The sequence below is a fragment of the Lactuca saligna genome, chromosome 2 (genome assembly GCF_052625555.1).
Source record: "Lactuca saligna cultivar CGN05327 chromosome 2, ASM5262555v1, whole genome shotgun sequence".
NCBI classification, from domain to species: Eukaryota; Viridiplantae; Streptophyta; class Magnoliopsida; order Asterales; family Asteraceae; genus Lactuca; species Lactuca saligna.
This window is the reverse complement of record NC_136418.1, coordinates 114,833,241-114,905,329: the sequence shown is the minus strand read 5'-3', so window position 1 is coordinate 114,905,329 and position 72,089 is coordinate 114,833,241. Positions and strand designations below refer to the sequence as shown.

The 72,089-nt window shown below is 35.2% G+C and overlaps 2 protein-coding genes and 1 long non-coding RNA gene across 3 annotated transcripts; 2 read left to right on the top strand and 1 right to left on the bottom strand.

Moving 5' to 3' along the window:
• The first annotated feature begins 2,181 nt into the window (after positions 1-2,181).
• LOC145029015 (uncharacterized) lies at positions 2,182-3,818 on the top strand. Its single transcript, XR_013676317.1, has 3 exons — positions 2,182-2,248; positions 2,637-2,668; positions 2,765-3,818. It is a non-coding gene; the product is annotated as an uncharacterized LOC145029015 (long non-coding RNA).
• Positions 3,819-4,689: 871 nt separating this feature from the next.
• On the bottom strand, positions 4,690-7,158 carry LOC145030000 (uncharacterized). Its single transcript, XM_078978442.1, has 2 exons — positions 6,762-7,158; positions 4,690-6,059 (listed from the first exon to the last, which is right to left on the bottom strand). The coding sequence occupies exons 1-2, from the start codon at positions 7,156-7,158 to the stop codon at positions 4,690-4,692; spliced, it is 1,767 nt and encodes a 588-aa protein (XP_078834568.1).
• Positions 7,159-25,084: 17,926 nt separating this feature from the next.
• Positions 25,085-27,559, top strand: LOC145029999 (uncharacterized). The gene is made up of 6 exons (XM_078978441.1): positions 25,085-25,402; positions 25,477-25,484; positions 25,788-25,942; positions 26,306-27,025; positions 27,094-27,275; positions 27,371-27,559. Exons 1-6 carry the CDS (start codon positions 25,085-25,087, stop codon positions 27,557-27,559), a joined length of 1,572 nt encoding a protein of 523 aa, XP_078834567.1.
• The last annotated feature ends 44,530 nt before the right edge of the window (positions 27,560-72,089 follow it).

Genomic DNA, 72,089 nt, shown 5'->3' with positions numbered 1-72,089 from the left:
TGATTACTATTGAGGGTGTGAGGAGGAGAGGACAACCATGAAGGAAGTGAGAAGATAGCGTAAAGTTAGACTTCAAGGAATTAGGCCTTACCGAGAACATGATATCAGATAGGAATTTATGGAGGCTTACAATTAATGTAAGTGGAGTAGTTTTGGCTTAGTTTGGTTTTCTTATTTACTTCGAGCAATGTGATACTAGTATATGCTTTGACTCGCTTTTCATATATATGCTCCCACTACTTACTTATTCATGTTTTAACTGCTTACACTCCCCCTCTTCATGCACATATTTTGATTTTCGTTTGTTGGTCTATTCATTCAGTCATATACCCTTTTACATTCAATCATGAACTAACAGTTTCTATACATAGATTGTATGTAGGGATAACGTCACTATATACATAATTATAATTTTTTCTATATTTATTTGTATTTACATTTTTAATTTTTTTTCTTGAATGTCTTCTATGAAAGCAATCTCTCAATCTTATGTTGGGAGTTGCTAGCCATCTTATCTCCCCTTCACCTCATTTGTATGAGACTAGGGTAATGTTGTTGTTGTTATAGTGTCATGGACCATATGTACAAATTTTGAAAAACATAGGGACGATATTCATATAGATTAAAAACATGGACTAAAATTGCGATATTCGATGAAGCACATGGGGTATTTTTGAAAGTAGTCTATAAAATAAATTAAAAGCTATATTATACAACCATTAAACTTTTATGAAGAAGTCAAGATTTGGTTCTCGATGAAGATGGGAATGAGAAACGTTTGACTATCTATTTGTTTGGGGTGTCGTTTTCTATGTGAAAAGTGACAAACTACAAGAATTTTAATTTTTATGGAATATATAAAATGTTGGGTTACCTAATACACGCGGATTCACAATCGCTTATTCAAAATACTATGAGCAGCTCTTTATAAATCTCTCCATCAATTTCCATCGAGTAAACTCTAACGCATATGATGCAATAAAAAACAAAGAGATCATATACTTACTTTTGTATTAAAACAATCAAGTTTTGCATCCAAACCAATCAAACTAGTGTTATACTTACGTTCTTTTATTCTCGATAAATAGCATCATTTTTTTTTTTACAAATTGTTTGTGACATGACGCGAAAAAGGAAACTTAGTTTCTATTCAAATTGTTTAATACAACTATCATTCATTTAAAGTTTGATATTAATAAATTAATAACTGTCCAGCAGAATATTTGCCCCATCTCATGTTTTTATCATGGGGGAGTTGAAGGGATAAAATAGGTAGTTACATAGGGTCTATTTTTTTTTAATATATATTATATATAAATTTATTTAAAAATAAAACTTATAATAATAATTAATAATGATCATTTTTCTTTGATTTTTCCAGAACATTTGAAATATTTATATCCTTGGGACCTGACTCTGGTTTTATTAATCCTTTTAGCTTGCATTGATGTTTTTATTAACCCTTTTGGCATGATGTTTTTATTAATGTTTTTTTTTTTGTTAAACCAATGGACTTTGAGAGTACAATGTTAAAAAAAAAAAAAAAAAAAAAAAAAAAAAAAAAAAAAAAGAATTAGAAATTAAAGTTAGATGTTATAATTAGACAAGCAAATGATGAAAATGTCTTTGTTATAGACACATGAAAAAAAGTCATCGGTGAACCCAAAAAAAATCATAAGCGAACAAATGAAATAATCTTCCTAGCTAATATAGAGAATAAGGCTACATAGTGCAATCAATCGATTATAGCAAGAGCATCAGAAAATGTGTTTTAACCTATGATAGTAGTATTGAAAAGAAAAGATTACATTTTTTTGATATATTTTAAATAGTGTAATATCCTCTAGTGATAGGTTATTTTGTGTCCTGAAATATCAATCTTAGTATTTTTTTTTTTTTTTTTTTGTATATTTTTGTTACCTAATGCAAAAAACGGAATGTTAGGGCCTGTTTGGTTGGCATGAATGGAATGGAATTCGAGGGAAAATGATTTCAATTCCCTCGAATTCCTACATTTTGTTCAACTTTAAAGAGGAAAAAGGAATCCTAAATGAGAAAACATTCTTCAAAAGAGGGAAAATACTTTCCTTCAACTAAAGGATGGAATGAATTCCTTACTATCAAGGAAAGTTTACAACTACCATTATACCCACATACAACCCTATCTCACGTATACAACTTGTTCGTCAAAATCAGTCGACAAACCGCGTTTCGTCAAAATCAGACTCAACTCCGATTCTTCCGTCGGGTAAGTGAATTGTTGTTGCCTCGATCTCACTCTCGCTATCTCTCACGCTCTTAAATCACTGTCAAAATCGATGGTTTCTAAAAATTGATTTATCTTCCTGTTTATCGATTTTTTTCCTGTTTATCTCAACCTTATCTCCTAAAAATCGATTTCTCTTCCTGTTTGCCAATTTCTATTAGTTGAATGCTTGTTAAAATCGTTGTTGTTGTCTACATTCTGTCAAAATTGATGGTTTCTTAAAACCATTGCTATTTTTTATTGAATACTTGTTAACATCAATTTCTTAAAATCTTTGTTACTGGAATGGATTGCGGTCAGTTTTTGTTAACCGAATGATTGTTAAAATCGATTTCTTATCATGTTTGTCAATCTCATTTTTATTTCACAGTTGGTGAATTGCTTTTTGTGAAAACATAAAAGGTTTGTGAAATCTCAACTTCCTTTTTGTTATAAGTTTGCTATTGAATTTAGAAAGATTGATAACACAATTATGCTTTTGTTTATTGACATGAAAAGATGAAAGAAATAGCATGTAGAAGAAGCTTGAACATGAAATGGAAGTTGCTAAAGATTTTGCTTGATATTTGGGTTTCAATTGTTGAAGAAATATGAAAAATAAGTTTAATGGTATAGTAATAGACAAAAGGGCAATTATGTTATTTTCCATGAATTCCAATTCTATTTCTTATGAACCAAACAAAATATGGAATTAATTCCAATTCCATTTCCTGCTAACCAAACAGCACATGGAATTGGATTCAAATTCCTGACAGATTCCTTTTCCAATTCCAATTCAAATTCCTTCAGCAACATTCTGCGAACCAAACAGCACCTTAGTTTCTTTTTTTTCACTCTAACTATTATCATACCTTCTTCATAATATGTTTATGACCTATAAGGAAACTTAGTTTCAGATCTACACCATATACAAACACGAACAAATATTCCGACCTACACTGTATACTAAAATTTCAGGTTTCTATCGGATGTTGGGTATTTCAATGTACCAAAATCTCAATCTCTAATTTTGCGGTCAAGATTTATAACCTCTAGCGTCGGGTATTTCAACATATGCTGAGATGTCATTATTTTTTCGCAATGATATAGTTTTCATGTGAAAAAAGACTGAAAAATAATCTTTCATAATACCTTCCACATTTTTTGATTATTTTTATCATTGACCCAATAAAAATGGTTGATTATACCCTCCGGTGTCTGGTATTTCAAGCTATATGCTCTCCGACGTCGTCTATTTTAGTATATTGAAATCTCAACCGATTATTCTGTAGCCAAGCTTTATACCATTTGGCCGGGTTTTTCAATATATTGAAATGTCAAACATTATGCTCTGGTGTCGTGTATTTTAGTATATTGGAATGTCAAGCTTTATATCTTCTGATGTTAGTGATTTCAACATACTGAAATCTCAATCTTTGATTCTACAACCAACTTATCCTTATGTGTTGGGTATTTTAGTATACCGAAATGTCAAGCTTTATACCCTATGATGGGTATGATGCCATGTATTTTAGTATATTGAAATTTTAATATATGATTTCGCAGCCAAGATTTATACCCTTTGGTGTTGGGTAGTGTAGTTTAGTGAAATGTCAATCTTTATACCTTCCGTTGTCAAGTATTTTAGTATATTGAAATGTCAAGTTTTATACCACATTCACCACCTCTCCCCCACAACGTCGAGGTTCTTGAAATCAAATAACCTTTATTATAGCCAATCACCTTCATAAAATCGGACTCTTTGAAATCAAACAACCTTTATTATATGGTTACAACTCATGGTGTTCGTGAACATGTTCATGTTATTGATGCATGCAAGGTAAAAAACAAAAACAAAAACAAAAACATACAAACAAATTGCAACATTAAGAAACATCAGGAAATGATTGTGTGTAAAAAATATAATCTTATTTTTTATGCGTCTAATGTAATATCATACTAATATGTTTTTTTTCTACTAAATATTTTACTTAAACTTTTTCAATATGTCAAATGTTTATCCAATAGTCAACTTCAAATACCATATTCTCTTCATTATGAGCCAGGTCTGGCAATTAATTGATTGAACACAAAACTTTAGGTTAAAAAATATATTATATTTTCGTTTTAAGTTAAAAATAAAATATGTTTTTGTTTTAGTTCAAAAAATATGAGTATATTGTTTTTATTAGAATTATAAATATTTTGTTGTTCACATACACAAAGTGGCAGCCAATTAATATATTCTTGACCAAAACATGTTTCAAATAAGCAGGGCCGGTCCATTGTTTTTTACTACCTGGGACGAGATAAAAAAATTATGCCCTTATATGTGTAACGTACAATAACAAAAACGTATAATCAAACAAATATAGTAATTTCTAATATAAAAAATGCAGTAATTTTTATAATCAAACAAATAACACAACCAAAATATACAAAAATCACCTAAAACGATGTCTTCGCGCATTTTTTGAAGCGAAAACATCTCTTATTTTACAATAATCAATATTTTTTAGAAAATCACTTTCAATACTTAAAATTGCTAATCCGTTCAATCTTTCTTGAGTTATGGTACTTCGGAGATACGATTTCAAAAGCTTCAATTTTGAAAAACTTCTTTCCGCGGAAGCAACCGTAACCGGCACCGTCAATAATATCTTATATGCAACCAACACATTAGGGAACATATCCATTCTTCTTGCATACTCCATTATTTGAATAGATGTCCAAGGACTTCGACTTTTGTATGCTTCATTCGGCAACATTTTCTGCAAAAGTTTTAACTCAATGAATAAACCATCTCCATCAATATCATAATCTTCACCATTTTTCAAATTGGACTCAAGATTTAAACAACATTTCTTTAATTCATCATCAACTAAAGAAACTAATTTGGAACCATCAAACAAAAAACCAAATATCGATTCAAAATATTGCATTTGTTCAAATCTACTTTTCAATTGAACAAGAGCCATATCAACAAGAATAAAAAAATAATCTCTTTTAAATGCTTCTTGAGAAGATTGGTGTTCTCTTTCGGTATTTGGAATTTCATCAAAATGTTGTTTTCTTTTTTTATTGCGTTTTTGAGGAAATTCGGGTTTAACTTTAACACTATTTGCTATTTCTTTTGCTTCACTAATAGCAAAGTCAAACCCACTTTCCCTATATTCTTCAAAATAATTAATTAACCCTTCTAAATTTTTTACAGCAACATCAAGAAGCATTTCTTTGGATTGTAACTTTTTGCTTACCAAATTAATTTTGTACAAAATATCATACCATATAACTAAACTTAAAATAAATTCAAAACTAGAAAATTCACCATTTATCAGTGAATCAGCATCTCTACACACTTGTCCATTATCACTTATTATAGATAGTTTTTTTAAAGCTTTTCTTATTTGATAAAATTGTGTTTTTATTGCTTTAACACATTCAATATGACTTTCCCAACGAGTAGCTGATAATGATTTAAGTGTTAGATCATCAACAAACTCAAGTAAAACACTCCATCTTTTGGTTGAATTGGAAAAAACATTATAAAGCGTTTGACATGTACCAAAAAAAGTTTTTGCCTTTTGGCAAGAATTTGCCATATCACACAAAACCAAATTTAAACTATGACATCCACAAGGCATATAAAAAGCTCTATTATTTATATCAAGCAATCGTTTTTGAACACCATGGTGTTTACCTTTCATATTTGCCCCATTATCATACCCTTGACCACGAACATAATTAATATCCAAATCAAGAGATTTTAGGGCATCTTGTAAAATATTAAAAAGACCAAGACCGGATGTATCTTCTACAATTAAAAACTCTAAAAAAAAACTCTTCAACTTTTAATGGAACACTTTCCAAATCTACACATCTTATAATCAAAGTCATTTGTTCTTGGTGACTAGCATCCGGAGTGCAATCAAGAATTATAGAAAAATATTTTGCCCTTTTGATTTTTTTTATAATTGCACATTTTACCTCGGATGCTAACATTTCAATTAATTCATTTTGAATTTTATGACTAAGATAATGATTATGTGTTTCTTTGTCTTGAATCATTCGAAAATGTTCTTTCATTACCGGATCCCACTCCGCAATTGATTCAATTACACTTAAAAAAATTGCCATTTGAGTTTTCATAAATTTTTTCATTTGTACCACGAAAAGCCAAGTTATTTTTTGCTAAACATTTTACAACAGAAATAATTCTAACCATAACTTGTTTCCAATGTTCGGTATCTTTTTTTTATCATTTCTTGAATTTCTTTGTCAATTGTTTCGTTTTTATTTAACCTAATTCGCGTTTCATTCCATGTTCTTAAATTATCCATATGATCGGAACTATTTTCATGTTGTTTTAATGTTTCACTAAGATGCTTCCAATCTTTAATTCCTTCGGTTGCCAAACTACTTTTAGTTCGAATAGTTTTAAACAACTTACAACAAAAACAAAAAACTTTATCAAGTTCTTTTGAATACACTAATCATTTTCTATCAAAAGAATCACCATTTCTTAATTTCCGAATGAAAAAATCAAATGAAAAATGTCTACCAAGTGAATCTTTTGGAAAAATTGTGTTGGTATCAACTTCTCTATTTGGCCCTTTTTCTATTAGTAAATCTTTCATTTTTGAATCTAAATCATCCCATACTCTAGGATCAAAAATATTAAAATCACTTGGTTTATCTTTATCAAAAAAATCATTTTTTTCAAAATCATTGGAAATATCAACCGAATCATTGGAAGTATTAGGTGGAACATTAAAATTATTAACCGGATCATTGGAATTTTGATTTCTAACAAAATATTTATTCAAAGACTCTCTTAATTGATTAGCCTCTTCTTGTTCTTTTCTTTTTCGTTTTCTATTTTGAGCACCCGATGGTTGTTTTCGGGGAAACATATTTAAAAATCAGGAAAGAAAAAAGCTAAGCAAAGAAAAAAAAATCAATAATTCTAGTTATAAAAGCTAAGCAAAGAAAGATACAACCTGGCCAAAGTTTTCATTTTTATTTCCCACTTTGAAGATGCCGATAATCTGAAAATTAAAACATACAATCAGAAATACAAATCCATTTTCAACAACTACTGACTAATAAGTAATAACACTACAATGAAATAAATATATACCTTTCAAGATTTCAAAATAAACAAAAATCAGCCTCCCAAGTCCCAAGTCCTGATTCACATCACAGAAATAAAAACAAAACTTTAGATAATTCAGAAACCGTGGTTGAGGTTCATACAGAAATAAAAAAAATCATTAGAAGAAAAATAGAAAACTTACCCTAATAAGTTGAAGAGCACAAAATGAGAACTAAAAAGAGAATTCAGAAACTGTGTTCACTTCGTTTTCTATTTGAAAACAATTGAAAATTCCAATTTCCAAATCTGCAACTCAAACAACAAATCACAATATTCAATTAATCATATTAAGAAAAAAGAAACAATGATTGAAGAAAACTCATAGACTCACAGTCAATTGAAGAAAACTCACCCAAAATTCGAGTTTATCAGAATGAAGAATAGAAATTGGCAAATTGCAATCAGAAGAAAACTCACGGCTGTGTTTGTCTGTTTGATTTCTTGCCTTCTTCACTGGTTCGTACTTCCCTTCTTCACGGCTGTGTTTGATTTCTTGCCTTTTTCACTGGTTCGTACTTCCCTTGGTTTCCTCGATTGAACGTATAGGCTATAAGTTTTAGAGAAGATTGATTGATTGAATAAGAAATTGAGAAGAAGATTGAATAAGAAATCGGCTGAATCGGTGATGCTCACACAACAAATACGTTGAATCCATTCGAACGTTGGTCGACCGACTCCTCATCTCCCGATTGCGCTAATTCACTTGGCGCTCAAGCTCAAGAGTCAAGATCGCTGAATCGGAATGGCGGAATGCCCTAATGCTGACTTGCTGGACTATTGGAGTAATTGGGTTTAATTTTTGGGCCAAAATTATATACATATATTATAACTTGCTGGATAAAAAATATGCCCCCATTTTTTTGATGCCCTGAGCCTAAGCCCAACTTGCCCATGTAGTTGGGCCGGCCCTGCAAATAAGTGGCAGTGCATTGGTTCCAAACCAATCACAATGGATATACAAAGATCATTTGTCATTAAGCAGTAAACATACAATCTTATTTAAAGGACGACGGAAACATTTTTTCTAATTTGAAAGAGCAAAATTAATGTTTGGGAATTCGGTTGCAAATAATGTCACTTTTATTATCGTTAAGTCAACACTTTTCTTATAGAAGAGCATACTTTTATTTTTGGTTTTTGTATTGAACTATAAACTAAGAGATTCTCAAATACGAAACACGAAACCCTTACTGGCACATAGGAAGAATACGAGAGGAATGATAGAAACGAGAGAATGAACAAAATATCTCATCTAACTCTCTCTAGCTACCACATCCAACATACATATTTCGGGTTGAGAAGCAACCTGAAAACCCACATGCTAACCCAATCAACTCCAACATTTAAAACCTAAACCATGCATAATAATAATAATAATAATAATAATAATAATAATAATAATAGAACCTTACAAACCAGACAATTTGTTAGTTTGACAAATATTACCTAATATTTCCAATACCCCCACTCAAAGAAACAAATTAAAACAACTTACCAGAAAAAGAGTCAACTAATCCAAGTTATTAAGAGTCAACTAAAGCAAGATTTATAATCCCTTTTGAAATTTTATCCTTAATAAAGTGGACATCAATTTCAAAATGTTGCCTTTGTCATGAATAATAGGATTTAATGCCATGACTCAATATCACAAAAAAATACTCATGAATTTTAATATACAAATCAAATAAAACATTTAACACACGTATAATTTCACATTGTAACGATCAAAAATTTCCAACCAATTTAAAACATTTTAATCCATTCCAAAAATCATTAAGTTAATAAAACTTGTTTTCAAAACAGTTTTGAACATCAGAGTATCCCCAGAACCACATCACAAAATCATGAAATATGAGGAGCGGTACGATTACGCCTTTGTCTTGTCACGATCACCTGATGCACCCAAAAATACCCATACACACATAACCATACACATACATCAATAAACAGCATACTATGGGTCCAATCAACCGTCGGGTTGGAATACCCCAGGCCCTCAACCATCGGGTTAGAATGTCAACATACTACGAATCCAATCATCCTCGGAATGGAATACTCTCGGCCCACAACCATCGGGTTGGAATTCCCACACTTATACATACAATAACTACTATGGGTCCATCATCCCTCGGGATGGAATACCCCAGGTCCACAACCATCGGGTTGAAATGTCAACATACTACGAGTCCAATCATCCTACCGGGATGGAATACTCCTGGCCCACAACCATCGGGTTGGAATGCCCAAATACTAGCAAACATGTGCATCTATCAAATAAGCACATAATAGTCTACTGAAACGACATACTAGGACCCTATCATCCTTCCAGGATGGAATACCCTCTACATCTATTCAAACATGCACACATATCACAGGTAATCTCTTACTAGCACACAGACAGTCTGACCAGCTACAGGTCACTAAGCATAACCACATCCAGTCTACCAGGAAGCCAATCTAACCAACCATACTAGCATATAATCGTCCATTCTAGCAGAATATCATACTAACATATCACAACATCAATTACTCAAATAACAATTCAAAGGGCCGGCCTTGGTGCCTTAGACCCTTGGTATAGTGAGGATAACTCACCTTGAACTGCTGAGACACTGCTGGTACCCTGCTGATTGCTATCTGACAATCCTCGCACCACAACTCCTCTAGCGCCTCGAACTATCAATGCCACAAAAACACTTAGCCCCAAAGCAATATCCTTCTAAGGGTAAATTGACCATTTTACCCTTAACCCAATATGGTCTATGACTAAGGTCCAAAACCACAACATGGAAAGCCCAACACTATAAAAGCTTCTCAACCACTAATGACCCACTAATGGCCCAATTTTCTAAATTGGGACCAATCCCTTAATGGGCCTCACCCTAAGCCCAAATTATATTCCTCGACCCATATAATATGATTTCTGAGGGCCCACTAAGGCCCAAATACCCAAACATGCCCCAAACCATGGCCCAAAAACCCATGATACATACAGACAGATTACGCGGGGCGTACCCCCCATGTACGCTAAGCGTAAAGGCAAAATGACAAATACGCTGGGTGTTCCACAATTTACGTTGGGCGTACGCGCGTCTGAACAAAAATCATTCCACATGCTTAATGGCTTAAACACCTAAGCCCATATGCCAGATCCAATGACAAAAGGGCCTAGGACTTATAAAGTCTCAATCTTTATTCTTTTAGACGTCCATAAAGCTCTTAACTCAAGGTCTTAACCCATTAAGACCTTCCTACTTCATACATGGGACAACCAAAGCCATTGGGATCTCATTTTTCTCACCCAATACCTCTCTTATGGTCTGAAAGGACAGCTTATCTTAACCAAAACACATCATGCATCATAATGGGGTTTTGGGACAAGAAATGGTGTCAAAACTTCACCACACTTAGATCTACACAAAATAGATGTCAAGCAAGAAGCTTTATACCTTCAAGTGGTTGCAAAGGGTGATGCTATCTCGGATCTACAAGCTCCATCCACCAAGTTTCCTTCGTTGCCAACCTCTTCTTTCTTCTTCTAAGCTTTTCTTTGCCAAACTAAGCTCCACAAGGCCAAACACACCCAACAATGGAGATGGGAACGGCTATCTAGGGTTTTTCTGAGGATAAGGGAATAGATACGGAGGCTAGGGTTAATCCCTTATATTCTTTAAATAGTAGCTTGCCCTAAAATTAGGGTTTTATGACTCTGAGCATACGCTTGGCGTACGCGTCCTTGTACCTGCGATCTTTCACTCTATTACGTTAGGCGTAACCTAGCCTACGTTAGGCGTACCCACGCGTGTCCCAAATGCATGCATGGCCTTTCCTCGTCAACTTTTCCCATTAAGTGCCATAAATGTCAATATCTTCAAAGTGTCATAACTCCTTTATTCTAAGTCCGTTTCTGACGAACTTTATATCCACAAAAAGGTGGCGAGAAGCCCTACGCTTCTAGCAACACACCCCGGTCCGAAACCTTCTCGAATGAAACCTATTGCCCATAAAAGACCAAAACTCCCTTACTCTTGATCTCGGGAATCCATAAATAATTACTTTTAGAACGGGGCATTACACACATGTTAAAGACCCAAGTTCTCAATACTTCGATTTAATAGATGACTTGGAAATTGTTTCTAGTTTTTGGTTTTCCATGAAATTGTTTCTAGCTTTTGGTTTTCCAAGATACAAGTGAACTACCAAAAAAAAAAGACCAAATAATCACTTATAGATTTTCTGGTAAACAAGCACTTAGCATAGTCTGTATCAGAAAAACCTTTAAACACAAGAGAATCACTTTTTTAACATTCAAACTCCCTTACATGGACTATTTTTTAAAAACCTTAATAACCTCATTGCAATATATAAATGACTTTCCCTTGGTTTATACATAAACTTACCGAGAACTTGAATTGAATAAAAAATGCGAAGTCTAGCAATAGTAAGATCAATCAGTCTCCCAATCAATTTTTGAAACCCAATTATATTTTCAAGAAAACTGTCATCAACATCATCACATTCTCTATTAACAACCAAATTAGCTTCAACTGGTGTTCTTACTAGTTTAGAACCCAGCATACCAAAATCATGTAGAAGTTCCATACAATATTTTCTTTGAGAAAGACAAACACTTCCTTGGATATCAATAACCTCAATACCAAGAAAATATTTCAACTTCCCTAAGTCTTTAATTAAAAATTATGACTTAAGAAATATTTTAACCCTTGAAATTTCAAATTCATTATTTCCTATAAGTATAATATCATCAACATACACAAACAAGATGATTGCAGAGCTTCCAACATTTTTAACAAACATAGAATAGTCATTATAACTTTTCTTAAAACCAAAACTTAACAGAAATGAACATAACTTCTCATTCCATTTTTGTGGAGCTTGTTTTAGACGATACAATGATTTTATCAACTTACAAATCCTAGTGTCCCATTTAGTATGGTAGCCTTGAGATAATGTCATGTATAAATCCACTTCAGGACTAACATATAGAAAAGCATTGCTAATATCAAACTTATATAAATTCCAACTATGGCATATAGCTAAAGTAATAACAATACGAATTGTAACAATTTTTTCAACCGAGAAAAGTCTCCTCATAATCTATCCCTTCTCTCTAATCATAACCTTTAGCAGCTAATTGATCTTTGTAACTTTCAATTTCAGCACTAGATTTATACTTTATCTTATATACCAAACGACGCCCAATAGGTTTTCTATTTTTAGGTAATTCTATTATTTCCCATGTTTTATTACTATAAAGAGCCTCTATTTACAGATTCGTGGCTTTTACCCATTAAGGGTTGAGAAAAGCCTCATCATAAGACCAATGTTCACTAGTTTTATTAAGATTTGTAAGAAAACATTTATTCTAATTGTTTAAACATGAATAATTAACAAACTTTTCAATACCATATTTATATTTCCTTTCTATTATCCAATCATTAAACCTAAAAAGAGGATGGGTATCTCTTTTAGAATGTGTGAGACCAAGAGAGTGAGTGCTAAGAGGTTTGGAACTTTCTTGATTTATTTCCTCAGTAAAATTAGTAGTAATAGGACCATTCCTATCAATTATGGGAACAAATGCCTACTCAAGATTTGGGACTATTTCTAATTGAGTAATATCTACTTTACCTTGATCTTGGGTTGCATTAGTATCACTAGACTGATGGACTAATCTCAAGTCTCTTATTCCCAAGTCATCATTAATGAACCCAGATGTTATTGAGTCATCATAGGAAAAAAGGTCCAAAGATAAAGAAACATCATGAGAATTACCAATCCATGAAGAATGCTTCATTTTAAAAGGAACAACAGACTCTATTCATTCCTAGAAAAAAAAAGAATTTGAGTTAAGACTCAACATTTTATAACCTTTCTTTTCTAAGGGATTTCCAAAAAAATACATTTCTCAGCTCTTTCTGAAAAACTTATCATTTACATTAATTTTAGTTGAAAAACAAAAACATCCAAACACTCTGAGATTATCTAAACTATGGCTTTTATTATAAATGAGTTCATAATGATCTTTACAATTTAAAATAGAGGAAAAAGTTCGATTGATTAGAAAAACAATAGTGAGAACAACATCACTCCAATATTTTATCAAAATTCTAGATTGAAAGATTAAATATCTTGCCACATTAAGGATGTGCCTATGTTTTCTCTGCACAATACCATCTATTGTGGAGTATGAACACATGCAACTTTATGTAAAACACCATTTTTTCATAAAACATTTTCGCTTTATTATTCAAAAATCCAACTCGATTATCAGACCTTATGGTCTTGATATTGGGCTAAAATTGATTTTTCAAAATGTTAAAAGACATTATAAAACAGTCAAACCTTCTTCCTTGGATTTTAGAATATAGATCCATGTTGTCCTAGTAAAAGCATCAATAATACTCAATAAAAATTTGAAGCCCTCTGTAGTAGTAACTCTATAAGGGCCCCACACATCTAAATGAATAAGATCACCCGCCATTTTTGTATTATGTTGAGTGGTAGGAAACGATCCCCTTGTTTGTTTAGCCTTATGACAAACATCACAACGGCGATATTGATCATTGTGAAAATTCAATTTATCATTTAACAAATTTAAGGCCTTATCAACATGATGACCAAATCTGTTATGCCAAATAAACTTTGAAACAAAACGTCGAGTATTATTAGACTTTTTCATGTGATTACCTGAAGATTTGCTATTAAGATAATTAAGCTCATCAGTTTAACTACCACTCTCCACCATCACCTTGGACTGTTAATTGTCAACATTACATGTAACTCACACTCATTCTGTCTCTATACTTTATACTTACACATTATCTATATATACTATATACTCTATACACATAATCTCTATCTCTCTATACGTCGTGGTACTTGAATATCAGCAAAATGCATTGCAATCCCATTCCGGCTTTGGGGATAACTTTTGTCCTAACTTCTAACATTCATAAATCCTTTGTTTCTAACCCATTTTTTATAATCTTTATATCCACATGAAGGTGGTAACATACTCTACAACTTTGTTAAGTCATTTATCATTGACTTAATACGGTTCTTAATATATTAGGACACAAATTTCCCCCTAAAAGCATCAAATGTACCATTTTACCCTTTTGAACAAAATGTATTTTCTCATGTATTTGTTCTTGTAAACTTACTCATATAACCTCTTCTAAGTGACTTAAACTTATCTTGGTCGTTTTCATGAAGTCACAACTTCATAAATCTATATATTCTTATAAATGACCATTTTTCCATTTTGGTTTATATTTGACTAATAGTCAAATCTCTCTAAATTTTAGGTTCTTACAATACATTTATGTTTATTAAAGAGAAATTCAATCTTATTATCCTTACATAATTTGTGATCAAATAACAAATTTATGTTGAAATCATGGACAACAAACACATCCAACAATATTATAGAGTTTAAGAGCTGCATATTCAAAATTTTATTAATTTTGGAAGATGTCCCATTAGAATGACTAACCCTAGGATTCAACTTAGATACATCTACAATATTGTGGAATAGAGATTCAGAGGTGGTTATATGTTATTTTTCCCCTGAATCAACTACCCATTTTTTAATATTCAAGTTAAAACTAGAGTTACTTGAAATACCTGCCATGTTTACACTGGCTGTTCCTTTATCCACCACTTGTTTTTCACTTATTAGTCTTAAAATTTTTGAGTATTGCTCACCAGTATGATAGTGCACATCTGAATTCTTATTTTGATCAAAGGAGATTGGATTATTAGAATTGCGAGTAGTAGAGAAATTACTATTAAAAAACTTGTTTTGATTAGTATTTAACTTGAATTTATGTTTAAATCTTTGGGATAACCTATGATTTTGAAACACTTTTAAATAGAGTGACATTTAAGACCATAATATTTTCATTGGGGAATTTGAGTTCTTTTTTGATTTATTTTTTGATCAACAAATTTACTATTAAAAACTAAGGAGTGAGACCATTAAAAGAAAATGACTTTTATCTTGATTAAAAGTAGTTTTCACAAAAGGAAGGAGGCCCATTAAAAGAATATGACTTTTATCTTGATTATAAGTATCATCTTACCCACTTAAAAATTACATTAATGTCATTAGTTTTAAGTGATTACTAAAACTATCAGCAACTACAGAAGTATAGTCGGTTAAATTTTTGAAACCATAAAATTCCTTCGAGTATAAATCTAGTTTATTAAACTAATCAGATAAAGATAACCGATCATGAGTAAGTGAGTTGATTCTTTGATGTACATTAAAAATAACTAACACATCTACCTTATGATAAGTTTTGAAAGTTCATCCCATATATCTTTAGAATTTTTAGAACACACATGACTAACATAAACGATTTCTGAAATAGTCCCAAGTATCCAAGAACATGTGATAGCATTAGCACGTTCCTATTTTAATTCTTTACTTTTCTCCTTACTAGGTTTATCAACAGTTTCATCAGTAAAACCGATTTTTTTGGAACGAAAAACTAAACTACTCCTTAATTAGCACTTATTCCTCCAACATGACTTGAACCCATGACCTCTCAATTGAGAGAGTCACTCCGTACAGCTAGGCCAAAGGCCCTTTGGTAGTAAAACCCAATGTATTAAGTGCTTTAAGGGGTGTAATCATGGAACTGCACCAAATCTACACTTTTCTGTTCCAATAAGTTTAAAGTTAATGATACTTATTATAGAATTATCAAAAGTATGTATGTACCACTACCAGAGGAGTCCTTAGATTGAACCTGACTGAACACCAATTAGTCACAAAAAGCAGATATACAAAAAATAGAGAACTATGCAGAAAAATAGATCCAGATGGCACCACAATAGGATGGATGCGCAAGACCAGTAAACAAAGTTCCAATAAAAACCAATCAACAAAAAACAAGATCAGATAAGTTAATCCACAAAAAGATATCAAACAGTTAACTGGTATTCATAAGAAGGATCTACCAAGCATATAGAAGCGCATGAAAACATAAGAAACAAACTAGAGATATTCAGCAAGCAACCCATTGCAAAGCTCGATCAAAGAACAAAGGGAACACAAATTCTTACAGTAAATGATCGTTACTTTTGGAGTATCAGTCTAATCTATTGACCAAAAAACCAACTCAGAGGTGTTAAATGGCTCAGTTAGGGCTTCAAGACCTTAAGCTGGGGATAGAGTTTCTTCAAGGAGGGATAATCCATTCGAGGAGACATCAGAGCTAAGAACACACTAAGATCACAAACGCACCAGAAAATTTCCAAACCGATTGAACTTGCTAGCAAAACAACTAATAGAACAAAGGAACCTTGATCGATAACAAAGAGGAGAACGAGGGATGAAATCTCAAATAGGTTTCACAAATAGTTAACTCATCAAAATCCTAGCACGAAGAGAAGACAACGATCTAAATAATGTAATAGCAGATTCACTCATATTGCTCCGATACCATGTAATTAACTATAAACTCGTAGATTCCTAACATAAACAATCTTTTTTATAGGAAAGAACTAGTTCACTTTTTCACCAGACACATTACAACTCGATCCTCACTAAAATTATATAACTCTACACACATAATGAACACTCAAGAACTAACACAATGTTAATGAGAATTACAAAAGCTAAATAAATACGAAACCCTAACTGGTACATAGGAAGAAGACGATAGGAATGACAGAAATGAGAGAATTAACAAAACTTCGGATACAACTCTCTCTAGCTACCACATCTACCACATATAAAATCCGCATGCTAAATTGATCATCTCCAACATTTACCAATCAAACCTTGCTCAATAAGAAAAGAACAGAAACTACACAAACTAGACAAATTGTTAGTTTGAAAAATATTACCCAATATTTCCAATAGTTTTCATAAACCATAATTACTTCAAGAACCATTTATGACCACATATTATCTGTAGATACAACATTATCGTTTTAGGTTTAACTAGGTTTTTACTCGTCATGCGTTACGGTCGCAGTAATGTATTTGATAAGTAGTAGAAAGTAAGTTGCTACATGTTGAATAGAAACTCAGGAACACTTAAGTTGTGGTTCGGCCAACATATTGTGATAATCTCAAATATCGTATTTTACCTAAACTCTTAAGTATGTTGTAACACCCCGATTCTCAGATATTGATTTATGGTTATAAATATTCATGATTTCAAGGTCTAATCTACGAGTTGGTTGCACTGACTTGTCGAGTAGCAACGGGTTGGTCCACATGTTTAAGTGACTGACTCGCCGAATCGAAGAAGGGACTCGACGAGTAGGAGCTGGAGGGCGGAACCCTAATTTCTAGGGTTTTGCACCCTATTTAAGGGAACATTAGCCTCCTTTGGCCTCCTTGCAGTCCCTTGAGAGCTCAGCAAAACCCTAATACGTGAGTATGTGCTTCATTTGTGTGTTTTAAGCTTTCAAAGAGAATTCTTGGTGACAAGAGCTTGGAAATCAAGTGTCTAGAAGCAAGGAAAGTGTGGAAACTAGAAGTCTACCTTAGTTATCATCAATTGAAGGTATCATATCATTATCTTGACCTCATTTCCTTCTAGATCTCATTTTGTTGAAGTTTAGGGATTTTCTAACATATTAGGAAGCTTTATTGTGTATGAGCTAAGATCTGAAGTTGCAACTTTAGATCTGAGCTCTCTTGGGTCTCTAAGTCCATAAAGCTTCTAGATTTTGCAAGTATAAGACTCTCGTTAGGAGTAAAACTTCATCACAAGCTTGGATTTGTCATTTTGGGTCTTTAGAGCCTTGCACGCACGTAAAGTTTGCAACTTTATGTGATAAACATGCCTTAGGGAGTTGGATCTGTAATATGGAACCTTAGCATGGCTTAAAAAGCATCTGAGTGGATGAAGGACTGAAGAGACTCGACGAGTTGCATGGTCAACTCAGCGAGTCCGATGAAGATTGTCATGGGCTCAGCGAGTCAGTAGAGTTACTTGCAAGTCAGCTAGGGTGTTCCCGACCTTCGGACATGCATGAACTCGGCGAGCTGTAGGGAAACTCGACGAGTTGGCCAAGGAGTTTACAACCGCAAACATTAGGAACTCAACGGGTCATTCAATTGACTCGGTGATTTGACAAGTTATGCAAGGAACTCGGCGAGTGGCTGGTTATACTCGACGTGTTGAGGTCAATATGGACTGTTGACCTTAACCGTTGACTTTGACTTTTACCATGGGTTGACTAATTGACTTATGGGGCATTTTGGGAGATTAGGAATTTACAAGCGTGGTTCTATGGTGATTATAGCTGGTGGAGTTTGTGTCAATGATCCGAGAGTTTGAGCTTATCTTTTGAGTCAATAGTTGCAAGGTGAGTTATCCTCACTATATTAACAGGGTCTAAGGCACCAATCTTAGCCCTTTATGGATTATATCTGGTTATGGCATGATATGTTTATTGGTTTACATCCTAGTAATTAGGATGAGGTTTTTTTATATTTAGTGACCTTGTTAGGTCCGTCTCCTGGTTATAGGATGGCATTATGTGATATGCTAGTATGATCTGTTAGATTGGTATCCTAATAGATAGGATGGTATTATGTGCTATGTGGTATGATCTTTTTTGATCAGTTCGTTATCTATAGACTGTTATGTGATTATCTGTTAGATGTGCACATGTTTGCTTAGCGGTTAAGGCTTATTTGCTTTGTGTGAAAGCCAATAAACATGGGCATTCCAACCTGTTGGTTATGGGCGTGAGTATTCCATCACGAGGATGATTGGACTCATAGTATGTGGGCATTCTAACCCGTTGGTTGTGGGCCTAGGGGTATTCCATCCCGAGGATGATTGGACCCATAGTATGTTGTCATTAAAACCGATTGGTTGAGGGCCTGGGGTATTCCAGCCCGATGGTTGACTGGACCCATAGTATGTTGTTTATGACTTTATGTGTATTATTGTGGGTATGGGTATTTTGGGGGAACTCACTAAGCTTTCGGGCTTACAGTTTCAGTTTCTTGTTTCATGTACTTCTGGAGATCGCGGGAAGGCAAAGGCATGATCGTAACGCTCCTCCTGCTATTATGATTTTTATGATTTGATATTGGGATACTATGATATTTATTATTTTGAAAACAAACTATGTAATGTTAAATGGTTTTACATGTTTTGAAAAGATTAAATTTGGCATGATTTTTATGGGTGTTACATATGTTTTTTCTATAGATTTTGTTATATAATATATATATATATATACATACATACATATATATATATATATATATATATATATATATATATATATATATATATATAATGTGTTTTCTCATCGAGGGACTAAGTTTATATATATAACTCTATATTTGAATTTTGTTTCTATGTTTTATAGATTCTTGTTTTGTACTTCAAGACTATCAAGTAAGGATCGACCAGGTGAGAAGTGTCAGAGGGCAGGACCATTTTAGTATATAGTCGTTTTGAAATCCAGCAACTCAAACGACAATTCAAACTAGACACCACTTCTGTAAATAGTCTATCAGTAGTGTAATCAATAACAATACTTTTATTTGTAGGTTTGAGGACAAACCTAATTGGAGTATAAGTCCCTAGGCTATAGTCGAAATTTCAAAGGAAGTACAAGTTCCCTATAACCAATAGCTCTGATATCAATATGTAATACCCCCACCTTGCGGTGAAAACATCCTGTTGTGCGACATTAGAATGTCGGATCACATATTATTGAATGTACATTGAACAATGCAAAACAAATATAAAACATAAATATTATTTCCGTTATGGATAAAAAAATTATATCATAATGTATTTCTTGATACACTAGAATTCCTAATACAAAAGTTGGGATTAACTATAATGATAACAAGTCTTTGGTAGCTTCGTCGATCAACCACTACTTTCAGAGGTGCAATCTTCCGTCTCTTGGTTTCATAGGAATACATTTGGTTTTGAAGGGTTAACATAATGTTGGTGAGTCCACAGGTTTTGTGTATTATACTTTGAAATATTTTTTGTATATAACTTTGTTGAGTTGTAAATGTATTTTGATTTTTTGCTTTGCATATAGTATTCTATTATTCATAGGTACTAGGGCTTCTGAAGTTCTTATTCATGTTATATACTATTAGTGTATTCATATCTTAGGGGTATACTTAAGGAAATGAGTGGTTTTAAGAGCAGGATAACCGAGAGTGATTTTAATTTAGATTAGTTGTATAAATGCCAACCTTCATCTATATAATTGTGTACTTATGACATAACTAGAGTTTTGATGTTTCATAATTATAATTAATATATAATTATTTTCAATATGTATCCTTATAAAACCCAACTGGTGGAGTGGTAATATAACATTTATTCGAGTTGAGTAATGACATAACATACTACAATTATCCGTTTGGAATTGTGTGTAGTCACGACATCATATACAACTATTATTTGTTTAGATAGGGCGTAGTGACGACATAATATACTACAATTATCCATTCGAATTGAGTGTAACGACAACTTGTTATATTACTATTATCCATTTAAATCGAGTGTAGCGACGACATAATACATTATTATTATCCGTTTAAATTGAGTGTAGTGTCAGCACAATACACTAATACTATCTGTTTTAAATCATGTATAGTGACAACATAATATATTATTATTATCCATTTGAGTCGAGCGTAGTGACGAAATAATCTATTACTATTATCCGTTTGAGTCGAGCATAGTGACGGGATAATATATTACTATTATCCATTTGAATCAAGTGTATTGATGGCATAATATATTATTCTTATTATCCATTTGATTCAAGTGTAGCGATAGCATAATATATCACTATGATCTGTTTGAGTCGAGTATAATATAGCGTAAATATTATCTGTGAGTAGTTGGCAGAATAATTATTATGTATAATGTTTTCCTAGAGAGTTGGCCAATGTGATGACTAGGGATAGTGTTTTCCTATTAATGCGAGTCAGTATAAAAAACTAGGCATAATATTATGTTTAAAAGTTGGGAGAAGATCTACCATGCAAAATATCATCCTAATGTTATGAGTATAATTATCTAACTAATATTATACGCTTATTAATAAGAGAAATCTCCAATAAAATCCTAAAATTTTGACCCGGTTTACGTTTTAGTCATAAACTAATTTTTGTTTACGAAAAAGTCCTAAAAACCGGCAAAAGTATGCATTTTGACTCTCTTTGACCGGTTGGAACCGGCAACAAATTAATTCCGTACTATTTCATAAACTAACCTAAAATATTTGGACTATTTCACAAAATGACCTAAAATATTGGGATTTTTTCTGCAAAAAAAAAAAATATTATGACTTTTCTGCAAAACAAAAACTTTATTATTATTATTACTATTATTATTATTATTATTATTATTATTATTATTATTATAAACAAATATACTAATTTTTAAATTCATTATTATTAATATTTTTAATAATACATATAAATACACTTAAATAAAAATATATTAAAGAAATTATTTAAAGGTGAAGGTGGTGGTCATGACAATGCTTTAAGCATTGAAATCACTGCTTGTATGTCCTCACTTTGTATATGATCATTTCACATTTTTTATTATTGTTTTCAATTCAAAATATTAACACTTAATAATTTAAAAGAAGTTGCATATTTATAAAATTATGTATAAATAGTTTAAGATAAAAGGATTTCTCACTTTGTATATAAAATTTCTTAACGTATAATAATTTCTTTTCAAATCCAATTTGTAAACAATTTGAAAAATCAGTAGCTTCTTTTAAATTGTTAAATGTTAATATTCTGAATTAAAAACAATAATAACAAATGTGAAATGACCATATACAAAGTTAGAATATACAAACATACATTCATGATTTCAAAACTTAAAGCATTACCATCCGCTCAACCTTCACCTTTATAAAATGTCTTTAATATTTTTTTAATTTAAATGTATTTATATGTATTATTAATAATATTAATAATAACAAATTTTAAAAATAGTATACTTATTATATTTTTAATATAATAATAATAAGATTTTTGTTTGCAGAAAAACCCTAATATTTTTTATTTTTGCAGAAAAGTCCCAATATTTTGGGTCTATTTATGAAATAGTCCTAAATTAATTTGTTACCAGTTCCAATCAGTCAAAAAGGGTCAAAATGCAAACTTTTGTCGGTTTTTGGGACTTTTTCGTAAACAAAAATTAGTTTAGGACTAAAACATAAATCGGGCTAAAATTTTAGGACTTTATTGGAGATTTCCCTATTAATAATAATGAAATAGTTGTATTTTCATATGTATCCCCCCCCCCCCTCTCACCCCGACAAAAAGTTTTAAAAAATAGGGCCATGAACTCACTTGTGAGTTATGACACCATTGTTGCAGGATGGAAACCAAAATTCCAAACTTCGGGAGGCATTTGGTGGCAGTGAGACAAGGTACGAGAGAGTGAGAGAGTGAGTTTGATAAGTGTAGAATGGAGACTACCGAAGCCTTCTATTTAAAGCAAAATTTAGGGTACATGTTGTACATTTATGCGTGAGCCATAGGGGGGGGGGGGGCTTGCCACATGTCGTCCTCTTAGTGTGCCACATCACCACGTATCTGAACGTATTGGGTGTTAGATTGCACGTGACACAGTCAAAATTAAACTTTGAAAATTCCTAACTCTCCTATACAAACTCCGTTTTTAGTGACTTATATATTCGTGTAGGTCTTGATGTATTGTACAACTTTCATTTTGGTTGTTTTGGCTAGTTTTGAATTTCGTTTTTCGACTAGTTTTTATTACTGTTTTAATTTCATAAAACTCATAACTATCTCATACAATTTCCGTTTTAGGCGTTCTTCATCTCATAATTCCTACTTTTTGCGGTACTACAATTGTTCTTTTGACGGGTTTTTTTTTCTCCAAAAGTTCACCATTCTCCTTGGAGTTTTCGTCGTTGTAACTATATGTGTGCAGTTGAATTTTGTATCTTATAAACTTCATAACTAATTTCTACGAGGTTGGATTTTTATAAATTTTATATTTCCGTGATCGTCTCGACGTGTACTTTATATATATATATATATATATATATATATATATATATATATATATATGTTTTGGCGCACTAAATTTTAGCTCATCACACATTTTGACTAATTTTTCTTATATATTTTAATACGAACATTGGTATTTTTATCATAGATTGATATATAGTACGTACTAAATCTATTGATGCTTCTCACTTTTATCGGTTAACGACCTGTGACAATTTTCACAATTGTTACACCTAGCCTATGAACTAGCATGCAGTTCTAATACTTAAACATATCGTCGATATAGATATAACTAGTGTTGGTATCCTGGGGGATAACTTTCTCTTCAGCTCCGACTAACTCTACACATTACATCCTTCATTTTTAAATTTTATTTTAGAAAAGTATTGTAAGAAATCTTTTGTAGATCCATAGTTTGAGTCTGAAATCATTTTAATGATCATCTAGATCCTTCAAACCAAAGCTCTGATACCAACTTGTAACGTTCCAAAAACCATAGTAAAAGTTTTCATTTTTAAAAGGCATTTTCCTAGAAATCATAAGTCACCTAAACATTGTTTTACAACCTTATCAAAATCAAAGTAATAAGATCAGAGTATTTCTCTAAACAGGATAATATGGGATGATGTGTATAGTCACGACTTTACGTTTCCCACGATCCTCTGAGATACCTGAAACATTTAAATCCACAATTGTAAGGCTTAGGGGTCGTTTGATTTGCACTTAACCAGTCTGGTCAGAGCTGACTGCTGACCCGATCGGTAGTCAGACTGTTTGATGGGCCTCCATTGTGGCTGACTCGGTAAGTAATCAATGACCAAGGAGCTAACTCGGTCCAAAAAAAAAGAGGCGGACCGACCGACCGATGCATTTTTCTTCTCCTGCGCCCTAACACAAATCGCCGCTATTCTTCCTCTTCCTTCAACATTCAGCGCAACGCAGCAACAACTCCATCGACGATTACCTCCAGCTTCCGGCGAACCTCCTACGCCGACGAAGTAACAGCTCTGGCGTCGATGAAGTAACAGCCCCGGTGAGGAGATCAACTGCAGGTACACTTGTTCGTGTTTTTTTTTTTTTTTTCTGAAATCACAAAACCCCCGTCAATGTTTGCTGTGAAATTGATGATTTCATTCTGAAATTAGGGTTTGAAATTACTTCTTTCATTATTTTTGGATTCAATTAGAACAAAGGGTTGGCATGAAATCAATTTATAATGTCTTTTTGTTTATGAAATCTGATTTTATCTATATGAAGGAATGAATGGCTTGTGTATGAAATTTGTATGAACTAATGTGTGCAATCACAGCCCCTTATATAGTGGTTAAATCGAATGAATTGTTTACTGTGTGTATATGATATGTTTATGTGCATATGTGTGTAAGATCAAAATGCTCAAGACAATGATTAGAATTTGTTACATAGGTGTATGTGTATTACCAAACTGATATATGAGATCTTGTCTTCAAGTTATGTACTGTGTATATGATATCTCCCAAGTATTGTCTTCAAGTTGTATTAACTTTAGGTTAAACAAAAAAAATATATGTTTTATCTTATTGACATCAAGCAAATAGTGTTTGTAAATGTGTGTTATGTGGATGATTAGATTTTTTTTCTTTTTACAATAGATATGGCAGACAAAAGAATTAGGGTTGGTTGGAAGTCGGAATTGGTGGACAAAACTTTTTTGGAAGCATGTATACAAGAATTAACAAGAAATGGTCGGGAGGGTAGCGGACTAAAAGCAAGCTCATGGGTTGTGGTCGCGGAGAAATTGAAAACATATCATAATTTTATTGTCGACAAAAAACAAATGAAAAATCGATATGACTATTTAAAAGCAAAGTATGCAGTGTGGTTAAAACTTAAAAACAAAACAGGAAATATTTATAATCCCGTTACGAATTCTTTTAACATGACTAATGAAGAATGGGAAGCGGAAGCGAAGGTACATATACACATATTTTTTAAAGTAGATTATTTTTTACTACTTTAATAATATTTATTAAATTTGTCAAACAGTTGAACAAGTATGTAGATAAGCTGAGAAATGCACCCCTCCCTTGCCCTGAACTTTGTACCCAACTATTTGATGGGGCGACCTCGACCGGTGTTCACAGTAGGGGGGCATCTTCGACATTACCTCATCCCAATGAAACCTGAATACACATGATTTTGAGGATACAAAGATGGATGAGCCAGCACCTCATGCAGATACCCCAAGCTCAACAGTACCTCAACCTACTAGTGAGGAATCATCTGGCGGACAAAAAACAAGGGGGGCAAATGAAATGGTCCTAAAGAAACCACACTTGATGATGAGTTGAAAGAAGTTGGAAAGAGATTATCAAGGCTGCACAAGCATTCACCGAAGCAAATAATCTTGACAAGGAGATGGATGCTTGTATGGCGAAGTTGACAAGCTTGGAGTGGGGAGAATATGATCCGAAATACACCACTGCTCTTATGTTATTTGCTGAAAGTGCTGGTAATAGGAAAATTTGGTTGCGTCTTAACTTGTCAACTTGTGAGTCGTGGGTAACAAATGCAGGAAAAAAGTTTGGATTAGTTGGTTGACTTTAGTATCTACATGTTATGTTTGACTTTAGTATGTTATGGTTCATTGTTAGACATTAGTATTCTATGGTTTAGTTATGTTATGGATTGTTTTTCTTAGGTGCGGTTATGTTATATGAATTTACATGTTATGGAATGTTATGTTTTTCGTATTTACATGTTACGATTTGTTATGTTATGGATTATTATGTTATTGATTGTTATGTTATGGATTGGTATGTTATTGATTGTTACGTTATTGATTAAAATGTAATTTGTATTTGACATCTAACAGGACACATGGATAAAGAAGGTGACTTTTTATATTTTCTTATATTCTCGTGGTATTGGTTGATGTTGGTCCGACAAAGGCAAAGAATAATTAAAAGAATAAGAGCTAGCGAACAGGTAGCAAAGGGATATGTGTATACGCAAGATTTGATACACGGATGTCCTATACAATGTTACGATATGATACGTCTTTCACAAGATGCATTTGTACTATTATGCAATCACATTACACAAAGAAATTGGTTGCAATCTAGTAGGACGATAAGCGTTGAAGAGAAGATGGCTATGTTTTTACATGTTATAGGACATAATGAAAGTTTTCGAGCCGTTAAAGAAAGATTTCATCACTCCACACAAACGATTCATCAATGTTTTCATGAGGTCTTACGTGCAATGATGTGTTTTGCACGAGAAATTATAGTACCAACCTCGTCTAATTCAACAACAAATACCTCCGAACGACATAGACGGCTAATGCAAACATTTTCCGGAGCAATAGGTGCACTAGATGGAACACTTGTACATGCAGTTGTGCCTGTTGATCAACAAACTCGTTATAGGGGAAGAGGAAAAGGTGAATGTTATCAAAATGTAATTGGAATTTGTAATTTTGATATGATATTCACCTTTGTATGGGCTGGATGGGAGGGCATAGCACATGATTCTAAAGTTTTGAAAGAAGTTGCATTTAACCCAACTTCCGGATTTCCATTCCCTCCACCAGGTTTGTAACTTTACTATACGTTTTATTATCTATATTATTTATACGATAAATTTTTCATGCATCTACAGATAAATATTACCTTTGTGATGTCGCATACACCAACACCCGTGGATTTATGGCTCCCTACCGCAATACTAGGTATTGGTTAGCCGATTTTCGAAGAAATAGAGCTTTGACTAAGGAAGAAATGTTCAATTATGCTCATGCACAACTTAGAAATTACATTGAACGTGCTTATGGTGTATTGAAGGCAAGATTTCCAATTTTAAAACAAATGGCTCCTTATCCTTTTCCAGTGCAAAGAGACATAGTCATTTCTTGTGTTGCGGTCCATAATTTTATAAGGAAATACGATATGAAGATGAATTAATTACGAACTTTGAACAAAACACTATGGTTAGTCATAATGTGGGTGGTGGAGGAAATGAGGGTCAAAACATAGAAGGCATAGAATGGGGTTCAGAAGCCGTTAACTATATGACTAATTTGCGTGACCAGATTGCTAATCAGTTATTTTCAAATGGTTCACGTTAAATGGTGTACTTTTTTTATTATGTATGACAATTTGTATTTGGATTTTGTATTACACTTTGTATTTGGATTTTAATTGATGTATGTTTAATTTGGATTTTATATGATAATTTGTGGTTTTATAATTTTTTTATCCAGCACAAGAGACAACACAAGGGTAATATGGTCATTTTTTCATTCAGCACAACCATTCAAATAAATAATCAAACAACATAAACTCAGTCAGATATGGACTCAATCAGCATTTCTAACCCAGTCAGCTTCTAACCCAGTCAGCTCTAACCCAGTCAGCAACTATCAAACGACCCCTTAGTGAATTCCAAAAAATGTCCCACACAACAATACATATATAATGCATGCACACATGAGCCTACAGTTTGACCGGACCACCTCGTAAGCCTATAGTACACCTAGACCACTCTCATTGGGCCTACGGTTTAACCGGACCACCTTGTAATTCCTACAGTACACATGGACATATCGGGTATCTTGGCCTACAGCACAAAGAAGGATCGTCTCAACCCAACCACAATATGTCGACATATGCAAAAAAAATAAACGATAATCATTAAACATAGGTAATCATATAGATCTATCAATCTAGCAGATCACTACAATGTACCAACATCCTACACACAAGGATACATATTGCTATACAAAGTATAGTGTGAAAACTCAACTCACATGCTAGTAGACTATCACCTTAACTCACACAAAACAAGACTGGTGCGACAATCCACCTATATAACAAATAGAGGTATATGCTGAATCTATAGCCTAAAATCCTCACATTGACCAAAAGTCAAACTTGAACAAAAAGTCAACAGTCAAAATCAACAGTTGGCCACCACATCGTGGCCACCAATGTTTTAAAAACCGGTTTTTTAATTGAACCGGCCGAGTGATGTTTTCCGGTTTAACCGATTCAACCGGATGGTTAAACCGCTTCTATATTTTTATATGTTTTTAATTATCCTGCATACATTGATTACAAAAACTTGTCATCTTTTTAGTATTACAAACTTAAATAGAATGCAACATATAAAAACAATCATTATAGAAGTCAAAATCAAACAAAGAAGACCAAAACAAACACAAAAATCCAAGAATGTCCGGTTCAACCCGGTCCCTTCCGGTTCAATTCATCCGGTTGAATCGGTTTTTTACCAAAACCGACCGGTTCAATCCGGTCAGGAAATCATTATAAAACCGGTCCAAATCGAACCGCCCTCACCTCCGGTTCCCGGTTCAAACCGGTTTTTAAAACACTGGTGGCCACCCACTAACTAGCATGCCACTACACTGTGACAACAACCCAAACCATTCAGTTGTAAAGAACCCATCCTTTACAACGTAGTGAGCATGTCGCCATGCCATATGAAATGCTCCTAGGCAACTTAATGGATTAAGCCCTCAATCCATCAAGCTATACTCTCATCTCTTCCATAAGTCCTCCTAACGTTCATAAACTTCATAAAAACCCTTTCTTTATGGACATGCATGTCAAATGCATGTCTTGAACTTGATGACTTATAGTGGTCCAAAAAATTTTCTACAAGGTGGTAAGGGAATTTGTTAATTGGATATGTGCTTAAGGGACACCTTCTTCTCTTTCAATATCACCAAAAACCACCAAAAAGCTTAAAAAAAAACTCAAAAACTGAGGCTAGGTTTTGATCTAGGTCAAGAGGGAGTGATGGAGGCTGAGGGTGAGCAAACCCTAGCCAACATATCCCTTAAATAGGGGCATAAACCCCAAAAAAAATAGGATTTTGCATAGAACAGTTGCCACGTCGTTAAGTGTTTAACGTTATATGTCAAAACACAAAGGAAATATATACTTGGAACCTGTGTTACAAATATTTTGTATGTTAGACTAGAACCTAGATAAGTGTTGAACGTTTTTAAGAAATTTAGTATTTCATTAGTTGTATTATTTTCAACTGGTAAATCTTTTTGTAACAATTTCAGTTCGTTGGATAAATTATCAACATCGATGTTTAACATGTGACCGTTTTGAAACCTCTTTTCAAGATTTTTCGAACTTGCCTTTAACTCACTGGTATCTTGTGATTTCAACTTTTCTTTTACTCCAACTAACCAATAGTTTGTTGGCCTATGTACACAAAATACTAGATCGTGAATGTCTCTTGAGGTGAAAGTTCATGTACCGGTAACACTCAACGACAATTTCATCGGAACATCTTTTTTTTTTAAATGCCTCTTGAGCCATTATTGTTTTCGCACTTTCAATCGTACCTCCCTACCTTTTAATTGACATATTTTAAAATGAGATTTTGTTTCGGTAAAGTGTCTTTTAGAACATAAGATTAGATTCTGATTTTTGTATTGATTTGTTTTGGGTAAATTGTATTTCATAAAATATGAAATCATTTTCTAGAATTTTATTAGAAACAGATTTGTATTTTTTATTGGATATAAACATTTTCCTTAAATGGTGATAATTTTAGAGTTTCTGATTAGGTTTTCATTTTTTTATTTTCTTTGATTTTTTTTCATAATTCAATTGATTTCAAGATTACAAACAAATGTTATATTGTGTATATAAGTGATCGACACGACTGATTTTCTTTAATGATAACTCACAAAATTGAATTTTAAAATAGATACCAACATCATAATCATAGACTTGTCCCAAAATTCGAAGGTCATGTACGACCACACCGCCCACACCCCAAAACTGTTTTTTTTTTTTTGAACGACAAATCTACTCTATTCTACTTCTACAATTCTCTTAAATTTTCACATATGTCCCTCATGGGACTTGAACCCTCGACCTCAAGGAGGGTGGGTAACACCGGATACCGCTGGGCTAAAAGCCCTTCGGTACCCCAAAACCGTCACTTCCGACATTCTTCCATGTTGAAAAAATCTATTACCTATAATAATTATTTCTATTATACACGAGATTAAATTAGATGATAATTGTCGTATCACACCTCATTTAAATCAATTCCTTCCCTTTTGATTATCATATCTACCTGACCCTAAGCTTTACACAAGAACGTGCATTCAATTTTCAAATCAATGTAAGTCGAATGGCTTTAGTAAATTAAGGTACTATTTGTTTTTTTGAAGTTAAAATGTCTGCAGTCAGCAGACCACATCTGCAAGCCTCTGCGGCAGAAGAGGTGGACTAAATGTCTGCAGTCTGCAATAAGAAGACTGTTTGTTTTTAACGTCTACGGGCTGTTAAAATAAATTAAATTTTAAACTTAATTTCATGTCATAAACATTAAAAATGCATTTTTAATAAAAAAGAAACTGCACCGTGGCCCATGTTTTTTTTTTTGTTTAGGTTAAAATGAGGTCTGAAGACCTTTGAAGACAGTGATCCATATCTGCGCCAGGAAGATCTCGCGCAGACGTTTTCTGATCTGCGCACTTCCAAAAAACAAACAATCTGCGAGAGCATATGTATGCGCATTGTCTGCACGGTTGCACAAATTTTCATATAAAAAACAAACAACCCCTAAGTTTATAGAGTTATCAAGTTATCTGCTTGGGCCCAAATCATTTTGGACTTACTATTTTTACTTAGTTTTGAATATCCGGGTCCACTAAAGTATGACTAAGTCCAACTACAGAAATATAATGCCCCACATCTTTCACAATCTGTTAGCCCAAAGAGCTCAAATGTGATTTTGATTGAAAATTTAGTCATTGAAAATTTAAAACATTAGAATAAATTAGCGACTACCCGAATGGATATTGGTTCCAAAATACGACAAGTTCTATAAGGTTTGTCATCAACCTATATACCTCAAGCGGATGAATTTAACTTAAGTTTTAGTTGGTTTTTTAAAATTGAACGGTTGAAGCTAACTTAGGTTTAATTTGATCTTTGTAAATTTATTGGACTTTATTATCTTGGGTTGACAGAATTTGTTAATATTAAATATAAAATTACATGTATATTTTTGTGTTCATGCTTTATAACATCTCATTTATTCTAAAAATATAAAAACAAAAATCTTAAACGAATTAATTTCACAGTGCAATGATTTAATTATTTCCAAAAAATGTGCAAGAATATGCCTAATATAGCATAACATAACAATATAACATCTTGACAAAAATATGTTCGTGTAAGTTTTATAATAATAATTTCATGAAATAAATGATGATACGATTCACATCTTAAACGAGACATAATTGTGAATCTTAAACGAGACATAATTCGCAGTAAAAATAATTTTTTTGGCATTTACGAAACTACCCCAAATTAAATAATGATATGATTATGTATTTATGTAATATATATATATATACATTAAGCGAATTAAGTATAAAATTAATGAAGCGATGAAGACCAACCGAAAAGGAAATTTGATAGCATACCAACGAACACACAGGCCATTAAAAACAAATTGACTATGCAAGATAATATCGACCATATAACAACATTGACAAACATGGCCAAATAAGTGAAATTCATGAATTGAAATACATGCTAGAAATACTGGTCCAGAAGAACTCTGTTAGGATATTGCGTGGAAGTTGTTGATCAAGTTTCATGGAGATTGGATCTGAATTACAAACGTTGGAAATTTTGAAGTTTCAGACCTAAATAATAGAAGTTACTCGTCGAGTTGACATTGTTCTTGGCCACTACTCAACTAAGTCTGACTTGAATATGAGATTTTGACACATGAAATCCACTCGACCGAGTGAACAAACAAGCCAAAATCTACTCGACTTAGTCGACTCGCTTTGTTGGTTTCACGTTTTTCCAACCTATAAATACTAATTTCTAAAGAGTAGGAGACACGTTTTAGAGCAAGGAAATGTTGTAGAAGACACTTTGGAACGGTTAATCAGTACTTTTATAGTTTGATTTGTAAAACTTTCTATTAGTTAAATCTTTGGATTCATGTACTTAGGGATGAGCAACTACTTTTTCTTCTATTATTTTTATAGTTTTTAATTCGATTCTATATGATTGATTTTGTTTTAGACTTTGTTTTTAACCTAGCAATTTTTGTTGTGGTTTCAATAAAGTACTTCAATTTATGTTTATTTCATGAATAAGCATATGAATTGGTTTTGATTTATAGGAAAAGTAGTTAATTTATGAGATTTGTATTTGTTTTATGAATTAACACAAGTAGTCATTAACAGTTTGATTCTTAACTTATGATTTAATTCGTTGTAAAATTACATATATGTAACGATTGGTTCAGGTATGAATTAGTTCTAATTATTTTTAAACATTGGAAGGAACTCGATGAATTGGGAGGCTCCAACTCCAAGAGTAGAAAGCTTTCCAGCCGCGTAGATTGACGAATCTACTCGACGAGATGGGGAGCCCCAACTCGACGAGTAGACGCTGGGGATAAAAACCCTAATTTTCAGGCATTGCACCCTATATAAAGAACATTAACTCCTAGGGATGCCCTCCTTACCAGCCCCCTTTGCCTAGAGAAACCCTGGAATTGCTTTCCTCTTTGTTCATTGAGTTTTGTGAGTGTTTAAGTGATTGTTTGAGATTTTTTGAAGGAGGTTTTTGAAGACAGAAGTATCAAGCTTGGAGGAGTGAACTTGGATTAAGAAAGTCTACATTAAAGGCTGCATCTTGGAGGTATAAAGTCACAACGTTGACTTGTAGCATATTAGATCTCATCTTTTGTAGTTTAGGGCTTGGTTTTGGGACTTTGGCTTGGTTGAGGTTGAGAGTGTAGATTTGGCCTCTATATGACCTCTAGAGGATTAAAGTTGCAAACTTTAATAACTTCCGTGTCACATCCATGTAATATGTCCACTATGAAGCCTAAAATGGACCTTGGAGAGTATTTTAAGCATGGATGGATGTAAAGTTAGAAACTTTACGTGATTTGTCCACATTTGGACATCAAATCTGTTTTAGGTTGATGAGATGAAAGTTTAAGGGCTTAATGAGTCAAGACCTTCCTTAAAGGAACCAGGTTTAATTTTAGAGCTTATTAGATGATCCTTGGGGGTAAAGTTGGAAACTTTACCCTTCTAGACATCTCTAGGGACAGGGATATGAAGTTTAGAACCTTTAGATTCAAGAAAAAGGGCTTAATGCATTAAGTGGGTTAACAGACTGAAGAACTCGATGAGTTCTCAGGGAAACTCGACGAGTTGGGTCGGGGTTACCCCGATTCTGTTGCGAAATGGAGAAACTCGACGAGTTATAGGAAAACTCGACGAGTTGGGTCGCGATATCTCGATTCTAACTTTGGGATGGACTTGACAAGTTAAAGGGGTGACTTGACGAGTTAGGTCAACTCGGAATGTTGACTTTGACTTGACTTTGACCTTAATCAGGATTAACTTGTAAGGTTTGAAGGGTTGAGTTGTATATAAGGAGTTGTTTTTGTTAAGGAGGTAGCAAAGCTAATACTCGTAGTTTCGACCTACTCAGCTACAGTTCACATTTGAGGTGAGTCTCCTCACCAAACCAATGGGTCGAAGGCACCAAGGTTGTCCCATTCAGTTAGTTGTGTATGTGATATGTGGTATGCTAGTTGTTTATGTTATATGTGATATGTTATTTGTCTTTGTGATACTTGCTTGGAAGACCCTGGGGATCCCGTGGCACTTGGATATAAAAATATGTGGGGGAGCCTGTGATACTTGGATATAAGACCATGTGGGGGAGCCCGTGACATTCCAGGTAAAGACCATGGGGAGAGCCCATGACATTTGGATATCACACCATATGGGGGAGCCCATGGCATTCCAAGTAAGACCACGGGGGAGCCCATGACACATAGATGTAAGACCCCAGGGGGAGCCCACGATATCCTGGAGTAACACCCTAGTGGGAGTCTATGACATCCGTATATGTTTGTATGCATGGCTTGTATGGTTTATATGGTTATATGATTATGTGGATTGTGTGGGATATGTTATGGGGAACTTACTAAGCGTTAGCTTACAGTTTGTTGGTTGTTTCAGGTACTTTGGGATCTAAGGGCAAGTGTAACGACCCAAATTTTCAAATAAATTTAAACTTTTCAAAAAAAACTCAATTCATTAAGTTATTACAAAAAGGTTTTCAATACATTTATTATCAGAGTATTCCCAAGTCCATTTCATAAAACATAAACACAAGGAGCGGTACGATCACACCTTTGCCTTGCCACAGTCTCCTAAAGAACCTAAAAAACATTAAACCACAACTGTAAGCCCGAAAGCTTAGTGAGATACCCCCAAAATACCAACCACATATACATACACATAACACGCTATATCATAACGAATTACACAACAGCCATGCATATCGGGTCTACTATGAGACTGGTCCGCCGTGTCGGGCCTTTAGTCCACCTGGTCCACCCTCCGAGTCCAATCATGTCCCTCGAGTCTGCAGTGTGGTTGGTCCGCCCGCACCGGGCCTTCAACTCACCTGGTCCACTCTCTGAGTCTACAGTGTGGTTGGTCCACCCACACCGGGCCTTCAAGTCACCTGGTCCACTTTCTGAGTCTACAGTATGACTGGTCCGCCCGCATCAGGCCTTCAGTCGACCGGGTCCACTCTCCGAGCCTCGGCACATCTGGTCCGCCCTCGTGGGGCCTACAGCCTATCTGGACCGCTCGCTGGGCCTTCGGAACAACCGGTCCACCCTGGGTATCTTGGCCTACAGCACAAAACAGGACCGCCTCAACCCATCTCCAGTCCAAACAACCATGTGCACATAAATATACAATCATATAACAGTTCATATTCAATCAAACCGATCTAGCAGATCACATAGCATAACATACTCTAAGCAGGATACCGACCTAACCGGTCACTAGCATAGCATCATCCTATCTACCAGGATACCGACCTTAACCAGGTCTTTAACGAATACCATCCTAACTACTCGGATGCAAACATATCAAAGCAATAACATAACAACAGATACCCGGATCTCAATCCGATAAAGGGTCGGCCTTGGTGCCTTAGACCCTATTGATATAGTGAGGATAACTCACCTCGAAACTGCCGGCTGAAAGGATAAGATCCCGCTGCTCCAAACTCCGACACGAACTCCTCCACTGCACACCAAAACATTCAACTCAATAAATACCCTTAATTACCAAAATACCCACTGGAAGACAACTGGTCAACCCTTGGACAAGGTCAAAGTCAACTCCTGACTGACTCTACTCGCCGAGTCAACCCGATGACTCGCCGAGTCCCCAAGCTCAGAACTTCCCTCAATCCACGACCTAACTCGCCGAGTTACCCCGAGACTCACCGAGTCCAACAACTCTGAGTCCACTCGCACCCAACTCACCGAGTCATCCCTTGACTCACCGATTCTCGACTCAACCAGAAAATATTGGGACTCTTCGACAAGACTCGCCGAGTCGAAGAACAGACTCACCGAGTCTAAGGCTATCTTCAACCTACTCGCCGAGTTGTTCATCCAACTCGTCGAGTTCCAGCTCATCTTCAAGAAACTCGTCGAGTCTACCCATGTGACTCGCCGAGTACCACCAATATGAATCCATACAGAAGCATTCCAGGCCATGCAATTGATCCAAAACATAGATCTAGCCTCCTACAACCCATCCATCACGTAAAGTGGCAAACTTTACGTGAATCCAAAGAGATCTAGCCCTTATGCACTTTAGGGCTAGGGTTTGGGACATGATGGCTTCACCATGCACTCAAACACAGGGACTTTAATGCACTCTCGACCTTCCCCATTCCATATCTGAGGTAGCAACCTCAGATCTAACCTCCAAACTCCAAAACATCCCAATATAAGCTCCCCATAAACCCCAAAATGATGAATCCATATGAGTAACAGCCCAAGAACGATATATTACCTCTAAAGAACGCCCCAACTGCAATGAAACTCGAATCCAAGCAAAGCCCCTTGCTCCAAGCCTCCAAACTCCCAAGATTCCTTCAACAATTACCCTTTAAGCTCCCAAATGCACTTTGATCCACTCACACACGAATGCTAAGGGTTTCTGGACTTGAGGATGACTAAAGAGGCTAGGGGAATGGATGTTAAGTTCTTTATATAGGGCTCAACCCCGAGAAATAGGGTTTTCTCAACTCAGCACCTACTCACCGAGTCCATCTTTGGACTCGCCGAGTAGGCCACTTGACACGCGACCAAAGTCATGACCCTACTCGCCGAGTCCATCCATGGACTCGCCGAGTTGCGCTTCAAGTTTACACTTTTAGCCCTTCAACTCTACTCTTGATATTTCGGGATCTTACAATTATCCCCCACTTAAATTAGGCTTCATCCTCGTAGCCTACGGCAACTCAACTCCAAAAATACTCCCACAACACGCCACCTGGCCTTAACCGGACCAGGTCCCTCAAGGCATACCCATCGAAACTCGAACTCACTTTCTCTTTCCTTGCGGTGTCCTGGTCACCGTCTCAAACCGGGCACCGGTTGTACCCTCTGATAATCGTACTCAACAACCGAGTACTTCCCATGATGCATCACTGCTCCAAATCTCAACAATCACTCGACCGATGAGATCTAGAAAACCATGAACCATCGGATCGCTGAATCGAATCCCACTCTATCCATTCCATTCTGATTGAAAGACCCATTCTTCAATCTCAGAGCAACTCCCACGAGTCCTCTTCTTGCAATCACACGCACATGTTGCACCAGCCCTCGCACTCTCAAGTTAGGAAAACCCGTCACACTGACGGCATCTCCAATATCCCCAGGGGGACCACCACTACATACACGACTCCCTGATCAGAATCAAGCTAGGAGTCCCAGACTCCATCCCTGCATCCATCTTGAGACTCTTGGCTCTACACCTGCGGAATCCCTTCCGCGTCCTCAGTAGACACCCCATCATGATGTCAATCCATACCACCACCGCAATCACACTGCTCAATGACCACCGTCGGACCACTCCGATCATAACTCTACACTGCCTTTGTCACTTCCGCGAATTTACTCTTTCTCTCGGAGCTACACTCCTCTCTTCCTCTTTCCTTACCAAGGAAATCCACTTGGCTGCCTTGTCACCACGACAAGTGCCACGGTGCTCACCCAACGCTGCACCACCCCTTTATAGCATAACCGCTATCCATGCAACACACATGCCCTGAATTTGCTCGCAAGGACTCTCGAGTCCATGCACCATCTCCACTAATCAAGATCAATACCCGAGGCCAGACCTTCTGATGCTAACACATCGTAACATACTCAATTCATTACCTCGCACCGATCTAACGACAACTACAGAGTCTTCAGCATGACTGGACCACCTTACCAGGCCTTCAGCCAACTGGACCACTCTCATAACCTTCAACAGACCTGGACCGCCCTCCAGGGCCTTCATTCTAGCTGGACCGTTCACCGAGCCTTCGGCCTGACTGGTACGCCTACTGGCCTTCAGTCTATCTGTACCGCTCAACTAGCAATCAACATTTCGAGTTACCTCTCCGGGAAATCTTCCCATGCTTACTGTTCTAGCCCCCCCCCCAGGGGGTTCCGAACTCTGTCTCCATCATACATACTCGATCCCAGCCTGATCCCAGGCCCTGCACAATCAAGCTCTTGATCTGTATCCCACCCCGCACACCTGCCATTTACTCATACCAACCAATGCCCTTGGCTGATCGAGACACTATTGAATCCCATGCAGGTAAACAACCTTTCATACTCGTCGATCCTCCGGAGAATTCTCCAATTCTCCCCCACTTAGGGCACTGACTATCAACCACCGGTCGCTATCACCGACCTCCTAAAATAACCTTGCACAAAACCCAACACTTACATGCAGACTGATTCCCACTAGCACTAGCAACCTTCGCAAAAACACATTTCCACACTGATCATTACGCTCGAAAGGAACCCAATCTTCAATTATCCACTCCTCAGACTGCAGATGCTACCCGACATTCAAACCAACGCCGCATCCACTAATAATCCTCACAAAAGATAACAAGCAAAAACCCGAAACATTAACCCATAACCATGCCAAACCCTCATGGAACAACGGATACCAAAACGAAAACCACCCAACGAGACTAGTAGATAAACGATACTCAACAATAATCATAATAAACAAGACAACAAGAAAGAAACATACCCGCAGCTGCATCCGACACTACTCTAACCTCGTCCGCTGCAAGCTGAAAAGCACGACCCTAAGCCCTTGGGGGCTCCGCTCCACCCTGACCTCCACCTGTGATCCTCAATGTGGCCGGTGCTGGAGCCTGCACCGGTCCTGCAGCAAGTTGTGGACAGTTGACCCTCAAGTGTCCAACCTGATGAAAATGATAACATATCCTCAAATCCCGAACCGACACTGACTGCCGACAATCCCTCGCATAGTGCCCCTCCTTTCCGCACTTCCGGCATGTACCACCGGAACGACAAACTCCGGCATGACCCCTCCCACACTTTCCACAAACGTGGCTGCCCTTATCTCCCATCGTGGAATCAACGGTCTTAGAACGTTTCGTCGCCGGCTGCAACTGAACCGAAGCTTGCCTCAGCTCATGCAACTACAACTCAATCTCTAACTCATGCCGCCTGGTGGCCTCCTGCAACTCCAACAAGGTCTCTCACCTCTGCGCGGACACAAACTGTCTAATGTCTCTCTTTAGCATACTCAGATATCGGGACATCTGAGCCTGCTCCGAAGCGAACTCAGGGCAAAACATCGCCCTCTTAATAAACATCCTGGTGATTTCCGTCACCGACACCGACTCCAAATCCTGCTTCAGCTCAAGGAACTCCTGAGCCAACCTCTCCCTATCGACCTGCGGAACATAACGAGTGCTGAACATCTCTCTGATACCAACTTGTAACGACCCAAATTTTCAAATAAATTTAAACTTCTCAAAAACAACCCAATTCATTAAGTTATTACAAAAAGGTTTTCAATACATTTATTATCAGAGTATTCCGAGGTTCATTTCATAAAACATAAACACGAGGAGCGGTATGATCATGCCTTTGCCTTGTCACAGTCTCCTGAAGAACCTGAAAAACATTAAACCACAACTGTAAGCCCGAAATCTTAGTCATAAACCCCCAAAATACCAACCACAAATACATCCACATAACACACTATATCATAACGAATCACAGAACAACCATGCATATCGGGTCTACTGTGAGACTGGTCCGCCGTGTCGGGCCTTCAGTCCACCTGGTCCACCCTCCGAGTCTAATCATGTCCCTCGATCTGCAGTGTGGTTGGTCCGCCCGCACCGGGCCTTCAACTCACCTGGTCCACTCTCTGAGTTTGCAGTGTGGTTGGTCCGCCCGCACCGAGCCTTCAACTCACCTGGTCCACTCTCTGAGTCTACAGTATGACTGGTCCGCCCGCATCGGGCCTTCAGTCGACCTGGTCCACTCTCCGAGCCTCGGCACGTCTGGTCCGCCCTCGTGGGGCCTACAGCCTATCCGGACCGCTCGCTGGGCCTTCGGAACAACCGATCCTCCGTGGGTATCTTGGCCTACAGCACAAAGCAGGACCGCCTCAACCCATCTCCAGTCCAAACAACCATGTGCACATAAACATACAATCATATAACAGTTCATATTCAATCAAACCGATCTAGCAGATCACATAGCATAACATACTCTAAGCAGGATACCGACCTAACCGGTCACTAGCATAGCATCATCCTATCTACCAGGATACCGACCTTAACCAGGTCTCTAACGAATACCATCCTAACTACTCGGATGCAAACATATCAAAGCAATAACATAACAACAGATACCCGGATCTCAATCCGATAAAGTGCTGACCTTTTTGCCTTAGACCCTGTTGATATAGTGAGGATAACTCACCTCGAAACTGTCGGCTGAAAGGATAAGATCCCGCTGCTCCAAACTCCGACATGAACTCCTCCACTGCACACCAAAACATTTAACTCAATAAATATCCTTAATTACCAAAATACCCCTGGAAGACAACTGGTCAACCCTTGGACAAGGTCAAAGTCAACCCCTGACTGACTCTACTCGCCGAGTCCCCAAGCTCAGAACTTCCCTCAATCCGCGACCTAACTCGCCGAGTCACCCCAAGACTCGTCGAGTCCAACAACTCTGAGTCCACTCGCACCCAACTCACCAAGTCATCCCTTGACTCACCGATTCTCGACTCAACCAGAAAATATTGCGACTCTTCGACAAGACTCGCCAAGTCCAAGAACAGACTCGCCGAGTCTAAGGCTATCTTCAAACTACTCGCCGAGTTGTTCATCCAACTCGTCGAGTTCCAACTCATCTTCAAGAAACTCTTCGAGTCTACCCGTGTGACTCGCCGAGTACCACCGGTCTGAATCCATACAGAAGCATTCCAGTCCATGTATTTGATCCAAAACATAGATCTAGCCTCCTACAACCCATCCATCACGTAAAGTGGCAAACTTTACGTGAATCCAAAGAGATCTAGGCCTTATACACTTTAGGGCTAGGGTTTGGGACATGATGGCTTCACCAAGCACTCAAACACAGGGACTTTAATGCACTCTAGACCTTCCCCATTCCATATCTGAGGTAGCAACCTCAGATCTAACCTCCAAACTCCAAAACATCCCAAGATAAGCTCCCCATAAACCCCAAAATGATGAATCCATATGAGTAACAGCCCAAGAACGAGATATTACCTCTAAAGAACGCCCCAACTGCAATGAAACTAAAATCCAAGCAAAGCCCCTTGCTCCAAGCCTCCAAACTCCCAAGATTCCTTCAACAATTACCCTTCAAGCTCCCAAATGCACTTTGATCCACTCACACACGAATGCTAAGGGTTTCTGGACTTGAGGATGAGTAAAGAGGCTAGGGGAATGGATGTTAAGTTCTTTATATAGGTCTCATCCCCAAGAATTAGGGTTTTCTTCACTCAGCACCTACTCGCCGAGTCCATCTTTGGAGTCGCCGAGTAGGCCACTTGACACGCGACCAAAGTCGCGACCCTACTCGTCGAGTCCATCCATGGACTCGCCGAGTTGCCTTTCAAGTTTACACTTTTAGCCCTTCAACTCTACTCTTGATATTTCGGGATGTTACAGCAAGAGCCCGACGTGATGGCGTGGCATGCACTCTTTGGCATTTTGTTTGGGGACACTCTGATTTCATGAATAATTTATCTGATGTTCTGGATTTTTGAAAATAATTGTGATTGGAATTTTATAATTAATGAGCACTATTTATTATTTTAAATGAAATGTTGTACTTGAAAATTTGGGCTGTTACATATCTTTATGCTTCCGAATTTGTAAGAATAACTATAAGTGTTGTCGGGAACACTTGTAAAGTACTTAATGCAAATTTTCACTCAAAATCTAAGAGTTTTTTTTTTTTTTTTTTTTTTTTTTTTTTTTTTTTTTGTTGTTGGTTAGTTAATTAAATAGATTATATTTAAATGTAGGTTAGTTAAGTTAGATTTAAAAAAAAAAAAAAAAAAAAAAAAAAAAAAAAAAAACTCTTAGATTTTGAGTGAAAATTTGCATTAAGTACTTTACAAGTGTTCCCGACAACACTTATAGTTATTCTTAAATAGATTATATTTAACTATGTAATGTGACAAGTGAAATTGATATTAGAACTTCTTAATATACTTAGTACCAACTTAGGTTAGAAGCTAGGCAACGGATGAAGCAATGGAATGAATAGAGGTTTTTCTGTTTAGTCACTCTTAACCGGTTCCTTAACTTTATCGACTCACAATTAATTTAATGTAGTTGAATCCAAGCGTAACCATTATTGCCTTAAATAGAAGTTTCTTCAAAACCTTAGTTTTTTTTTTTTTTATTTATTTTATGCCCTTTATTTTTTGATTTGATGACTTAACAATTACACATTAAAATTATCTTATGCAAGACAAGAAATTTAGATCACATCATCTATGTGGTTTGATCTGCACTTTGTTATTTTGATATTTTTTGTTATTATTTTCGTACTTGAAAGACATGAAATAATTATAATACCATTTTTTTTTTAAGAAAATGATTTTGTAAGGCAATAAACTATTACTTTTATACACAATTAGTCACTTTTTTCATATGATTAAATCTACATTTGTTGTTTAAGAAAATAGTATTTTGATCGGCTATTGCATGTCTAGCATCTTTACAAAAACACCAGTAACTTCATATTTGTTGTTCAAGAAACAACCTTATCATCTACAATCATCTTTTTTGGATAAACATCAATTTTTCTAATGATATCATTTTCCTGGTTATTTTCTCTAGACTACACAATTCTAAATAAGAAAGAAAACATCAACTTACTATTTAATAGTCATATTTGGCCTACCAAAAATCATTTTCCCATTTAATCGAAAATATATTCAAGGTTCTAGGTTCACTCTCCTCAAACAATGTTGGTGTCAAATTTTCATGACATGTTCACCATAATAATTTCAACACATAATGTTTGTCTAATAAGTACCTAATAAGTACCAAACATGTAAGGAAGCTTGACCTTATAACAAAAGATTTAATCACCCTTGGAACATAAACATCCATCGTTGGAAACTACATCTTTGTAGAACACACATAGGTCACAACGAAGCTTCACATCACTCTCAATCTCTGTCCTCCATATTCACGGACGTATCTACATACATTGAAGACGTATCTACATACATTGAAGGTGGGTCCTATGATCCACCTAAATTTTAGACTAAATTACACGAATGTTCATTATGGTTTGGGATAATTTGCACGTTTGGTTTCTAACTTTTTTTTTTTTTTTTTTTTTTTTTTTTTTTTTTTTTTTTAACTTTGAAGGTCCTTACTATTTGCTTTTGTTGCGCATTTGGTTCCTGTCTTACCTAAGAAGACTATTTTGCCATTGATTTTTTAATTTATTTAAATAAACACACTCCTAACCCCATCGACACCTCACCTCACCTTACATTACCTTACCTAGCTCATCTTATTTAAATAAATTAAAAACCAAAGTCAAAATAGTCTTTTTAGGTAAAACAGGGATCAAGCGCGCAAGAAAAACAAATACTAAGGACATTCTGAGTTAAAAAATAAGTTAGGGATCAAACGTATAAATTACCCCAAACCATTGAGATCGTTTGTTTAATTTACTCTAAATTTTAATATTTTCTGCAAATTATATAGAATTTTTTTAAGACCTACCTTTTAGTATTTAAAAAAATTAAGAAAGTACCAAATTTTCAATGAGATAACCACATGGTTTTTAGTTTTAGATTTGCAACTGTCCATATTGCAACTTCTATATCTTGATGCCAGAAAAATAAGTAGATATTGTATTGTATACACACTCACACTTACTCTAAAAATGTTAGGTTGTTGCTGGTAGTGGAAGGTTGACGGTGGTGGTGGTAGTAGGAGTATATAATGTTGTTGGGAGAAGATGGTCGGGATATAGTTTAATTATGAATCGTATATGTAATTTTTTTAATGTGAATTGTGTAAAAAAATTAGGTAATCCTATTGTATCCAATCAAAATTGTAGAATTTGACCAACTACAATGCGTTTAATGATAAATGATGTAAAAAATGTGTATAAAATTATAGTTTAGTATCTTACAATTTTTTTCCCTAAACAAAAATAATTTACATTTTAAGATTTTTTTAGTTTAAACATAAACAATTGTTAAAAAAAACTAGTCATATATTACAAATATTTTGTTTTTGGCTATTTAAGCAGTTTGACAATTAATATGTTTGTAATAAACATTTGTTTCGAAGAAATCTTCTAAGGTTGCAAAAAACATTCGGCAATAACTAATCTGTCGAAGTCGACCGGGGTCAACTGATTAATCGATGTATGTGATGATTAATCAGGATCCTAACAAATAAGTAAATAACCATAAAGAAAGTCGTAATCTAGTTTTTAAGCATTTAAGTTACGAATCAACTTATAGTAAGTCTGCAACCAACATCAATGTCGACATGATGAGAAGCAAGAAAAGTCTACCAATTCACTAAAAGATAGTAGAGATGAAGATATCTAATGAGAAATGAAAACTAAGATTTTTAGTTTATTTTTTTTCTTTAATTTTTATTTTTCAGTTTTTATTAATTCTTTAACTTTCTTTTTGATATTTTTGTTGAATATTTTATTAATTTTGACATTTTAGCTTGATCGACAAACTTTAACTAATTAGCACCAATGCCGATTAATATGACTGACTAGCACTAATTGTAAGTTGTTAAATAACACCTAATGTCTAGGCGATGCCTGATCGGCGTATAGAGTCACATTTAACTAACTTTTTCCTATTATTGCGTATATACATTTTTTAAAACGGCATAAATATACAAAACAAAAAACATTAGCAAGAAATTAGAGCCTTTTTTATAATTAAAATATGAAATAAATGTTAGAATATCGTCGAAACAAAAAAATTGTGTCCAGATTTTTATTGGCAAAATAGATGTCAAAATCTATTTGAAATCCGATTGTTTTTAAAATCAACATAAACTTTTTAATTAAAGGGATATGCCAAAGGAGTCTATACCATAAACATGTACGTATTAGATTATACCATGTTATCTTATTCAAATACTCATATTCGATTATTTAATTGACTAAACACTGATATGAACAAAAGGGTGATGTGGAATTTCATGATTAAACAAGCGATTACAAGGGCATGTGATTTGATTTTGGCTCTTTATGGATATGAACAAGTCGTCGTCGACCTCTCTTATAGCTACAAATGCAATCAATGGTTGTAAGACTTGCATTCACAATTTCACATGGCAAATGAAACAAACATACACCAAAAGAAAAGACATTTGCGATAGGTGAGGTGGCTTTGAAAACAAGAAATGAAAAGAAAATGTAAAGATAAGAAATGATTGATTGTTGATTATTTTAGTGTCGCTTTCTTTGCAAGCGAATTATTTATTAATTAGCTACCACTTGCATATCATAGATCACTACTACAACCACCCCTCTAATCTAGAACCTACGAACATACACTAAGTACTTGTTTTAAGTTGTGTATTGGAAATTTGTGTCATACAAAATTTTTGTACTTGATCATTGGTAAAATACACATTAACTCCACCCCCTCCCCACACCCAACATCTCATGTCTTGTCGCACTCTTGGCCCTCATTGCCCTTGGTCGGCTATACGTAACATTATTGTTGTTTTGTTAAATTAATTTTTTTCTATTATCGTGTTTTGTTATTAATAGAAAGAATTTTTTGCATGTACCTTCTAAAAATTAAAATATTATATTTGTTTAGCCTAAAAATATCATATTTGTTATTTATAATCTTTTAAAATGTAGATTTTTCCGAGTTCTTATTATCAATATTTTTAGGTATTTTATAATTCATTTTAGAGTAAATTACACGGATAGTCCTTATGGTTTAGGGTAATCTGCACATTTGATCCCTAGTTTTTTTTAATTCGGACGGTCTTTTGGATACATTTTGTTACGTGTTTGGTGCTTACTAGACATAAAAAAAACTAATTTGCCCTTAATATGTTTTTTTTTTAAATTTTATATTATTTATTTAACACTGTTAAATAAAAAAAATAAAAAGAAAATAAGCAAACACCTACCACCCACCTATGCCTTCATCATCACCGCCTCCCCCCTCTCCATTCAATCGACCGAAGATCTACATCACCATCATTCCAGAGAGTATAACCATGGTTGACCCGTCTGGTTAAGCACACCCTTGAAACCGATGGTACATTAACCCATTGTATAGTCATGTTGTTCGAAATCTCGTTTCATCACCATCATTATAACCTGAGTTTTAATTTGAGTTTCATCGATTTCTTCACCCAAGGTTTTATTTGAAGTTCATCGGTTTCTTCATCTGAGGTTTGATTTGAGGTTCGATCTGGCCTGATTTTGGTTTCTGATTTTGTTTGGTTTTAAGTTCAATTTTGTTTTGATTTGGTGTTCTTTTGATTTCTTTTCAAGGTTTAGTCGGAGCAGAGAAACCGAATATGGTGACGACAAAGTCGAAGCAGACCAAGCATTACCCATTTGGAACACCGCTTAACAGAAAATAGCAACTTCCGGGGCTTTTCTGACGAACAAAACCCAGACCCCGTTCTTCCCTTACCTTCCTATGTCTATTTTCATGTTTCACTTGCATGTGCCTCTAGGCTTGAACATATTTGATTTTAGGATTCGATTTCTTGATTTGATTTTTTGTTGGAATGAAATTTTGGGTTAGATTTATGATTTCACATCTTTGTTTGATTTCAATATTTGATTCTAGGTTTGAATGGATTTTGATTCATGAGTTGAATGGATTTTTGAGTTATATATATATATATATATATATATATATATATATATATATATATATATATATATATATATATATATATATATATATATATCCATTGGCTGTTTTTTCCGGTTAATGAGGTGGTTGTGTGGTGGTGTTGATGATGATGATGATACTCATGATAATGATTATAGAGATGGTGATGGTGATGGTGATGAGATTGATTCTTTAAATAATAGATAAAAATGTTCATCTGAAAATAAACCAACTAGAAAATTAATTTAAGGGAAAAATGGTCATTTCATGTCTATTAGTGACGAAATACGTAACAAATAAAAGTTTTAGGGATCATCCGGGATTAAAAAAGAATTAAGGACCAAACACACAGATTACCCCAAATCACGTGGACCATTCGTATAATTCACTTTTCATGTTAAGGATAATTTACATGGAAACTTTAACGATTTCGATCGAATTTATACGTATAACTTTTTTAGGTTAACCAACAAATGTTATTTATGAAAATAATATTATAAAGGGTTCGAAAGTGACTACCACTTTACACCACCATGAAACTCTATCAATTTCTCCATAGTTTAATAATCACCTAGCACCACCAATGACTACAACTGTGCATCACCATGAACCTCTATCAACAACACCATCAACTTCCCACCTACCCTCGCAAACTATAAATTAGTTATGGACTACCATGAACCAAAAATTGAAAACAACTACCACCGTGTCCATCTCCAACTTACTAACCCAAACAAAAAATCATCAAAAACAAATCTTTCATTACCACCATTACACCGACTGATATCATGAATAAAAGAGATAAACAACAATACCAATTGTTTTCAATAATAAATTGATTAGGAAACACGATCTAGTTTGAATTTCAATTAATTCAAATGGATTCGATGTCGGCGACAGTTTGATATCTATTGCATCGAATGTATATTTATTTGTTTATGAAGGCAAGATATGTTTTTATTCTTGTAAGTGTGTTCTTTAAATATCGAGATATGTACTTGTTGTTGTATATTTTTTATAAATCAAAATTTCTTAAAATATCGAAAATATTTTGTCTTTTTGTGTGTTTTTCAAAATTGAGCACATAAGAACTACAACTAGACTATGACAATATATAAGGGACCTATTTCCCTGTTATCTTTAAATATTAGTAAAAGAGAACCCTTAATTCATTAATAAAACAATCAAGACTCTTGATTACATTTCAATCCTATGTTTTCCACCATTAGATTAGATTGCTGACATCATCTTTTTCAAATAAAATTCAAACACAATTATATTTAATTATAGAATCTTTAATAATTATATAATTTTTAAATTCAATAATTACAATATCAATTACAGGCTTTACAACATATCATTCTATTTATATACGAGATATTAGTTTCATTAATTAATATTGTGCATAATTTAACTTCCTTATTTATAACTTCTGACTTCAAAATTCAAACTCGTTTAGTTTTTATTTAATTGTTTAAAAAAAAAACTCATTAAATTAGCATATCAATAATTTTGTTATTAACCTATAAAATCTAATCTAATCCTATTAAATTAGCAAAATATTTAAGAGTAAAAAATAAAATCAATATTATTTATAATTTATTTCCCGATATATCGCATATAAAATAAATCAATTTCAGATAATGGTTTTGAATTTAAAACTCATTAATTAAGCAAGTAAATTAATTTGAAATTTTGATTCAATATAAATGATATCATTTTTTTCCAGATGAATAACCGAAAATCTCCAAGTTAATATTTTAGGATCCCATTTTTTTTGAAAGATAATGATTTCCTTATTGAAAAACAATATATATATATATATATATATATATATATATATATATATATATATATATATACACATTGAAGTTGTTCTTCTTACGATTTTGGATTGAATCGTATGATTTACAGTGTTCTTCAACGATCTTATTCTATAATTTTTTTTTCTAGGTTCTTTCTTTACTCTATTGTCCTTCTTTTTCTACAATGTATTGTATTTACTTTGTTCTTATTTCTGTTCTCCTTCTTCTTCTTCCACCTATTAATGTAATATGTATTTAATTTATATTCCCCGCGTGTATATATATATATATATATATATATATATATATATATATATATATATATATATATATATATATATGTTTTGCTTTAAATTAAGTAACTAACTTTGGATTAAGTTTATCGGATTTTAAAATCTATCGTTTTTTAAACAATACAAAAATTCGTTGCAACTCAGTGTCATTATCTCTTTAATTTAAACCCTTATTTTGAACAATGGAATTTAACTTATTAAGATAACTAAGTATTTCTTATGTTCACATATGGGTAATACTGTTTTTTTTTTTTTTTTTTTTTTTTTTTTTTTTTTTGTTTTTTTGTTTTTGTACTCATTTACCCAACTAACTTTTTTAGCTGTTCACAAATAACCAAGATTACCGGCTATTACCTGTTTTAGCCGGTAACATTGATTTAGCTCGGTTAAAAACATTACGTGGAATCTTACGTGGCCATTACACCTATTTCTCATTTAATTTTGTCATCGTCAGCTTGGGACAAGCTCCAAAAACACACCCTGATTACCTTCTTCTATAAGAAATCAATCGATACAACAAATCAACGATTAGGGTTTGGAATTGAAGGTACGATTGAAGTCGACTACTAGCATGGCATCCTCATCTATAGTGTAACACCGTGATTTTCAAGGCAAAATTTTCATTTAAATAATCAATTTAACATTAAAATACTTGTTTAAAATCATATTCATATTTGAATTACAAAACATAGTTCCATTTTCACTTGAATAGAAAACCAGGATCCCCCAAAATACAACTCTTTCTTTGGTGTGTACAATCAACCCGGTGCCATCCCGCGTTACTGAAAGAACCTGAAACAACATAACATAAAACACTGTAAGCACGAAGCTTAGTGAGTTCCCCAATATACGCCTTACACACATACGCCTTTCCAGGCCCTGACCTTCCGGTCCACTGCACAATGCCTTCCGGCCCATGAGATAATCGCCTTCCGGCCCATAACGTATTGCCTTCCGGCCCATAGCACATTGCCTTCCGGCCCATAACATATTGCCTTCCGGCCCGTAACATATTGCCTTCCGGCCCATAACATATTGCCTTCCGGCCCATAACATTTACAACACATAATACATTTAATCTAACGCACATAGCACATACATCATATATCATACCTGACCTTTCTGTCACATAACATATCGCCTTCCGGCCCGTATAAACATACATATCATGCATAGCAACCACCTTTCTATTTATAGCATATATAACATACGTCGTATTCGACCTTCCGGTCACACAGTCAAACCCTTCCGGGTATAGTATAGTGAGAAGACTCACCTCGTGGATACTGAAAGCTAGCAACTCCTGAAATCCCTCGTACTCAATCCGCCGAGCTACAGACTCCCTGTAATATCGTACGTCCCTTATTAACACTTTTATCTTTCAAGACAACTGACCCTAAGAAATCACACCTAGTTCAACTCTGGTCAACAGTCCACGGTCAACTCGACCGGACTCGGCGAGTACCCTGGCGACTCGGCGAGTCTAGTCATCCTCCAGTCCTCTAAAGTTTCCCTTCTACTCGTCGAGTATCCTCCTTGACCCGACGAGTTACTCTTGGAAGAATCGCGGGGCCACCCCGACTCCACTCGCCGAGTCTGAGGAACAACTCGGCGAGTCCCAGTTATTCTTCAAGCTACTCACCGAGTCTGCTCATCTGACTCGGCGAGTCCATGCCATGCAGTCGCTCAAACTGCTTCCTAAGGTCATAACTGCTCCGACCATTCATAGATCTGGCCTTCCTCGACTGGTCCTTTACATAAGGTCTTCATTTAGGTGCTCATGCTACACCCCAAGACTTATGGTTTACATGTTGACCTAAGGCATAAGGATTTCAATCCAAAACCTTCACAAATTCCTGAAATGCCCAGACATGGAATAATCTGGACCTCCAAAGGTCCCAACACAGGGTTACAATCGCTTGGGGGACCTGGGTAACACTCAATCTATCCACAAAAGGGCTCCATAAACCCTAATCCTCTAAATATATCAACATAGCAGAGCATACCCGAATTCATACCTGGATAATGTATTCTCCGTGTCCCCAATCTCCAGCATGTGACTCCCTTGCTGTTCCTTTAGCCAAAACCTTCCCTTCCTTGCACAACAACTCCTTCACAATCACCCATGGCCTCTAACCTTGCTCCAGATGCACACAATCGGTTTAGGGCTCCTCTCAGACGGCTAAAAGGGAACAATGACGGCCAATGATCCCCTTTATACATCCCAAACCTGAACGGTTAGGGTTTTCGCTAAACAGCGCAGACTCGCCGAGTCCCTATCTGGACTCGTCGAGTCCAGTCGCGAACCCGCGACCCGATCTGCGGTCCTACTCGGCGAGTCTGGCTCCAACTCGCCGAGTCCCCCCTTTAAAACACCCCAAAATGTAATTTTAACAATACTTGAGATTTCGGGCTGTTACATATAGGTATGTATGTATTTGTAGATTTTCATTACAATGGAATGTTTTCACCAAACCCATTGGTGTACTTGGACCCCGTAAAAACAAGTGTACGTGATGTGGATTTTGGTGGATTTATGTATAAAGAGTTTCTTTTGTAGCTTACGAAATTAACCAAATGAGCATGTGATAATGTGTACTATTGTATTAGAAAGGAAAGCTTGTGTGAGGGTATTAGAAGAATCGACAGTGATGTTGATTATTGGGAGTTTGTGGAAATTGTTTATAGTCTTAAGAGTGAGTTATATGTGTACATTGACCACCGAAATAAACCAATTATTGATTGGGCTGATAACGAGTTGTTAGCAGATGATAAAGGCTATGAGTCGGATGAGTTGGATGAAGAGGTTGACAATGATTCTGAACTTTCAGAGACAATGGAATATGAACATGAATGTGATGAAGAGGTCCATGCTTTTGATAAAACTGTTGGAGACCCATTCGTGGACAAGCTTTCAGGACATATAAGTGATGATGATGAAGAGGAAGAAAACAATGGAAAATATAAGGATGTTGTGTTCCCTGTCCATAATGAGAATCAAGAATAGGAGCAAATGGTGCCAGTTTTGGGTATGAAGTTTTATAACCCATTGGAATTGAAGTTATGTATCAACAACTATGCAGTCAAAAATGGATATGATTTATGGTATAAAAAAAAGTGATCATCAAAGGTTATTGGTAAAATGTTGTAAAGGTAAGACAAATAAGTAGGATATAGGTTGTCCCTTTAGGTTGTGGGCAACCTGGATGTCCAGTGAAAAATCATTCTAAATTAAATCTCTGAATGATAGGCATAATTATGCAAGTGTCTTCAAATTTGGGTCCATTGTTACTGATGAATCGTGAATTCGAGAATGAAATTAATCAGAGTATAAATCTATGAATGTATGAGAGATTTGCACAAGGATGTAAATAAAATCTGTTTTCAGCTCAATATTTTGCTTTGTGTTTACAGAGAATTCTTAGACAAAATCTATAAAAAACATTATCTACTCCTCTAGTAAAGACTCCTATTCATAGGAGAACAAAGCATACAAAAAATAAACTAAGGACTATGCGTGAAGCGCTCTTAATACATTGCCTTAGTAAAATAAATTCATAACATACGAAGACATGAAACCCTTCGTATGACAATCTACACCCTTCGACTTATTATAACATTTTTACTCCTACAATCTCCCCCTTTGTAATCAAGGTCAAAGTCTTTAGTTAGTCAGTAGTTGGATTGAATACATCATAACCCTTCGAATCTCTGTATACCATGAAATAATCTTCTTAATCTCCTTCTGATCTCCCTCATTGTTCTTTCTGCAGTGGTTCATACGAACAATTAAATTCGTATATTGAGATGTGCTGTATCTTTCCACTTCGCAAGTTTGGAATAAAAAACTTTTAGCCCTTCCTGCCTTGTCTTTTCCTGCGAAGACAATTCCCAATGGCTTTAGGCAGATTTCACCATCTTCAAATTTCTTCAGATCTACTTGTTTCTTCGTGGGTGCCATTGGTGCAATAATCTCTATTCCTTTTGCCATGGACAAATCCACATCTGTTTGAGCAAGGCACTCAAAATTGTTTTTAATGAAAACTTTGATGTGTCGGCATCCAAGTTTGAAAACATCCGATTCTGTTTCTTGAAGATAGGAAAATGACTTGTTCTTTAGCAACAAAGCAATTTGTATAGGATCATACAAATTCATCAATGGAAAATCTCCTATGGTAAAGTCACACACTTTTCCACTTGATCTGATCATCGTGTATCTGATATTCTGAATAACTTCTTCAAAAACTACATCTCTTTTGATATTGATAACTTTCTTTATCTTCTCCAGTGACCAGACCTCTTCAGGTGCTTTCCCCAATACTGCATGAAAACGAATTTTTAACTTTTTCCCTTCACCGGCATCTTTACACTTAACCTCTGCTTTGAATTGAGACATGATGAACATCATATCATTCATAGGAAAATCCAGCTGACTTGAATCAGAATTAGTGACCACGTAGCTTTTCTTCAGAATCTTCTCAAATGAGTATATGTGATTAAACATAACTCTGGCTTCAATTGATTCATAATTGTACTGCTTTGATGGATCTCCTTTATCATGCTTTTATGGATCTTGAGCACAAATAGCCATAATGCTCTGAAGTTGTCTCATCTTTTCTAATTCTTCATCAATTTCAACTTTCCTTTCTTCTTTGGTATTTTCTACCAAGATCCCTTTACCTCTATCTTTCGAAGCTGTCTCAGTTATCACAGTCTTCGATTTTGAAGCACTCCTAGTTGATTCACTAATAACAACACCTTTCAAAAGTGGTCTTCTCATTGGGGTTGTAGTAATCACAGTCGAAGTAACTGGACCAGCTGAAACTATTATTGGCTTTGTAGTAGAAACATTTGAAAAAAATACCTTTCCCACCACCTTCGCATCATTCTTCATTTCTTGGATTTCTTTGATATTTTCCCCAGCCTTCGTAAATTCTATCTTCTTTTCTCCCCCTTGCACCCCTGTAAAAGCAGGTGGGGCATCCGATACTGCTAGAAGAAGGCTGGATATGTGAACAAGAGGGGATAATTGTTTATGCAAGATTTCTTCGAATTGCACAAATTTCTGGGATAAACATTCCGGAGTAATGAGAGAGGATGACACTGGTTTGACTGATAACTCCTTCAGTTCCTTTAACAAAGTAACCAATTCATCAAAAAAATTTGCAGCCTGTTCAGAAAGATTGATGACCTGAGGATTCATTGTTTCATATAGCTTGACAAATCTAGTGACAACATTACAGATAATGTCAACTTTTTGATTGATGGATGCATAATCTTGTTGTGTAACCTGAACTTCCTTCTGCATATCCTCCCGAAGTTTTGCAATTTGTTGATAAACATCTTCATGAACTTTCTTTACTTCTTGAACATACAAAACATGTCTGTCTCTCGTGACAACTTTAAGTCCTTCACTTCGTGTAAGCAATCCTTTCTTTGAGAACTCATTCGATTATCATTAAGATCAACTTTCTCCAACACCCTTGCTTCAGAATCCCGTATCATCCCAGAGACTTTGTTTGTAACACGACCTTCAAAAATTTTCAACATAGAATCCACCTCCAAACTTGAAACAGATGAAGTACCTCCTATATCGGCCCGAGTTTGCAAAATCAAATTCAACTTTGAATTTAGAATTTTGAATTGCTTCATGGTCATCAACATGTGATCTGGAAACGCTTCTTTTGTGTCATCAAACTGTAATGCTTCAAAGGTTCCTCCAAAATCTTCAGTATCAGTTCATTTTCCATTGTATCATAAACAGGTGAGGTTGTTTTTGGTGGATCAGTGGATTGAGATGAAAAGAGTGAAGTAAAAGGGGTATTGATGATGTTTTCGAAAGTAGGTGAATCAGTGGTAGAGGTAATTGGAGGTAATGACACACTGATTTCGGAAGTTGAAATAACAATACCTTGATCATCACCCTTCGCAGTTTTTGGACTCCCAATCTTCACATTTTCAGAATCATCAGGCTTCGCATTATCCGAACCCATAATGACATTTGTATCCGTATTAGATACGTTTACATTGATGTCATCAGCCTTCGAATGGTCACCAACCAAAATTTCTTCCGGAGTGTTAGGAATGACTTCTTCTTCATCTGTTGAAATATTTCCAAGAACCAACTTTCGTAACTTCTTGGATTTCTTTTGTTGTAAATGCTTTGCCATGTTTTCAGCCCGTCGTTTCTTCGAGGATGGAGAAACAGGCGCTGGAACCTCCCTGATAATAACGCCTTGATGTGTGACATGCGATTTACGAACAACATGAGGTGAAACTTTTCGTGAACTTTTAGCTTTCACCTTAATTCTTCGAAAAACTCCATTTTTGAAGGAATAGTTTCTTTCTCCTGAGTTTCGTCAATTATAGGAGAATCAACCATTGGATTATCAGCAAGTGAAACATCTTGTGGAATAGAGTCATCAACATCTACAGATTTCTTTTTAGGAGATTTTTGTGTCTTCGTTTTCCTTACTGGTTTCTCAGAAGAAGTAGATTCATCTTTCTTTCCTCTCCTTGATTTCTTATTCTCCTTTTCCAATAGAATACCAGATGAAACTGTGGTATCTATTGTTTGTTTGTATGCCAAAAACACAGAATTAGTAGGATCCACCTTCTTCAGCATTGCATCAGGAATTCTTGCAACTTTTGGAAATATATCCACATCATCAACTACATCCTTTGGAATAACATACACATGAAAAGTATCCTTCTCATCATCATTATACACCAAAATACCTTCCTTGTTGTAAAAATATTGCAAGATCAAGCTCCAATATCTTTCACACGAAATGTCATGCTTTACATCGGTATTTTCAACACTTTTTTGGAATTCTACCCATAATTGTGAACCGTAATCTACCGGTAAGTCGTAGTATAGCCCTGCAACCATGGCATATATTTCCATTCATCCTTTATCAAGACCCACTGTTTGTTCTGTTAAGCGTCTTAGGAAGATACCAAATAAAAAATTCCACATACTAGGAAGACTTGACTTCTTGAAATCACTAATTCTTGATAATTGAGGCTGATGTACTATCTCATTGAACATATGAACAATTTGAGGATAAGTAAACTCCTCAAATGGTGGAGTATTGGGGATATCCAGAATTTGAAAAAAGAGTTTCTTGGTGAGTTTGACCTTTTTATCATTGATGAGATGAAACACAATTGCATCAAACGCCTTAGCAACAAAAGCAGTTGAACCATCCTGAGACAACCAAGAGATTGGTACAGAAAAGGAGTTGAACATCGTTGTGGATAATACTGAACGTTTCAAGGCAGTCACCATCATCTTCAATTCGTCAGGATACTTTGATACATCACCTTCAACTTGATAGTTAGTACCCTGGATCTTCATAATGGGCATGGAAGTTAATTCATCGGTATTTTGTGAAGGATCAGCATGAACATTAGCAGTCGCCATTGTTAGGGTTTTGAGAGTTTGAATTTGCAGAGAGAATTAGGAATTTTCTTTTAGAATCGTGAAGTGACAAAAGACTCATGAATCCACCCCCCCTCCCCCCCAATTTATATGTAACCCTTCCGTTTGAATTAAAAGCGGGATAGCATTTAATGAATGCTGACATGGCACCTTGAAAATCGAACCACTACTCCGTAGAAATAGCCATGCATCAAAAAGTAACCGCCCCATCTCCGTAAAAGTAGGATACGATACAATACGTCATTGAAATACAGCCTGTTTGTTTGCCCCAATAGAATTGTAACCGTCGGATCCCTTCGGATTGAGGTTAAGCTCTTTCACTTTTGGGATGAAAAGCGAAGTCATATGCCAGATGTTTGAAATCATCAGCCTGAGCTGGTATTACTCAGAACCTCAAGGATTTCGTTAGTGCAGTGTTCCAAAGAAAGTTAGACAAGAAACAAATTTCAAAATTTTTTTTTGGAATTCTATGATGTCAAAATTTTATTTGACACAAAGGCAGTTGAATCCCGGGCAAAAATTTCTTCATTAATTATCAAGAGAGATAATCAACAGCTTGTGTGGTTTCCCGTGAAATACAATCGGTAACTTGTTGAAAAGTTTCGAAGGGTATTTTTTGGAAGGTCTCATAAGTGGCTTCGAAAATTTTGTTACATATCAACCTAAACATAAGGTGATCAATTGTAACAGAAATTACTTGTTTGACCAGTGTAGTAAGTGACAAGTTGGTATTGAAAAATTTTAAAGTAACAGGAATTTGCTAATTAAACTCACACGGAAATCATATTCATGAAAAAAAATTATTGGATCTTGTTGGGTAACCGACATCATGAGGTTCAAATGTTTGATCAAGACCACACATAACAAATGAATATGATTTGGAGTTTAGAAAAAAGGTACTGAAACAAAAGTTTCCTAAAATCTAGAACATAGTTCCCCGTCAATTCATTAAGTGGATAGATTTGTGGGTTTCACTTTAATCACGGTCTCATGATGTTAGATCATAAACACAGAGTTTGATATGTCTAAGTTTTGATTGGTTTTATCAAAGACCTCAAGGACATATCCCTTTGTATTTGAGTCTAATAGATTTTTTGTTGAAAAAAGATTGAAGTAAGAAATGAAGTGTACCTCTGTTATATTTGGACAAAACAGGAAACTCTTAACTCATATGAGAAGAGTCAGGTAACTCAGGAGACTAATGTGAATACAAGCCTGGTTGGGAAGAAATCTTCGTATGAAAATTTCATTAAGGCTTTCTCTTATACACAGAGTCCTTGGAGGCTTAAGTTAACATAAAGCAGCATGCTTCTAGGGACATCTTAACTAGTTTTGAATGATCAATGTTTAAATATTCGAAAGAACGTGATATACCTGACCCTAGAAAAGCAAACAAAGAAGTCTTCGTGTAATTATGAAGATCTGCATCACAATACCAAAAAAATTTGAAATAAAATATTTTTGTTGTTTTTAATTTTTCAAAAATAAAGAACACAACAAAGAAAAAATATTTTTGAGTTTTTGATTTTTCGAAAATAACAAAACAAATTTTTTTTAAAAGAAAAGAACAAAACAAATGTAAAATATTTTTGATATTTTTGAATTTTCGAAAATAACAAAACAACACAAAAATATAATGGATACTGAGTGCAAACACACGAAGAGTTTGTATGTCCTCCCAAATGACAAATGCACGAATACAAAGCGTACAAAGAGTTGACTATGAACAGTAACCACTGAACGTTGAATCTTCTCTAAAGTGGTGCAAACGTACGAATACGAAGCATACGAAGAGTTGACCGTGAACAGTAACCGCTGAACGTTGAACGAATATGCATTCAATTGTATTCAACGCCTCTGCACGATTTCTGAATAACCATCATCTTTCGCTTTTGTGTAAAAGAGAGTTTCCATTAATCATTCCCAATCCTTCCAGAATGCGAACAAATGATTTTTCATCTAAAGCTTTTGTGAAAATATCAGCAAGCTGATCCGTTGCATTCACAAAATGGACTTCAATATTGCCTTCCTCAACATGATCTTTTATAGAATGATAACGAAGAGCAATGTGTTTAGTCTTCGAATGCTGCACAGGATTATGACGAATTCTAATTGCACTTTGTGAATCACAATATAATGGAATCTTTTTCATATTAATTGCATAATCTCTTAATTGACTTTGAATCCAAATTATTTGTGATGTCCAAGCAGCAGCTGCAACATATTCAGCTTCAACAGTAGAAATTCAAACACATGTTTGTTTCTTTAATTGCTAGTTAACCAACTTTCCATCTAGTAATTGACAACCACCACTTGTGCTTTTTCGATCAAGATTACAACCTCCCAGATCAGCATCTGAATATGATTGAATGAAGAATCCTGTTATCGAAGGATACCACAATCCTAATGAAGTTGTTCCTTTAAGATAACGAAATATATTATTTACAGCAATGAGATGTGGTTCTCTCGGATGTGATTGATACCAAGCACAATTACTAACAGAAAACATGATATCAGGTCGACTGGCTGTTAGATAAAGTAATGATCCAATCATGCTCCTGTATAGTGTAAGATCAACAGATGGTTTATCTAACGAAGGAGTTAGTTTGACACCCGTTGCCATTGGAACTCGTAACTTTGTGTTATTTGTCATCCCAAACTTTTCAAGCAGATTCTTCATATATTTTTCTTGATTGATGTATATTCCTTCTCTGCTTTGACAAATATTTAATCCAAGAAAATTGTTTATCTTACCCATCATGCTCATTTCGAATTTACTCTTCATTAAATCTTCAAATTCTTTAGACAAAGCAGGGTCAGTAGAGCCAAAAATAATATCATCAACATAAATTTGAACAAGCATTAGGTGATTCCCAACTTTCTTTTGAAATAACGTGGGGTCAACTGATCCTTGTTTAAATTTAGATTGCTTCAAAAACGAAGTTAAAGTTGCATACCATGCTCTTGGTGCTTGTTTTAATCCATAAACAGCCGTATCTAAAATATAAACATGATCAGGATGTTCTTCGTGAATAAAACTTGGGGGTTGTTCCACATAAATAGTTTCTTCAAGTTCGCCATTTAAGAAAGCACATTTAACATCCATTTGATAAACATCAAAATCTTTGTGAGCTACATAAGCCAAAAAGATATGAACCGCCTCGAGTCTTGCAACAGGGTCAAAAGTTTCTTCATAATCAATTCCTTCTTGTTGACAATATCCTTTTACAACAAGCCAGGCTTTGTTTCGAATAAGATTTCCATCTTTGTCGGTTTTATTTTTAAAAATCCATTTTAATCTGACAATTGAAACATTTTCAGGTTTAGGAATTAATCTCAAAACCTTGTTTCTTTCAAATTCCGAAAATTCAACTTGCATAGCAACAACCCAATCAGAGTGTTCCAATGCAACTTTGAATGTCTTTGGTTCGATTTTAGAAATAAAAACATTAAACATACACAACTCTTGATGGGTACTTGATACCACATTCTTCACACGAAGTTGTGCTCTTATTAAAACACCGTCTTGTGGATTTCCAATGATTTGATTCTTCGGATGATGTCTTGTCCATTGCTCCATTGGAGGATAAGCTGGATCAAAATCCAAAGGTGCATCTTCGTATATCTCTTCATTTTCTGATCCAACAATAGAACAAACATCATCAACATCATGAAAATTTTCAATATTCGCAAGTGGTTCCCCCTCAACAATATGCTCCTCCTCAACATAATGCTCCCCCTCAACCAGAGTATTCGAATCCAAGTGCTCCCCTTCCAATTGATTATTAGGAAAATTCTTACTGTTTTCTTGAGGAATAGATGTTGAGTCATCAGAAAGCTTCGAAACTTCATGAATGTGATTATCGTTGGCATTTATTTCAGCATTAATAGCATTATCTGAAACACCAAAAATCAAATCATAATCTAGATCATGCATGAGTAAAGATTCAGTTTCAACTTGTGTTTCTTGTAAGATTGGTTGATTTACGAATATTTGTGCATTTTGTTTGATGTAATAATAATTGAATGTAAGATTGAAAGTTTCTTCCACTTTTCGTGTTCTCTTGTTTAGTACACGATAGGGAACAGAGTTGTGTGAATATCCAAGAAAAATGCCTTCATCTGCCTTTGGTTGAAACTACGAAAGTTGATCCTTGAGATTCATAACGAAGCACCTATATCCAAAAACATGGAACAACTTTACATTAGGTTTTCGATTATTGAGAATTTCATATGGAGTTCTGTTAAATCGGCGATGTATGAAAGATCGATTCTGAGTAAAACATGCAGTTGAAACTGCTTCAGCCCAAAGATACTGTGGAAGATTCGCATATGCCAACATTGTTCTAGCAGCTTCGCATAATGACTGATATCTTCGTTCAACTACACCATTTTATTGTGGTGTATAAGGAGATGAGAAATTATGCAAAATTCCTTTTTCCACCAAAAATGAATCAAGAACTTGATTCCTGAATTCAATTCCATGATCACTCTTTATTTTACGAAGAGGCTTTTTCAAGGTGATTTCCATTTTCTTGATAAAGTCAATCATGATTTACGATACTTCAGATTTTAACCTGAGAAAATACACCCACGTAAACCTTGAAAAATCATCAACAATAACTAGAATGTACCTTTTCTTGTTCGGTGTAGAAACTGTTGATGGACCACATAAATCAATATGTAAAAGCTCCAGTGGTTCAACAATCTTCGAATCAATTGTTATTGGATGGCCTTGTTTATGTTGTTTACCGACTTGGCAAGCTGCACACAAAGAATCATTATCAAATTTAAGAATGGGCAAACCTCTTACCAAATCCTGAATGACGAGTTTGTTGATGTTTCGAAAATTGAGTTGAGAAAGTCGTCTATGCCATAACCAGCTTATATCAGAAGCAGCTTTCGAAAGCAACCATACTACTGGTTTACCTATTATTGGATTGATTTCCAATGTAAACATATCACCTTTTCTCTTTGACTTGAGTAAAACTTCTTTGGTGTCAACTTTTGAAATTATACTTCCCTTTTCATTAAAAAGAACTTGATTGCCGGTGCCCACAACAAGTTGTGATACACTAATCAAGTTGTGTTGTAAGCCTTCCACGTACGCAACACGATTCACAGTAAATTTCCCATTCGTAATCTTTCCATATCCTTTGACCTTACAGATTTGGTTGTTCCCAAATTTAACCACTCCTGCATTTTCCAATCTTCGAAAATCTCGTAAATTCTCCTTCTTTCCAGTCATGTGACGAGAGCAACCACTATCAATGTACCATTTGTTGTCATATTGCGCGTCACATAGTACCTGCGATTAATGAAAGAATTTAGGCACCCAAGGTTTTTTGGGTCCTTGGAAATTAGATTTAATATGAAAAGGTGAACTTTTAACCTAATCACAAAATCTAGTTTTGAGACTATTAATTAAGTCTACTTCTTCATTTAAAGGGACTGAAACATTAGTATTTGTCAGCTTCGTATGTTCACTGACCATACCCTTCGCATTTTGAGTTTATGATACAACAGTCTTCGCTTTTGTGACAGGTTTCCATTCTTTGATAGATATATTCGAATCCTTGGATGATGAACTCCCATTTAATAATGTATTCACATATTTTTCATATGCTTCATGTATCTGCTCATTTGAGAATTTGCTTGATTGATACATTTTTTCTTTTCCTTCAAGCCAATGATCAATATTCCTTTTTGAAGTAATGCCTTTTTCATACGAAGCTTTCAATGTTTGCTTCTTCATGTGATTAGGAAAGTTTGGATTTTGGGGAACAAAATCAACATTAGGGTTTGAAAGATATGACTCTCTAGAAGATCTGCTAACATGTCTTTGAAAAAGTTGCCTTTTTGAATTTAAAGAAAATTGTTGTTCATCCTTTTTCTGAAAATTTTCCTTCAAAGTGGTGTTTTTGAAAATTTTGAAAGTTTTGATTGATTATTCATTTCATTCTTTGATTGAAAAACTTGTTTTGTTGACTTGTTTTCAGACACTAGCGTGTTTGTATTATTAAGACCCATCTTTCTATTTGAAAAGGTTGTTGACTTCTTATCTGAAAAAGATTTTGTTGTTGATTTTAACTCCTTTTAAGATTCAATTGTTTACCAAAAAAAATTCTTTCTTGCTTGCCTTTTTGAAACATTATTATCTTTTGAAAATTTAGCAACTTGTTCTTTAAATTCCTTAGAATTTAATTTTAAGACATCTTCATTTGCTAATTCAACAATTTTATTTACTTGTTTTTCAATCTTAGAATTTTCAACTTGTTTGAATTCTTCTTTTATGATTGTTGACTTTTCAACCCATCTTCTTTTTGGTTTTTGTCTTTGGAAAATATAAGAATTTTTGGTTAGGTTATTTTCAGTCATGCTTTGATTTGCAAAGAAACCTTCATCTGTTGTTTTCAAGTTGTCTTCATCAATGAGCTTTTTGAATTCAGGCTTTACATTTTCATCATTGCCTGATGTTACGAAGACTTGGTTTGGAAAAACAACATCATCAGTGCACTTAAATATGGGGTATACAACAGTGTTTGTTTCTAAGTAATGAGCACCATGTTCAGTTAACACTTTTTCAAATTTCTGTGTATCTCCATACACTTGATCCACAACCACTCGAGGAATTTCTTCGTCTTTTGAAATTTCCTTTTTCTTCGTATGTTTTCTTTCTTTTTCATCATCACTATCATCTATTTGACTATCTCTAACTTCCACAAAGTTCATATCATAAACTTTTCAAATTGAAGGTTGATCAGTGTCAATGTTAACCAACAAATCGTTTAGTTTTTCCTTCCCTTTAGATGATGATGTCACATTAATAATAGACAACTGAGTACAATCAACATCCTCAAGATCACTAATTTCACTAATATTGTCAGAATTATCCTCAATATCAGCAAAATTTGATTGATAATCAGATGTTGATTTTTCAGTTCTTTTCAAAATTTGAATTTGTTCAGACTTAGTTAAAGTTTCATTTACAATGTTAACCAAATCAGTTGTATGAAGACATTCATCAACATTAACAATTCCATATCTATATCTATCATTTGGAACTTTGTTAAAATCAATAATTTACTTTTCACAATCATACAGAAGATTATCTACTTTAGCTCTCTCAAAAGCTAAAAATTGCAGCAATTTTCTATGTTGTTCTTTACTGATTTCGAATGAATGATGTAATTCTGTCAATTTACCATATAATCGTTTTGTTGAATTACAATAGATATTCCTTTGAGCCAATAACATTTTAGAGTCCCTAGCTAGATTATCTCTATCTACCATAATATTCGTTATTTGAAGTTCTAATCATTCAATTTTAGCAATTTTTACATCAAGTTTCTTCTTTATCTCAAGCAACTGATCAGACAGCTTCTTAGCCTCATTGCTAGTAGATACCACGATTGAATCAAAATAAGTAATTGTATCATCAAAAGAAACTAATTCAGAATTATATGCATGTAATGGAATATTAAAAGATTCAAGAACGTTACGTACCTTTGTGGTCATTGGAGACTTACCAGCTATTTTAGATACGAAGTATCTCCCATGGACTTCGCATTCCTCTTCATCTGAATCTTCCTCCATCTTAGCAAACATTGCTCCATGAGTTGGGTTTCGCATTTCATCATCATCTGATCCAGACGACCAGATTTGATACGTACCTTCCTCTTCTTGTTCACCATGAGCAACCAATGAGAAATTCTTTGTCTTTGTACGTATCTCCTCCAACTTTTCCACATAGTATGCTTCATCTTTTGTCTTATTTTTCCTCTTCTCTCTTCCTCAACATGCAGTCATTAGCCAAATGATTAGGCCCATTACAGTAATGACAATCCAAGCCAGTATCTCCCTTCAACTTTTTCTCAGTTTTTCCTTCAGCAATCTTCGAATCATTATTCTCTTCTTTCTTCTTCTCATCCACAACACTCTTTCTTCCAAAATTTCCTTTTGTTTCCAATGACTTTGCCTTCGAATTGAATGGCTTTTTGAAAAACTTTTTCACACGATTGTTAGAATAAAAAGCAATCGCTTCGTCATCAGAATTCCTAATGAATCCTTCGTCTTCGTCAGAACCCTCTCTTTTAGTTTCTCTTTTCGAAATTTTTGAAACCAATGGCAGTGGACCGCCCAAGCTTGCCTTTGTCTCTTCAACAATTTCATTCACTTCACTTTCATGTGACTTGAATTGATTGTAAACATCATTCAGAGTTGACATATCAAAACTCTGTTGATTTTTAACCGTCATGCTTATACTACGCCATTCTTTACGAAGACCCATCACAAAAATCAAATTGTATTCCATGGCTGAATGGGTGATTCCATATCGGTTGCAATGATATATTAATTTATTAAGACGATCATAATAAACTTCTATGGTTTCAACATCTTTTTGCTTGAAGTCTTTCAGTTCCACTAGACATTGTTTGACTGAAGTGATTTTAGTTTTCTCACTTCCTTGGAATTTATCCTTCAAATTGTTACAGATCTCCTTTGCAGTAGTACACGATCTCACGTAATTGAATACAACAGGAGGCAAAGCACCTTGCAACTCCCTAATACCTCTTTTCTCCAGTGGCTTCAGACGAGTGGTTTGATTTGCAACTTCAGAATTTGATGATGATGATCCTATGAACTGAACATTAGTAGGAGGATTTACATCACCAGAAATGCAATTCCATAGTTCTTCATCCAGACCATTGAGATAGTCTTGCATACGATCTGCCCATTGATCATAATATTCGGGAATCAACATTGGAATTTTAGTGGATGAGCCTAACAAATGAGAGAATGAAGTCATTGAATTGAGATTGAATGACTCCATTGATGAACAGAAGAAAGCTTTGAGAATTTGAAGAAAACTTTGAGAATTTATCAACAAACTAGATGATTCAAGTCAAAATCACTAGCAGAATCCTCGATTCAATAATTCAATAGTAGAATCGAATCACAGACTGAGATCTAAACCAAAATTTCACTTTTCTCAAAAATGCAGAAACTTCTAAACCAGACAACTGATTTAAAAACTTTAAAAAATAAAAATCAGATAAGAGATATGATTCCTGCTCTGATACCAATTGATGAGTCATGAATTCGAGAATGAAATTAATCAGAGTATGAATCTATGAAAGTATGAGAGATTTGCACAAGGATGTAAATAAAATCTGTTTTCAGCTCAATATTATGCTTTGTGTTTACAGAGAATTCTTAGACAAAATCTGTAAAAAACATTATCTACTCCTGTAGTAAAGACTCTTATCTATAGGAGAACAAAGCATACAAAAAATAAACTAAGGACTATGCGTGAAGCGCTCTTAATACATTGCCTTAGTAAAATAAATTCATAACATACGAAGACATGAAACCCTTCGTATGACAATCTACACCCTTCGACTTATTACAATATTTTTACTCCTACAGTTACCTATAAATGGATAGCAAATCATTTCATAAATCAGATACTTCAAAAAACAAAGATGATTATAAAGAAGTTGAAAGCTAAAGTCAGCAAGAAATTTAATTTGATTGCAAGTGTTGGACAATACAGATTTGCAAGGAAGTATGCATTTCAAGAGATAGGGGTTCTTTAAAAGAACATTATGCAAAAACATGGAGGTATGGATAAGAGATAGAAAGGACTAACCATGGATCAATAATGAAGATGGATGCAAATGTCATGCCTAATGGAGCCACTTACTTCTCAAAGTTTTATGTATGTTTCAAGGGATTAAAGGATGGATGGATTGAAGGTTGTAGGAGGGTAATTGGACTAGATGGTAGCTTCCTAAAGGGAATATGCAGAGGGTAGTTGCTTTCTACTATAGGTAGAGATGAAAACAACCATATATATCGTATTGCTTGGGCTATTGTGTCAGTGGAAAGTAAAGAAACATTGAAGTGCTTTATCAACCTTCTAATTGAGGACCTTGGAATGGGAGTTGGGCATGGACTAACCTTAATATCAGACCAACACAAAGTAATCAATTTCTATTTTTTCCATCTTTATTTGAGCTTATGTTTTGTTTATGTTGTTTATGTTTTGTGTCTATTGCTAATAGGGATTACTTGAGGCTGTGAAGGAAAGGGTTCCTGCATCATAGCATAGGCAATGTGCTAGGCACATATGTGTTACCTTCATGAAACGGTTTAAGGGCTAACCATATAGAAAGATTTTCTGGTATGCTACTGCATCTACTACCCCTGCAAAATTTGAGCAACATATGAATGAAATCAAGAAATTAGAACCACTAGCTTATGATCATTTGATGGAAAGGGGCCCTAAAACTTAGAGTAAAGCATTTTTTTTAGACTGATAGGGCTTGTGATGCATATGAAAATGGTATATATGGGAGTTTTAACTCAGTGATTGAAGCTACTAGGAAGAGACCACTAATCACCATGTTAGAAGAAATTCGAATTTATGTGATGGAGAGGCTTTATAGACAGAAGATTAAGGGGCAAAATTAGGATTTAACCATATACCCTTCCATTAAACTGAAGGTGTCCAAGCTTAAGGACCTTCAAAGGTAAGTGCTTAAAAATGTTTGTCCTTATATATGTTTGTGTTTTAAAATATATGTTCTTATATATGTTTGTCCTTCATTATATGTATGTGGATAGGTTTTTGAAAGTTATATCATTTGATTATCAACAGTATGAAGTCATACTTGGGTATGATGCATATGTTGTGGACATTGGTAGCATGACATGTGCCTACAGAACTTGGCAGTTAACGTGTTACCATTGTGTGCATAGGTATGCTTGCATTGCAAGCCTCAACAGGGATGTAGAGGAGTATGTGTCACCATGGTTTACCACAACAATGTTCTTAAATTGTTATATGTATACCATTAACCCACTAATTGGTAGTGAGATGTGGCCTCATGTAAACTACATCAAGCTATTGCCCCCCCCCCCCCCCCCCAAAGAAGAAGAGTACCACGAATACCATCAACAAAAAGAAAAAGGGATCAGATTGAGAGGGAAAACCAAGGAAAAAAGCATTCAGTCACAAAAATAGGTAGTGTGATGAAATGTAACATATGTAGGGAAAGTGGGCATAATAGAACAACGTGTCCTCAAAAACCAATTGAGGAATCATTAAATGCAAGTTCAAAGAACAAGAAACCTAAGAAAGCTAGTATGTTTGATATATATATATATATATATATATATATATATATATATATATATATATATTATAACTTAACATATTTGACATAACTTAACTTTTCAAGTAATGCAAAACAGGTGAAGTGAAGGTTGCATTGGCACATGGAGTTGATATAGAAAGTGACAGTGAAGATGAAATGGAGTCTGAAAGTGAAGTGAAGTCTTTTAATGTTGAATTTGAAGTTGATGTGCAAGATGAAGTGCAACCTGAAGTTCAAGATGAAGTGCAACATGAAGTGCAACCTGAAGTTCAAGATAATGTGCAAGATGAAGTGCAAGCTGAAGTACAACATGAAGTTCAAACTCAAGTTCACCCTAAAGTTTACCCTGAAGTGCAAGATGAAGTTCACTCTGAAGTTCATCCAGAAGTGCAAGCTGAAGTTCACCCTGAAGTTCAACCTGAAGTGCAAGTTCAAGCTAAAGATGATAACCAAATTGCAGTTCAAGATCAAGTGGAAGTACCAACTTGTCAAGTTTTAGTGGGATAGAGGGCAAGGAAACCTTCAGAAATAATTACAAAACTTAAGATAAGAAAGAAGTGGGAGGGAAAACCGGGAAGCAATGATGATAATCCATATGAGTTATAATGGCTTTTGGCTTCTTTGACTGTTGTTAATGTTTTGGCATCTTTGATTGATATCTTTTAACTTTTGAATCTTTTGGAACATCTTTTTAGTCTAGTTGGAATAGCTTAAATGCATGTTTAAGTGTGTAGTGTTTAACTTTTTGCACATCTTTTGGGTGTAATGAATGTTTAACTGTCTTATGTAAAACTTTTGACACATATTTTGAAATTAATATTCCCTGGAATGTTTATAATTTATTATCATCTTTTTCACATCTTTCTAATACCGTTTGTACTGTTTATAATTTATTACCATCTTTTAGAATACCAAGTGTAATCACAATTCCATTACAATGTTTGTACATTTCCATTCCAATGATTCAATTCCATTACAATATTTATTGCCATCTTCTATAATACCAAGTGCAATAACAATTCCATTACAATGTACAATTCCATTCCAATATTACACTGTTTATTCCCATCTTCTATAATTGCAAGTGTAATAACAATTCTATTACAATGTACAATTCCATTCCAATATTACAATGTTTATTACCATCTTCTATAATACCAAGTGTAATAACAATTCCATTCCAATGATCCAGTGTAACCTTTTTCATTCAAAACATCACAAAAGCATACATAATTTAGTCATACAACATCATAATAAACTAGATAATTTAAAACAACATTTTGACATACAAGAGAAACAACATAATCAATGCAAGTCTATGAGTAAACAATTTCCATTTGACTTTGTCCAGTTCTTGTTTATTTTTGTTCTTCTCTTGTTCAATCTTCATCCTGCATATGCTGATTTCATTCTACTAGGTACAAATTTTCAAGGTAAGATTGGAGCTTTCTTCTGGTTTCTTCCTGTAATGCCTTCTTCAATCTTTCCTCCCTTCATCCTTACCCAACCATTGCCAAAATTTACAGCTTGGACTTTTTCCATTCTTCAAGAAATTTATAAAACATGTTAAATTAAAGGATAAAGAACAAGAAGTAAAAAAAAAAAAAGATTTACCAGTGAGTTTTGACAAACTCTGAATTTCCTTCCAGTATTGCCTGGGGTTTTTGATGTCTTCACACGAGATGGCAACTCGTAATCACATGGATGATCCAGTTGTAATTCGTCTTGTCTTTTGGAGGAAAAAGATGAGGAAGAATATGTCATCGATCGATCTAGGGTTTTAATTAATAAGCAGTTGTATCTCACCCTTCTTATAATGTAAAGACTTCTCAATGACATGTAGGTAATGAGTATTGCAACGTAGAAGCCATGTAGATGCCACATCTCCTAAAACAGGTAATAGCTAGTAATGTTGGTTATTTGTGAATGGTTGAAACAAGTTAGTTGGGTAAATGAGTACAAAAAGCCAAACTTACCTATATGTGAACTGTAACACCCATAAAATTTAAGCCAAATTTAAACTTTTCAAAAACACTTTAAATCAATAATCATTACAACTTTGTTTCCAAAATAGTTTATATAAGAGTTTTCCCAACAATCATAACAAAAGATGAGGAGTTGTACGATCACGCCTTAGCCTTGCCGCGATCCCCCGATGTACCTGAAACAATAAATTGAAACTGTAAGCCTGAAAGCTTAGTGAGTTCCCCCAAAATACCCATACTCACATCTATACACATAGAATCACAAACAACATACTATGGGTATGGGTCAAGTCAACCATCGGGTTGGAATACCCCAGGCCCACAACCAATGGGTTGGATTGCCAACATACTATGGTTCCAATCATCCTCGGGATGGAATACCCCATGCCCAAAACCAACAGGTTGGAATGCCCACATACTACGAGTCCAATCATCCTCGAGATGGAATACTCACGGACCACAACCAACAGGTTGGAATGCGCAGGTCTATTGGCCTCCGTACAAAGCAAATAATCCTCAACCACCAAACAAATGTGTGCACATATATATATAACAGATTATAACATAACATTCTATAGACAACAACTGATCTACCAGATCATACCACATAGCACATAATACTATTCTATATACTAGGATACCGATCTAACAGATCATAACACATACCACGTAATATTATCCTACCCTCTAGGATACCGATCTAACAGATCATACGAACATAACATAACCAGGTAACAATCCAAAGGGTCGGCCTTGGTGCCTTAGACCATTGAGTATAGTGAGGATAACTGACCTTGCAACTGTCAACTGGAAATAGAAAGCTCAACTCTCAAATCACTGCCGCGAACCCCACCACCTATATCCAACACATCATAAGGTTCATAAATTCCTGAATACCCCAGAAGTCAACTGGTTAACCCTTGGTCAAATTCAAAGTCAATTGTCAAGGTCAACAATTGATGTTGACCTCAACTCATCGAGTACCCTGAGCTACTTGCCGAGTTTCTTGCAATACTTGTCTGTTCACCGAGTCACTAGAGTGACTCGTTGAGTTCCTAAGGCTCGTGGTTGAAGCTCCATGGCCACTCGTCGAGTTTCCCCCTTGCAACTCAACAAGTTCATACGCATCCAACTGTTGGGAAAAACCCTAACCGACTCACCGAGTCACTCTACTCACTCGCCGAGTCTTCGACAATCTTCATCGGACTCGTTGAGTTGTTCATCCAACTCATCGAGTTCTAGACTATCTTCATATGACTCACCGAGTCGACCATGCGACTCGCAGAGTCCCTTCTATCCTTCATCCAAAGAAATGCTTTTTAGGCCATGCAAATATTCCAGATTGTAGATCCAACCTCCTTAGGCATGCTTATCACGTAAAGTTGCAAACTTTACATGTATGCAAGGCTTTAAGGCCCTTAAATGACAAAACTAAGATTGAAATGAAGTCTCACACTTGATGGAAGGCTCATACTAGGCAAGACTGATGACTTTATGGATCTAGAGGCCAAAGGGAGTCCAGATCTAAAGTTACAACTTCAGATCTTAGCTCAAACATAAGATGCTTTTCATAACACCCATCCAAAAGAGGTTTTTGATGAACATAAGCCAAAGAGAACAGTCTAATACCTTCAAGAGAATGCTCACTGATGTAGATCTTGGATCCCATGAGTCCTTGCTTCTACTTGCTTGTTTCCCCAAGTGTTTCCTTCTCCAAAATTCCTCCTTCAAGCTTGAACACACCAAAAGAACACACACACTCGATTTAGGGTTTGAGAGGGACAAGAAGCAGTAAAGGGGAGGCTGAGGGAGGCCTATGATCCTGTAAATAGGATGAAATGCCCCATAATTTAGGGTTTCATCTGCCAGATCCAACTTGTCGAGTCTACTCTTGGAATCGGCAAGTAGATCATTAAAACACGCGGACCAACCCGCTACTACTCGACGAGTAGGGCGGCCAACTCGTCGAGTAGACCCAAAAACCAAAAAGATTCATACATAAATCAATACTTAAGAAGCGGGGTGTTACAATTCTCCCCCACTTGAACTAGACTTCGTCCTCGAAGTCTGTTGGGGTAAACAACACCGGGTAATGCTCTCGCATCTCTGCCTCCGGCTCCCACGTCCACTCAGATCCCCTCTGATGTTCCCACTGCAGTTTTACCAAATGTATCTCCTTGTTCCACAGAACTTTCATCTTCCTCTCAAGTATGGCCACAAGGCTCTCCATGTAATTCAGTCATTCATCAACCTAAATATCATGTAATGGCACCACTGCCTCCTGATCTACGATGCACTTTCTCAATTGCGAAATGTGGAAAGTGTTGTGGATCCGACTAAGCTCCTCTGGGAGCTCTCGCCTGTACGCGACCTTGCCAACCCTGGCAATGACCCTGAACGGCCCAATGTATCGGGGACCCAATTTCCCCTCTTCCTGAAGCGAATCACACCCTTCCAGGTCGAGACGTTCAGGAGTACCATATCATCCACCTAAAACTCTAACTCATATCGACGTATGTCGGCGTAAGTCTTTGTCGACTATGAGCGGTCTGCAATCGCTACCTAATCTGCTGAATTTTCTCGGTAGTCTGTAGAACTACCTCCGTCCGTCCCATCACCC

What these genes read in the sequence shown, in the direction of transcription:
- LOC145030000 (XM_078978442.1), bottom strand. Translation starts at nt 7,158, where the DNA reads ATGTTTCCCCGAAAACAACCATCGGGTGCTCAAAATAGAAAACGAAAA. An exon ending in CATTCGGAAATTAAGAAATG is followed by an intron (nt 6,060 to 6,761) that starts GTGATTCTTTTG and finishes TTTTAATTGTAG; the next exon opens with AAGATACATCCGGTCTTGGT.
- LOC145029999 (XM_078978441.1), top strand. Translation starts at nt 25,085, where the DNA reads ATGGCAGACAAAAGAATTAGGGTTGGTTGGAAGTCGGAATTGGTGGAC. An exon ending in ATTTCCATTCCCTCCACCAG is followed by an intron (nt 27,026 to 27,093) that starts GTTTGTAACTTT and finishes ATGCATCTACAG; the next exon opens with ATAAATATTACCTTTGTGAT. An exon ending in GTGCTTATGGTGTATTGAAG is followed by an intron (nt 27,276 to 27,370) that starts GCAAGATTTCCA and finishes TAATTTTATAAG; the next exon opens with GAAATACGATATGAAGATGA.